We start from the raw sequence: 72,089 nt of genomic DNA on the forward strand, positions 1-72,089 counted from the left end.
CATTAATAATGTTATGCCTGGTTGGCGTACATGTTCTACTGCAGTATTATATTACATGTAGCCATACAGCATATTTCATGTGTGAATGTACTGTGAAATAAAAAGAAACATCATAAAATCTAGACAAAACAAACAAACCAAAAAATTTAAAGGGGGGCTACTAGTTTCTCTCTGCTTGGTTATCAAATCATTCTTGAGCTTCTCTGACTTTAAACATTATATAAACATGCCGTCTCACTGCAGTAGAGGAATATTTTCTTATGTGAACAATATTTATAAAAAAACAAACAAACAAAAAAAAAAACATTAACTACCCCCAGCAGTCCACAACCCCTAAAGCCTAACCTTTATTAACCACCATTACATCACTGTATTATCTCTACAAGAAAGAAAAATCAGTATAATTCAATACATTTTAACAGAAACAAATCCAATAAGTTAATGAAAACATACAAATGTGTTTTCATCCTGTACAAATCAGTCTGCCTCATTACAGACACAGTCTTCAAGTTGCTACAAGCTCTTCACTATGTGCACATACTGGACAAACCAGTACATTATCATGCTTGATAACTTGTGATGAAATTCTATAAAGTGTGGCAGGATGTATTTGGAATAGTAGTATTTTATATAGTTCTTTATATTCATTAGTCCAAATAACTTTGCACTAAACCACCAACTGTTTGTGTGTATGATTTTTTTTAAACAGCAGCCGGTTAATTGGCGGCCCAAGCCTCCAGGTCTTTCATGTCATCATCCTCCTCCTCTTCTCTTTTCTTTCCTGCTATAAGAACACATTTAAAACACGTTATTTGCTTTGTAGAAACTACACTGCAATTAGGTGAGTAGAACTGGGTTGTGAAACTGTTAGTATGATAGTATGTTTTCTGCACTATTATGACACCATTATGACTCTGGACTTGCACAGCACAGTGTCACTTTATATCACACCGTACTGCACATGGACACTTTAGACAATCACAATCACTTTCATTTGTATTGTCAATATCTGCCATACCGCTTCATTCATTCATATATATATATATATATATATATATATATATATATATATATATATATATATACATACATACATACATACATACATACACACACACTTCTATATTTTATACTTATTTATCTACTTCATTTAATTTTTTTCTATTTTATATATATATATATATATATATATATATATATATATATATATATATATACACAAATATAAAAAAGTTATATCCTTCAGTTCTATTCCTTTGAATGCTGGATAGTCATATAAAGCATTTCACTGCATGTCGTACTATGTATGTATGTGTATGTAATGAATAAAATTTTAATTTTGATTTAGATTTTTTTAAATACACTGTATGGACAAATGATTTGGGACACCTGACTTTTATTTGTACTTTTCCCCTAAACTTTTAGCACAAAATATATATTTGGATGTGGTAGCATTACATTGTCTATTCACTTCAACTAGGAAACCCATGTGTTTGTGCATTGGCTGCCTTGTTTGGTAAAAAGCGCTGTGGTTAACCATACTGAACACCTTTGGGGTCAACTGGATTGCTGACTGAACCCCAGGCTTTACCCTACATCAGCAGCTGAATTTACTAAAGCCCTTATGACTAATTAATCAGAAATTTCCACCAATGGAACATATTCCCAAAACAGGAGAGATGAAACAAAAACTCTGTTCTGAAGTTTTGAAGGTATGTAAGCACCCAAATAGTATTTTATCTTTTTCTTCAGGCTAGGGTGCAGAAATTTAAAAGCCAATAATGCCACACTTGCGGTCAGTTATTATATCTGAAAAGGTTGGCCACTTTGATGAGTAAACACGTTAGATAAAATTTTGTTAAATGAAATGATTCTATAATTTAAATTTTATTTATTTTTTTTAATTATTGTTCCATATTGTAATTTCAGAATACATAGACATTAAACTGTGTACTTAAAATAAAATAAAAAAACCCTGCAAAAGTTGTTTTAAAATGTTTGACTGGTAGTGATATCTTTCCAAGTTATTGGCTCTTAGTTGTAAAGTCGTCAATCGTTAGAGAATTATAATAATTAGCAGTTCTTCTTTCAGCTGCTCCCATTAGGGGTCGCCACAGCGAAACCATCCTTCTCAATAACTCTCTGTCCTCTACATCTGCCTCTTTCAAACCAACTACCTGCATGTCTTCCCTTGCCACAGCCATAAACCTCTTCCTTAGCCTTCCACTTTTCCTCCTTCCTGGTGGCGCCATACTCGGCAGTCTCCTACCAATATACACCATTTCCCTCCTCTGCACGTTTCCAATCCATCTCAAATCGAGCTTCTCTCACTTTGTCCCCAAAACGTCCTACATGCACAGTCCCTCTAATAAATTCGTTTCTAATCCTGTCCATCCTCGTCACTACCAATGAAAACCTCAACATCTTCAGCTCTGCTACCTCCAGCTCCACCTCCTGTCTTTTAGTCAATGCCACTGTCTCTAAACCATACAACATCTCAACGTCTCACCACTGTCCTATAAACTTTCCCTTTCAATCTTGCAGATACCCCTCTATCACAAATCACTACTGCTATCACTCTTCACCCACTCCACCCTGCCTGCACTCTTTTCTTCACTTCTCTAACACATTTTCCATTACTTGGCACTGTTGATCCCAGGTGCTTATTCCTGCAACCGCACCACTCCACTCTCTCTTATTCACACACATGTACAACTGACATTCATTCCCTTTCTTTCCAGCACCTATCTCCACTTCTCCAGGCTCTTCTCCACCTGTTCCCTATTCTCTGAACAAATAACTATCATCCGCAAACATCATAGTCCATAGAGACTCTTGTCTGACCTCGTCCATCAACCCATCAATCACCACTGCAAAAAGGAAAGGGCTCAGAGCTAATCCTTGATGCAGTCCAACCTCCACATTGAACCAGTCTGTTGTTCCTACTGCACACTTTACTGCTGTCACACTGTCCTCATACATGTTCTGCACCACCCTCACATATTTCTCTGCCACATCTGACTTACTAATACAATACCACAACTCCTATCTTGGCACCCTGTCGTACGCTTTCTCTAAATCCACAAACACAATGCAACTCCTTCTGACCTTCTCTATACTTCTCCATAAACATTCTCTAAGAAAATAATGCGTCTGTGGTGCTCTTCCTTGGCATGAACCAATACTGTTGCTCACAGATGGTCACCTCTTCTCTCAGCCTGGATTCCACTACTCTTTTCCATAACTTCATGTTGTGACTGATCAATTTTATTCCCTGTAGTTACTGCAGGTCTGCACATCTCCCTTATTCTTAGAAATCAGGACCAACACACACCTTCTCCATTCTAGAGGTATCCTCTCACCTTCCAAAATTTTGTTGAACAATCTGGTTAAAAACTCCACTGCCATCTCTCCTAAACATCTCTATGCTTCTACCAGTATGTCATCTGGCCAACCGACTTTCCACTATTCATCCTCTTAATCGCTGCTCCCACTTGCTCCTTACTAATCCATTCCTCTTCCTGCTACGCTATCTCCACTTCATCCAACCTTCTCTCTTATTTTTCTTATTCATCAGCTGCTCCCTCAATCTTCTCAACACACTCTCCTCATTAGTCAACACATTTCCATCTCCATCCTTTATTGCTCTAACTAGCGGCACATACTTCCGAGCTCGGGTTCCTCTGCCTGGCCGTATAAATCCTTTACTCCTTTCTTAGTGTCCAACTTTCTATACAGCTCCTAATATGCCTTTTCTTTAGCTTTTGCCACATCCCTCTTTACCTTCGGCAGCATCTCCTTGTACTCCTGCCTACTTTTCTCATCACTCTGTCAATCCCAATTCTGTTTCATCAACCTCTTTCTCCTTATGCTTTCCTGCACTTCCTAATTCCACCACCATGTCTCTTTGTCTTTCTTTCTATTTCCAGATGTCACACCAAGTACCCTTCTAGCAGTCTCCCTTATCACTTCTGCAGTAGTTGCCCAATCATCCAGCACATCTTCACCACCTCCAAGCCCCTGTCTGACCTCTTCCCTGAAAATTACACTAGTCTTCCTCCTTCAGTTTCCACCATCTTATTCTTCTTTTAGTCATCTCTCTCCTCCTCTACACCTCCAACACCATCCTACAGCCCACCATCTGATGTTGTCTGGCTTCACTGTCCCCTGCCAACATCTTTTAGTCTCCAATCTCTTTTAGGTTGCATCTCCTGCATAGATCATAGTCCACCTGTGTGCACCTTCTTCCACTCTTATATGTCGGTACAATGGCTCAGGACCACAGGCTGCATGAACAGTTTTAAACACCTGTTACTATACAGCTCAATGGAACAATGGAACGGCAATGAACGGACAATCAGTGCCACCTAGATCATGCCATCTCAGTGAGTTTTTTCTTACCACTGTCGCCACTGACTTGCTCATCAGTGATAAACAATTATAAGGAACAAACCTATAGGCAATAAACTTACACATTTTTATACAACCTTATAACCGATTTATCTGTGTAAAACTGCTTTGTGACAATGCCCAATTGACTTGAATACTGCTGCTTAATAAGGAATGGTTAGAATGATGATATACTAATATTTTCAACCAGCTTTAAAATTAAACAAAAGATTTTAAACATCAATATAAAATTTGAGTAAAAACTACCTGGTCTAGAAGGTAGGGATGTGGAAGGTACATTTGGCAGCAGTACATTCTCTGTGTCCCTAATCTCCAGCAGGTTCTTATCTAGCTCTTCCTGCTCCAGCTCCTCCAATTCAGCCAGCAGTTCATCCTAGACCGATAACAAAGTTAGAACTAACAACAACAAATACCTTAAAGCTCATCTCAATTAAACATGACAGCAAAAAGTATGCAAAATTTGTCTTGTTCTTACCTCATCAAAATCCTCACTAAACCCAACAGGCTTTGAAATTGCATCAGAGATTTCTTGTGCCAACTCCTGCTGCTCTGTGATATCCTGCATGAGATCGTCAACTTTGTCTATGTCCCTAAGGGACAAAAAAACACACCACAGTTTTTAATAACAGGCATAATTTTATTTTAATATTAGTATTTCTGTCAGAAGCCGAAGGCTTTCCTTGTCCATTCAAGTTGATTACACAAGTGTGAATTAGCTCCAAGTCTGTTACAATAATGAAAAACCTACACAATCTGACCAACTGCATATTATATTTTAATTTATAAATAAACAATATATACATATATACACACACACATACATACTCAGCTCTGGAAATAAAATAAGAGACCACTGCAATTCATCCTAAATCTCTCTGAGTATGACAAGAATTCCATGCCAGTCTTTAATTTCTACTTAAGCACATTCTGCTTATATATATATATATATATATATATATATATATATATATAAAACACTGCTGTAATCAACACTCTGCAATGTGACCAATTGGATGGTAAAAAAGTACTAGAAGTCTTTGAAAGGTAATTTTAAATTAAAAAATATCCACTGAACATGCCAAAAAAAAAGAAAGGTTTTGTGTGAAGAAAAAAAGGTTTAATCCTAGCTTTACTGGCACAAGGATTCAGTGAGCATCAAGTTGCTTCCATCCTTCATTTTTTAAAGATGGCAGTTCACAAAAACAAGATCAAGCAACAGACACTACGAAAAACAAAGCTACAGCCTGGAAGAGGCTGAAAACGGGTCAGTAACAAGTAAAATGACCTCAAACTTATTCGAATGTCAATCAAGAACCGTAGGCTGACCTCAAGTCACCTTCAACAACAGTGGCAGACTGGGGTGAAGTGCACGGCAAGAACAGTTCAAAACTGGCTTCTACAAGCAAGGCTGAAATCTTGTAACTGAAAAAAGCCCTCCATCAGTAAAAAGCAAAGAGCCAGGCTAAAGTTTGCAAAAGATCACAGGAATTAGACCTTAGCGGACTGGAGTAAGGTAAATTTTTTCGTATGAGTCCAATTTTCAGCTTTGCCTGACACCCGTTGTGTTCTGGTTAGACCTGTAGAGGCTTAAAACCCAGTGTCTTACACCAACTGTAAAAATATGGAGGCAGGTCAGTGGTGATCTGGGGGTGCTTCAGCAAAGCTGGAATTGAACAGATTTGTCTTCGTCTTTGTTATGGGCACATGAATCAAGCCAAGTTCAGGGTTGTTCTATTAGAACTTTGCTTCCTTCTGCTAAGACAATGTTCCCCAACTCAGAGGATTGGATTTTCCAACAGGACAATGCACCATGCCATACAGCCAGAGCATTTGGAATCTGGATAGAGGATCACCAGATCAAGACCCTGTCATGGCCAGCCCAATCTCCAGATTTGAACCCTATTGAAAAACTCTGGAATGTCATCAAGAGTAAGATGGATGGTCACAAACCATCAAGAAAAGCTGAGCTGTTTGCTTTTTAGCAAAATGAGTGGCATAACGTTACCAACAGCAATGTGAAAAACTGGTGGAGAGCATGCAAAAACACATGAAAGCTGTAACTGCAAATCAGGGTTATTCCACCAAATACTGATTTCTTAATGTTATTTAGACAAAGCATTAACACAATTTAGCATTTTGTTGAAGTTGAGTTAATTAAAGCTCTGCAAATACTGCATAACCTTGGGTTAATTTGATGTGTGGTCATTTTCTTTAAATGTACACTCTAAATAACAATAGTTACAGTGAGGAAAATAAGTATTTGAACACCCTGCTATTTTGCAAGTTCTCCCACTTAGAAATCATGGAGGGGTCTGAAATTGTTATCGTAGGTGCATGTCCACTGTGAGAGACATAATCTAAAAAAAAAATCCAGAAATCACAATATATGATTTTGTAACTATTTATTTGTATGATACAGCTGCAAATAAGTATTTGAACACCTGAAAAAGGCAATGTTAATATTTAGTACAGTAGCCTTTGTTTGCAATTACAGAGGTCAAACGCTTCCTGTAGGTTTTCACCAGGTTTTCACACACTGCAGGAGGGATTTTTGCCCACTCCTCCACACAGATCTTCTCTAGATCAGTCAGGTTTCTGTCCTGTCACTGTGAAACACTGACTTTGAGCTCCCTCCAAAGATTTTCTATTGGGTTTAGGTCTGGAGACTGGCTAGGCCATGCCAGAACCTTGATATGCTTTTTACAGAGCCACTCCTTGGTTATCCTGGCTGTGTGCTTCGGGTCATTGTCATGTTGGAAGACCCAGCCTCGACCCATCTTCAATGCTCTAACTGAGGGAAGGAGGTTCTTCCCCAAAATCTCGCAATACATGGCCCCGGTCATCCTCTCCTTAACAGTGCAGTGCACTGTCCCATTTGCAGAAAAACACCCCCAAAGCATGATGCTACCACCCCCCATGCTTCACAGTAGGGATGGTGTTCTTGGGATGGTACTCCTCATTCTTCTTCCTCCAAACACGTTTAGTGGAATTATGACCCAAAAGTTCTATTTTGGTCTCATCTGACCACATGACTTTCTCCCATGACTCCTCTGGATCATCCAAATGGTCATTGGCAAACTTAAGACATGCCTGGACATGTGCTGGTTTAAGCAGGGGAACCTTCCGTGCCATGCATGATTTCAAACCATGACGTCTTAGTGTATTACCAACAGTAACCTTGAAAACGGTGGTCCCAGCTCTTTTCAGGTCATTGACCAGCTCCTCCCGTGTAGTTCTGGGCTGATTTCTCACCTTTCATAGGATCATTGAGACCCCACGACGTGGGATCTTGCATGGAGCCCCAGTCTGAGGGAGATTGACAGTCATGTTTAGCTTCTTCCATTTTCTAATGATTGCTCCAACAGTGGACCTTTTTTCACCAAGCTGCTTGGCAATTTCCCCGTAGCCCTTTCCAGCCTTGTGGAGGTGTACAATTTTGTCTCTAGTGTCTTTGGACAGCTCTTTGGTCTTGGCCATGTTAGTAGTTGGATTCTTACTGATTGTGTGGGGTGGACAGGTGTCTTTATGCAGCTAACGACCTCAAACAGGTGCATCTAATTTAGGATAATAAATGTAGTGGAGGTGGACATTTTAAAGGCAGACTAACAGGTCTTTGAGGGTCAGAATTCTAGCTGATAGACAGGTGTTCAAATACTTATTTGCACCTGTATCATACAAATAAATAGTTTAAAAATGATATATTGTGATTTCTGGATTTTTTTTTTTAGATTATGACTCTCACAGTGGACATGCACAATTTCAGACCCCTCCATGATTTCTAAGTGGGAGAACTTGCAAAATAGCAGGGTGTTCAAATACTTATTTTCCTCACTGTATATTTTGAATTTAGGAGAAACATTGTCAGCAGTTCACAAAATTAAAATTAAACAAAACTGTTCATCTCACCAATGCATGTACCTGTAAGAAAAAAACATAAGAAACTGATTATTTTGCAGTGGTCTCTTTCTTTTCCCCCCAGAGCTGTATATATTATATATATGGGGCGTAACGATAAATAAAATTCACAGTTCGGATAAATTTCTCTATAGTTAGGGGGAAGAAAACATAAAATTGCTTGTCGTGTTTTATTCATGCAGTTTATTTTTATATATATTTATATATAACAAGGATGTGTGAGGCTTGTTTTTTCCTTTCAGGGACTGCTCGTCATCTGTTTTATAATCTGTCGATGTATATATTTATTTTGGTCTTTATAATCTTAGAAGTTCTCATTTAAATTTTTATATATATATATATATATATATATATATATATATATATATATATATATATATATATATATATATATATATATATATATATATCCATCCAGTTACAAGAGCATCTTAGAGGACAGGTGGGAAGACCAGTAGGAAATCCAATTATTGTCAAAGCTGTTTATTTAGAGGTCAGTGCTCTGTGCAGACCACTTATGTTCTTTTAACCGTGGCAAATAAAGTCTTTATAGGACCTTGCTGTGTGCATAAAGGGCACCGCTAGAATAGGCCCTTTAGTTTCAGGAAGGCTACAGCATACAAAGACATCCTATTCAAATGTGTGGATCAATTTAAAGAAGAACCACATCTTTGTGTGATGATGATAAGGTGGTCAAAAACACAATACAATGTACATTAACATAACATAGATTATATGACAATATTTGAAAGTGCTCATTAGTGCTGGTTATCTTTTTCAGTCACAATGTTCATCCAATATAAGATATAAATATATATAAGAACAGGGTTCTAATTTATTATAACAATATCATATAAAGTAGATTTGGTCCTGTATTTGTTTCACTATGTATATCAGAAAATGCACCTCAACAAAGATGGAAACCTAACAGGTACGAGAATGCTGTAATACAATTTACAAAGTAAAATTTAAAACAGAACAGTAGAAGGTCAATCACGCACATGTTATCATGAGCAGCTTTCATGGCCTTAGCAGCAAAGCCCATATTCTTGATGACCTCAGTGTTAGTGTTGGCATTCTCCAGCGCCTCCCTCTGGAACTCAATGGTGGACAACGTTCCATCAATTTGAGCCAACTGCTTCTCATATCTCTTCTTCCGCTTCAATGCTTGTAGTGCAGCTGTTTTAAACAAAAGAGCGCAACTGTTAGCATTACAGTTAAGGTACCTCTCTGTGTGGCACCTGAATGAGGCAGTTTCATTCTAGTATATTTTTTACGCTAAATCAAAACACGTCATAATGCTACTTTGAATAGACCATTATCCATTCAGTTAGATGTGCAGAAATGGAATGTAATGCTTAATGGTGCTACTCACATCAGGTTTAATGCTTGGGTATTTTGACAAAACAACAATAAAAACAGGACAGTCTAATAGGCTTGAGTGACCATGTAAACTGTCAAAGTTGCCACCACTGTCACTACACTGAAGAACAACAGCCAAATATACACAATGCATGTGTGTATATATTAGGCAATTACAGCCTCATTCAAAATGGTTACAAGCAAGCTAACGTCAGCATTGTGTTTTTGATTAATATTAATTACCGGTTAGCAAAAAATAAATAAGATCTAGAATTAGCACAACATATGGTAAGAGTAATGTAAATACTGGCCACAAGGCTGGCAGCCAACTACTAAAAGTAAACTGAATCAATAAAATCTAGTGCAAAATCTATAGGTAAAGTATTTTAATTTTTTTTAAAAGTTGCATTCAATAGAATATTATATAGAATATAATACTGTTTATAAAAAAAAAAAAAAAACAGAGAAAAACAGGGTAGACCTACATTTGAAAAGTGTATAGCACTAAGACAAGCTGGTGGTTATGGGGTGTGTTTCTAGGCCACTGAACAAATCAATTAAAAAATTTGAACACGTTTTTGGTGTATGGAATCAGTCACAGGAATGAATCACCACCAATTACCCATCTTTTACTCAGCAACAGCTTCACTGAAAGAAACTAAAAGCATACATTTTACAGATTTCTCACTGCCTTTTTACACAAACCTTTTGTTTAAATCTAAAAAACACAGATTTATATATTAAGTGGCAATACCTTATTTTAATGAATACATATTGGAGGGTAATTAAAGTCTTTTTCATAGATCAATAAAATTACAATTAGGTACTTCAATAAACAGTATAAATGATTTACAATTTATGTATGGCTTATAATTCAGTATCTTCTGTGTGAAACTGACTAATAAATATATAAATTCTAAAAAATTATTAACTGCAATATGCAAAAAACTAAACATGAAACGTTTTCAGTGACCACCAGGACCTAGTGAAAGAAACTGACAGAACTGGTGGAGCTTGCAACATACACCGACACACAGAAAATGATCGCAACCTTGAAAAAAGTTGTCAGTTAGCGATGGACCCTTTTTAGTAAAAGTACCCCCTAAATGATATGCCTGTAAACAACCAAATAAAGGTTAAACAATAAATTGCTAAAGAAGGGGGAAAAAAATCAAGAAGCCATAATGGGCTAGACCTCCACCATATTTCAATGCTGTAGCAGGATCTTAAGAAAGTTGTGCATAAATAAATGGCCTTAAATATTAATAAACTTAATATTATAAAAAAAGTGGTGCAAACCCTATATATATATAAAATATTATATATGTACTTTTTCTTTGCACAATAGATTTCCAATTATATATTAACAAGTCTTCGTGAATAAAGTTACATTGATAGTGCATAATCTGTTTAACAGCCTTATTTTGGTTTTATTAAACAAATAAGAATTTTAATGTGTTCTAATGTCTTCCTTAAAACAAACTTTACCTATTAAGCTATTCACATAGAATTTAAACAGTTGAGCAAATCAATGATGCTTAAACACACACAACTACACAAATACAAACAAACAGAGAGAGGGAGTGTAAGAGATAGTAAAAAGTTTTCTCCAGTCAGCTTACTCAGCTTCCATTCTTGTCACAAGCAGCTGCTTATAGTTACATATACCAAGTATCACTAAAGACCAACTATGTCCAAGGATTCACACTATTCACAATGACTTACAAATGTTGCCAACTTCCTCTACTTTGTGTACTGCCATTGTTTTCGATGGTCATTTAAAAAAAAAAATAAGGATGGGACAACAAAAGGATGAAATTGTTTATATGATTATTTATAGATTTATTTGCAAATAAATAATTTGCAGGTCACTGCATTGTTTTTATTTACACATTATACAGCATCCCACCTTTTTTTTGTAATTGGGGTTGTATGAAGAAGGGGCCCCAGGAGACCCCATGAGAGGCAAAGATTTCAAAGACTTTTTACATATGCGCTAACAGAACTGTCACAATATCTCACTATGTGAGGAAGACTCCAAAACATTGGACCAACCAATGACGAAGCAGACCTGACTGCAGCTATTAATTGTATGAGTGGTGAGAAAGCGCAGAGCCCCTTTGGTCTGCCTATAGACATATATAAAATCTTCTACAACAAACTGATAACTCCAATGATTGATATGTTAAATGAAATGAAATGCAGAAGATAATTGCTAGTCTTAGCTAGTAGACATGATAAATATTTGCCATCATTGATTAGACCTGATAAAAACGGCTTTGTAAAAGGTAGACAAGCTTTCAAAATATACACCATATGTTAAAGGTCATACACTTATTTGAAAAAATAAAAAATAATAATAATAAAATAAAAAAAAGAGGCCCCTGATACTTCTTTACTCTCCCTAGATGCCGAAAAGATTAAAAAATGTTATATTCAAACCTGACGGCAGACATTGACTAATAAGATAATCTTTAAATCATTTAACTTTCTCGAGGCACACGCCAGGGATGCCCCCATCACTGCTCCTTTGTACATTGGCTATTAAACATTTAGTTAGTGCAGTACAAACAAATAAATATATATCAGAGATTACAATAAATGGTTTTGAAAATAAATGAGCTTTATATGCTGATTACATTATATTATTCCTATCTAATTTATGTACATCCATACCATGTTTATTGAGTCTAAATAAAACATTTGGATCTTTTTCAGGGTATAAAATAAATAAATCCAAATCTATGATTTTATTTCTTAAAGAATCTGAATGTCTTACACCCAGATAACAGAAGATGAGTGGCATATTATCTGACTAAAGGCCCAAACCCAGACAATTAATACGAGGTTTAAACTTCTGCAATATAAGTGGATTATGAGAGTATACATTACTCTGGAATTACTACACAAATTTAACCCCAACATTCCTAACCAATGTATAAATTGCAATCTAGAGATAGGAATTACAGGTGCATCTCAATAAATTAGAAATTTGTGGAAAAGTTTATTTCAGTAATTCAATTCAAATTGTGAAAATCATTAAATAATTTCAATGCCTTCAAGTCTTTGGTTCTTTAAATTGTGATGAGTTTGGCTCACATTTAACAAAAACCTACCAATTCACAATTCATCTTAACAAATTATAGTACACTTCAGAAATGTTCATGTTCATGTACAGTATATGTACATAAGACTTGGTAGGGGCTCCTTTTACTTGAATTACTGCCTCAATTTGGCTTGGAATAGAGGTGATCAGTCTGTGGCACTGCTGACGTGGTATGGAAGCCCAGGTTTCTTTGACAGTGGCATTCAGCTCATCTGCATTTTTTGATCTCTTGTTTCTAAATTCCCTCTTGACAATACCCAATAGATTCTCTATGGTGTTCAGGTCTTGTGAATTTGATGGCCAGTCAAGCACAACACCACCATGGTCGTTTAACCAACTTTTGGTGATTGTGTCAGTGTGGGCAGGTGCCAAATCCTGCTGGAAAATTAAATCAGCATCTTCAAAAAGCTTGAAGGAGAAGGAATCATGAAGTGCTTTAAAATTTCTTAATAAAAGTATGCAGTGACTTTTCAAAAAACACAGTGGACCAACACCAGCAGATAACATTGCACCCAAATCATAACAGCCTGTGGAAACTTAACACTGGACTTCAAGTAACTTGGGCTATGAGCTTCTCCACCCTATCTCCAGACGCTAGGACCTTGGTTTCCAAATGAAATACAATTTCTCTCATCTGAAAAGAGGACTTTGGACCACTGGGCAACAGTCCAGTTCTTCTTCTCTTTAGCCAAGGTACGACGCCTCTGACATTGTCTGTGGTTCAGTAGTGGCTTAACAAGAGGTATATGACAACTGTAGCCAAATTCCTTGACACATCTGTGTGTGGTGGCTCTTGGTGCCTTGACCCCAGCCTCAGTCCATTTCTTTTGAAGTTCACCCAGATTCTTGAAACGATTTTGCTTGACAAGCCTCTCAAAGCTGCGGTTCTCTCAGTTAGTTGTGCACCTATTTCTTTCACGTCACTCAACTTTCTGTTAACATGCTGGGATACAGCACTCTATGAACAGTGAGCTTCTTTGGCAATGAATGTTTGTGTATTACCCTCCTTGTGAAGGGTGTCAATGATGGTCTTCTGGAAAACTGTCAGATCAGCAGTCTTACCAATCATTGTGTAGCCTAGTAAACCAAACTGAGAGACAATTTTAAAGGCTCAGGAAACCTTCGCTGGTGTTTTGAGTTAATTAGCTGATAGGCATGTCACCATATTCAAATTTTTTGAGGAAGTAGATCGGTAGGTTTTTGTTAAATGTGAGCCAAAAATCATCACAATTGAAAGAACCAAAGACTTAAACTTCTTCAATCTGTGTGCATTGAAATAATTTAATACGAGTTTCACAATTTATGTTGAATTACTAAAATAAATTAACTTTTCTATGACATTCTAATTTATTGAGATGCACCTGTAATATATCTCTTTATAGGGTTTTTGAAGGTAGCCAATCCAAATCTAATTTCTGCATTAATTGACCTAACATATAACACCTTAGGACAGTGGTCCCCAACTGCGTGGGTCAATTGGTACTGGGCTGCACAAAAAGAATACATAACTTACATTATTTCCGTTTTATTTATTATCTGATTCTAAACGATGTTTTATTTAGAAAAATTACCGGATTCTCTCCACCACATCTGTCTATGACTCTTGATGCAGGTCATAATGCCTCGGTCATTTCATGTCTTAATTTCATTAAACTGGTCCGTTGCGCAAAAAAGGTTGGGGACCGCTGCCTTAGGATATTAATGTGCCATTGTTTTGTATCTATGTGCTTCGTATGTATATTTGAATTTATTTTAAGTTGTAATCTTGTGTACCAGTGTAGAATTTTTCATTGCTCAAAGCACATTTGTACGTCGCTCTGGATAAGGGCGTCTGCCAAATGCCGCAAATGTAAATGTATGTATATGTACATATATTTATATTACATTTTTATTGTGACCATTTCCTTTTTTCTTTTCTTATTATAATTCTCTTTTTATGTAAAAGTTCCAAAATTAATAAAAGACTGTGTTGGTGGGGGAAAAAAACCTCTAAGAACAGTGGTTGTGTCCATTCTAGATTCAGTAGGGGTTAAACAGAACGTAAAAAGAGATGGTATCAAAAAGGTTTCGATACAAGCACTGTTTACAAAAAAGTTCTTAATTTATCTATATTTACACACGATCACCTTCATAATAGTCCCTTTGCACAGCAATGCAGTGCTCCCAGCGTGTCCTGGAAGTCTTCTTTTCAAAGAGTCTCAAGCATCTTCTGAATTCTTGCTGGATCTCCAAAGTGGAGTTGAAAATGGCAACCTTTGTGCTGGATCTTCATCTTCAAGAATAGAGCCAAGTCCGCAGAAGCCAAATCCGGCGAGCAGGGTGGGTGCGAAAGTGAGATCATGTGGACTGTTCTCCGACGATCATCATGCACAAGTTGATGTTCTTCCACTCTTGGAACATGCATGACATTTAAAACATCTCAAGTGAGTCGAATTGAATTGAATTGAATTGAATAACACTTTTAGTCTGGAAACATTTTGATACCACCTTGTGGGACCCACTCATAACAACTGCCACACTCTGGATCTTATACAAACTTTCAGAATAAATGTAGAAAATCTAGTCACACTTGCTCAGTCTAAAGCTATGTCAAATCATTACATCATAACATTTAAAATGTGCTTAGTCCACTTTATATACAGTGAGGAACTTACTGGAAATCATGGAGGGGTCTGAAATTGTCATCGTAGGTGCATGTTCACTGTGAGAGACAATCTAAAAAAGAAAATCCAGAAATCACAATATATGATTTTTAAACTATTTATTTGTATGATACAGCTCCAAATAAGTATTTGAACACCTGTCCATCAGCTAGAATTCTGACCCTCAAAGACCTGTTAGTCTGCCTTTAAAATGTCCACCTCCACTACATTTATTATCCTAAATTAGATGCACCTGTTTGAGGTTGTTAGCTGCATAAAGTTGTTAGCTGCATAAAGACACCTGTCCAGCCCATACAATCAGTAAGAATTCAACTACTAACATGGCCAAGACCAAAGAGCTGTCCAAAGACACTAGAGACAAAATTGTACACCTCCACAAGGTTGGAAAGGGCTACGGGGAAATTGCCAAGCAGCTTGGTGAAAAAAGGTCCACTGTTGGAGCAAACATTAGAAAATGGAAGAAGCTAAACATGACTGTCAATCTCCCTCGGACTGGGGCTCCATGCAAGATCTCACCTCGTGGGGTCTCAATGATCCTAAGAAAGGTGAGAAATCAGCCCAGAACTACATGGGAGGAGATGGTCAATGACCTGAAAAGAGCTGGGACCACCGTTTCCAAGGTTACTGTTGGTAATACACTAAGACCTCATGGTTTGAAATCATGCATGGCACGGAAGGTTCCCCTGCTTAAACAACACATGGATGATCCAGAGGAGTCATGGGAGAAAGTCATGTGGTCAGATGAGACCAAAATAGAACTTTTGGGTCATAATTCCACCATAATTCCTCCATAATTTGGAGGAAGAAGAATGCTGAGTACCATCCCAAGAACACCATCCGTACTGTGAAGCATAGGGGTGGTAGCATCATGCTTTGGGGGTGTTTTTCTGCACATGGGACAGGGCGACTGCACTGTATTAAGGAGAGGATGACCGGGGCCATGTATTGCAAGATTTTGGGGAACAACCTCCTTCCCTCAGTTAAAGCATTGAAGATGGGTCGAGGCTGGGTCTTCCAACATGACAATGACCCGAAGCACACAGCCAGGATAACCGAGGAGTTGCTCTGTAAAAAGCATATCAAGGTTCTGGCGTGGCCTAGCCAGTCTCCAGACCTAAACCCAATAGAGAATCTTTAGAGAGAGCTCAAACTCCGTGTTTCTCAGCGACAGGCCAGAAACCTGACTGATCTAGAGAAGATCTGTGTGGAGGAGTGGGCCAAAATCCCTCCTGCAGTGTGCGCAAACCTGGTGAAAAACTACAGGAAACGTTTGACCTCTGTAATTGCAAACAAAGGCTACTGTACCAAATATTAACATTGACTTTCTCAGGTGTTCAAATACTTATTTGCAGCTGTATCATACAAATAAATAGTTAAAAAATCATACACTGATTTCTGGATTTTTTTTTTTTTTAGATTATGTCTCTCACCGTGGACATGCACCTACGATGACAATTTCAGACCCCTCCATGATTTCTAAATGGGAAAACTTGCAAAATAGCAGGGTGTTCAAATACTAATTTTCCTCACTGTATATCTCCTTTCTAAGTTCCAAAAAAAAGGTTGTAGCACAACAGGTATGCTCATGCCTGCATAGAATAACAGTAAAGTTGATCAGTTCTCAACTGAGCACAGAGACAGCACTGGTTAAAGTGGTAGATGGTCTACAATTCGGCTTGATAGACTTGATAGAATATGTTGGAATTAATATGTAACCATTAAGCTTGCTTGATCCCAGAAGTATCTAGAAGTAAGTATATCTTATTAGAGTTACATAAGAACATAAGCTTTCACTATCTAAGCTGGCATCTCACACCTGGCTTTGCTAAAAAAATTACAACTTAGTGTAATGAACATAACAGTGTAAGCTAATTTATACGTTTATAAAAACTGTTAACCAGAAGCACCATATACAACTATGAGATGGCCCTAAAACAGAACTTTCATTCAGACTACAATCATTCAAATAAGGCATGAGCCTGGAGTGGGCAGTTCCCGCAACTCCCGTAACATCATGACCTAGTTGATTAATGAGCAGAGTATAATCTCTGGTAATTCAAAGCTGCATTAAGGTAATGCAACAGATTCAAGAATACACAATACTAGTCAGATTGTAGTAGAAATTTATTTACCTCTTTGATCAGTGCTGCCTTGTGCTGTGATGAGACCTAAATCATTATTGATACATTTCATGAAAATTACCCCTATGTAGGTTTGAGCATAAACATAACCACAAACTTTCTTGGATCTTGAAGTTAAGAGAAGTTTATTATTGGGCTACAGATGGACAGCTAAAATTGGTAAAGGTCGGGTTCTTTTTATTAGAGGTTTGATAACTAATAACTGTTTCAAAGATGTATGAAAAATGGACAAACCTTTTGACTGCTTTTGGTTTTATTGGTATGCAGGTAAGGGATATAATACACATGATGGGTTTTTTTAAAGGGGAAAAAAAGATAGCTGTAGATGATGTTCTTATAGCCTAAAGACTAGGATAGGACATTCTTGGGAACTGCAATTGGCAAAGAAAGTTTTGCATTCCATGCTCCATTAATGTACAGTTGACAACTTCACAATAGACTTTAAGTTAAAACTTTAATGTATTCAGAAATGAACTCTGATTCACAAACTTATGTTCCTGTTTACAGACCTGCAATTTTTGAATATTCAATATACCTGTAGAGAAGATTACTTTAAGGTTTCTTGACATTGTCTTATAACTTATATCCAGAATTCAATATAGAATATATTTATGAAAATTTGTATTGTACCAATATACTGTTTTAATAATAATAATAATTATAGATATAATAGTATAATAATCTGTAGAATACCTCTGACATCACAGTGCACCGTTCTCCATCAAAAGTATAAAAGGCCAGAACACTGAGCATCAGTTGTCATTCGACATCACGCAATCCACCGAACAGCAGCTAGCAATTGGCAGCAAGAATCACACACGATCAATTCTAAACCCAGTAAAGTTTGGGTGTTCTGAATCCTGTACCTAAAGTGTGCTTACCACAGAAGAAGAATGTCAGAGCAACCTTCCTAAATGCGTCCACATGGACAAGAATAGGAGACACAGCAAAACACAATACGAGATGAATCTAGTGTGTTACCCCCCAATTATAGTGAATCTCTTCCTTTAGGGTTACATGCTGATGACATTGACGCAATTGCTGGAGCTACTAGCGCTCCGCATTTGGATGTTAACATACAACCAGATAGACCATACTCACCTTATAACACCTATTGAGCCTGTACGCCTAGGGCACCCTGGAGGTCCAGCAGCTATCAGAACTAGACTTGGCTGGACATTACAAGGCCATGACACGCTTTCTGCAGCTACAGCCTCAGCAATGTTTACATATCTCTATCACTCCTCAAATGTTAAAGCTGTCCCAGAACAGAGAGAGACTTTGGCAAGGTGATACTATTTTACATAGGAATGAGAAATTAGTCAAAGCAGGATCGAGTGGCAGTGGATTTACTACAAACCAGAACAACCAGGGTGATGGTAGATGGAATGAATCGCAACCCCCCTGTTAAAGAACACTAACATACCACAACTCTGTTCCTCTATGGACTCCGTTATGCCTAACTTAAGAAGCATAAAGCAGCGGTTAGCGAAGGATTCCGTGCAGGCAGTTACATATAACAAAGAGATTAGGAAACTAGAGCTTGTTACACAAACAGATGGAGTCAAGGCCCACCATTCTTACTTCAAGCTTAGAGTGGACAATTCTGCCATCCCTTTAAAACCCTGAAAATAATGTGGAAAGAAGAGCCAGTGTGTTCTGCGGTGTCACACAAACATCAAATTCTCTAGATACCAGTGAGTACAGTTCCTGGGAAGACCTTGTTGAAGCCACAGTTGAACACCATCAAAGTGATTTAAATCAATCTAGTTCATCTACAGCTAAGGACTACGTGACCGCAGATCTCTTCCATAACATCAAACAAGACAACGTTCCAGAGGAATACGAACAACTAAAGTCTGGTAAGCCTGTATCCACTACTACCAGATTACTCACTTTAGCCCCAAAGTTTGACAAAGCCAGTCCGCTTATGTGGGTTGGAGGGCGTCTACACTGTGCCGAAGGCTTGGAACTCCAGACAGTTCACCCCATTATCCTAGATCCCCATCATCGAGCAATCAAACTACTCATTCAGGACTATGACGGTAAACTGTGTCACCCAGGACCGGAACAAGTATTTGCTAAAATGAGGAGGAGTGCCTGGATAAAAGGTCAAGAAGCAATTTGAAAATCACAACATGACGGCATGGAATGTCTTAAGTGGGAGGCTAAACCTAAGACCCCTAAAATGGCTGATCTTCCTCCAGCATGCTTGAGACTCCACAAACCACCCTTTTACAGTACTGGTATGGATTGTTTTGGTCCTTCCCTATTCAAAATAGGCAGATGCCTGGAGAAAGGATAGGGAATAATCTTTAAGTGTCTCACAACTCGATGTGTACACAATTAATTTCTTACAGCTATAGACACTGATTCCTTCCTCATGGCTCTAAGGAGATTTATAGCACGAAAAGGCACCCTCTCAGAACTGTTATCAGACCAGGGCATTAATTTCCAGGGTGGAGAGAGAGAGTTAAAAGATGCCTTAAAGAATTGCAACCAGGAACTTCAACAAAATCTCGCCAAACAAAAGATTGAATTTCGGTTTACCCCGCCTAATGCCCCTCACTTTGGTAGCAGCTGGGAAAGGGAGATCCGAGCTCTTAAAAATGCCCTCCGTACAGTAGTAGGTGCACAAACAGTAACAGAAGTAGTTCTTCAAACAGTACTTATCGAGATAGAGGGAATTCTCAATAGCAAACCTCTAGGTTATGTCTCCTCCAATGTAGCAAACTTAGACCCAATTATCCCAAATTTACCTCAAGTGATAAACTCTGCTGATGAATCCATAGGATTCCATGTAGATGGAGACAAAGTCAAGTTCTCACTGATCATTTTTGGGCAAGCTTCGTGAGACACTACTTACCCAATCTCCAGCTACGTCACAAATGGCAAAGAATTTTAAGAATAATAAAATTTTTATTGCTGAAATTGCCTACAAGAATATCTGTAAAAACTAAATCCATTTACTGCATTGAATTGCCATATTTCATCAAAATGTAAATACAAATATATAAATGTTTTAAAAAATCTGAAAAATTAATTTCCGATTACTCAAAAAGATAAAATAAAATAAGCAAACGCACTGTGCTTTCTTTATGTTTTAGTTTGAAATTATTCCAAACTTTCGAAACTTTGTCTCTTTCTTTAGCCTGAATCCTATGCAAGCCCGTTTTCACCACATCAAAAAAGGTTTGCCTAATTCTGACATTTTTGCTCGCAATTTTGACTTTTTTCTAAATTCTGACATTTTTGTTATCTGTAAGACTTCATCTGTCTTATTTTGTCTCTTTCAAAGCTGATGGTTAGACAGAGTTCTCTCCAGGGATCTGAGGCCTAGTTTGATACCAACCGATTCTTTTGATTGTATCCCATTTCATTTTCAATGTGTAAAGCCTTTCTGGCACTACAGAGGGGGTGATACTGCCCAATTTGCAAAAAAAAAAAAAAAAAGAATTATGCGCAATAATTGGAACAATCAGAAACAATCGGAATTGAGAGGGGGGGGGGGATCTGAATTACGCAAACTTTTTATTTAATGTGGAAGAAACGGGCTTCTATGTGAATCCTCTCCCCACTCCTCGCTGTTTTCCCCCCGTTCCTCATTTTTCTTTCTGCAGCATCTTCTGTGTTCCCTGTCCAGAGCAACCCAGAGTTTAGCAGGTGGTGCGTGAGTAAAAATAATCCTTAAGGTTTTTTAGCCAATTGGTCAGCAAACCCCCTTTGTAGTGCCAGAAAGCTTTACACATTGAAAATAAAATGGGCTACAATCAATAGAATTGCATAGTATCAAACTAAGCCTCTGATCCCTTTAGAGAACTCTCTATATATAAGATTTTATATTTATAGGTTAGACATTTGTTGTAAGACATCCCATATTATTTATATATATATATATATATATATATATATATATATATATATATATATATATATATATATATATATATATATATACAGTGAGGAAAATAAGTATTTGAACACCCTGCTATTTTGCAAGTTATCCCACTTAGAAATCATGGAGGGTTCTGAAATTGTCATCGTAGGTGCATGTCCACTGTGAGAGACAATAAAAAAAAAAAATAAATAAATCCAGGAATTACAATGTATGATTTTTTAACTATTTATTTGTATGATACAGCTGCAAATAAGTATTTGAACACCTGAGAAAGTCAATGTTAATATTTGGTACAGAAGCCTTTGTTTGCAATTACAGAGGTCAAACGTTTCCTGTAGTTTTTCACCAGGGTTGCACACACTGCAGGAGGGATTTTGGCCCAATCCTCCACACAGATCTTCTCGAGATCAGTCAGGTTTCTGGCCTGTCGCTGAGAAACACGGAGTTTGAGCTCCCTCCAAAGATTCTCTATTGGGTTTAGGTCTGGAGACTGGCTAGGCCACGCCAGAACCTTGATATGCGTCTTACAGAGCCACTCCTTGGTTATCCTGGCTGTGTGCTTCGGGTCATTGTCATGTTTCAAGACCCAGCCTCGACCCATCTTCAATGCTCTAACTGAGGGAAGGAGGTTGTTCCCCAAAATCTCACAATACATGGCCCCGGTCATCCTCTCCTTATTACAGTGCAGTGGCCCTGTCCCATGTGCAGAAAAACACCCCCAAAGCATTATGCTACCACCCCCATGCTTCACAATAGGGATGGTGTTCTTGGGATGGTACTCATCATTCTTCTTCCTCCAAACACGTTTAATGGAATTATGACCCAAAAGTTCTATTTTGGTCTCATCTTACCACATGACTTTCTCCCATGACTCCTCTGGATCATTCAAATGGTCATTGGCAAACTTAAGACGTGCCTGGACATGTGCTGGTTTAAGCAGGGAACCCTTCCGTGCCATGCATGATTTCAAACCATGACGTCTTAGTGTATTACCAACAGTAACCTTGGAAACGGTGGTCCCAGCTCTTTTCAGGTCATTGACCAGCTCCTCCCGTGTAGGTCTGGGCTGATTTCTCACCTTCCTTAGGATCACTGAGACCCTACGAGGTGAGATCTTGCATGGAGCCCCAGTCTGAGAAAGATTGACAGTCATGTTTAGCTTCTTTCATTTTCTAATGATTGCTCCAACAGTGGACCTTTTTTCACCAAGCTGCTTGGCAATTTCCCCGTAGCCCTTTCCAGCCTTGTGGAGGTGTACAATTTTGTCACTAGTGTCTTTGGACAGCTCTTTGGTCTTGGCCATGTTAGTAGTTGGATTCTTACTGATTGTGTGGGGTGGACAGGTGTCTTTATGCAGCTAACGACCTCAAACAGGTGCATCTAATTTAGGATAATAAATGTAGTGGAGGTGGACATTTTAAAGGCAGACTAACAGGTCTTTGAGGGTCAGAATTCTAGCTGATAGACAGGTGTTCAAATACTTATTTGCAGCTGTATCATACAAATAAATAGTTTAAAAATCATATATTGTGATCTCTAGATCTTTTTTTTTAGATTATGTCTCTTACAGTGGACATGCACCTACGATGACAATTTCAGACCCCTCCATGATTTCTAAGTGGGAGAACTTGCAAAATAGCAGGGTGTTCAAATACTTATTTTCCTCACTGTAATATATATATATATATATATATATATATATATATATATATATATATATATATATATATATATATATATATATATATACCGTAATTTCCGGACTATAAAGCGCACCCTTATATATACACTGAATTTTACAAATATTTTTATGAAAAAATAAGTGGTGTAACGGTACAGAAAATTTAAAAAAAAGTTCAGTACAATACATGACGTTTACTGTTACACAATATCTCACAAGTACACCCCTCACATTTCATCAACCATTTTAGCATATGTTCTCAAGGGACAATATTATAGAAATGAAAATTGGATATATTTTAGAGTAGTTAATGTTCAGCTTGTATAGCAGTACAGATTCACTGTCTTCTGAAAGGCTATCTTCAAGCGACAAATGAAGGCCTCTCTTCCTGAAACACTTAAACTAACAGTTTTCAAATTTGCTTTGTTAAAAAAAAAAATAAATAAATAAATTCTCAACTGAATTGTATGCTGATTTATCTAAAGTTGTAATCTCTCTTACTAGTGTAGATTAATTCATTAATAGAGACTTAAAGCGCTTTTGGACGTCGCTCTGGACAAGGGCATCTGCTAAATGCCACATATGTAAGTGTAAACACTAAGTGATAACAGCTGTATGTCGTTTAACCATGCAAAGCCACATGTCCTATTCATTATTTTCATGGTTTTGTCTGCTTGGCAAAACCAATCTTGGAATCTTAGAGATTAGAGCAGTTAAAATTTGGAGCTTTGAGAACAATTCTCTCATTCTGACCACAGGATGTTCAACATGGCACCTCATGGCAAACAAAACTGAGGATTTAAAATTTAGAATTGTTACTCTTAACAAAGCCGGCCTATATATAAGAAGAACTGTAACACCCCAATGGCCAAACAGAGTACATTGAAAGATGTAAAGTGTTTGGAGCAAACAGGAGTTTTTGTCCCTGCTCTGAGTCAATGCGTAAAAGGAACAATCTTTTGCGTATGTGCTGATAATCTAGGTGCCCATAGCTTGGCAGGCTTTCAAGAAAGCTTTAATTCAGGCAATTTTTGTAGATTTTGCATGATTAGAAAACATGAAGTCAAGTCTGGTCAGACTGAGATAAGTGATTTCAAGTTAAGAACTGTAGAAGAACATGATTCCTTTGTGCAGAAAGTGCAGACAGATATAAGTGTGCAACATGTAAGTGGTGTGAAAGGGGAATGTGCACTAAGCAAGCACTTGTCTTTTTTTCATCCTGTCACAGGTTTCCCACCTGATGCATTACATGACTTTTTGGAAGGTGTTGTACCTATTGAGTTGTCTTTGTGCCTGAAAGATTTTATTTCAAAAGAAAACATTTCATTTGATGAGCTCAATAACCACATTAACTCATTCCCGTACAAAGATTCAGACAGGGTTAACAAGCCAAAGGTATTAACTAAGTTATTTTTCTCCAAGGGTACTGTAGGTGGAAACGCATACGAAAACTGGACACTTTTACGTTTGTTACCTCTAATAATTGGTCAGAAAATCCCTAAAATCTTGGGACATTCTAATGGACCTGAAAATCATAACTGAGATGGTTTTATCTTCAAAACTTTCAGAGGAGTCTTTGTGCTCCATGTAGAGCAAAATAATAGATCACCAAAACTTGCTCAATTAAACTTTTCCAAACTTTTCTTTACGTCCAAAACATAATTTCATTAACCATTACCCACATTTGATTCATTGTTTTGGACCATTGGTGTCACGATGGACAATGCGCTTCAAGTCGAAGCACAGTTACTTTAAAAAAGTAGTCCATGACACTCAAAACTTCAAGAATGTTCTACTGACACTTTCTACAAAGCATTAACAAATGATGGCTTACTTTATGGATGTGAGGACCTTTTTAAACAAATGTTCTTGATCCTGACATGCTGACATTACTTCTTTTTTTTTATTTTGGGTTGTGTGTTCTGAACAGAGTAGGTTGTTTCCCCTAGCAACATCAGGAGGGTTGAGCTTCCTCAGAGGCCTCAGTTAGTGGACCAATTAAAGTCTTTCCTCAGACGTTACAAATATAAAATGAAAAGTTCTCACTACAATTTGAAGACCCAGACTTTAACAATGAACCTTGTAACTTGAATAATATCAAAGAGCTACCAGCAGAGAAGGCAACCTTACGTCTTCTGTGGGAAGAGGTATCTCCTACACAGCACACTGAAGATTTTAATTTAGTGTCTTTTCTGTCAAAGTCAAAGTAGTGATCGAAGCCCTGAATCGTCTGTGTTAAGAAACCAAAGAACAGTGCTGAACAGTGGCTATCCACTTTTAACATACCCACTTTTCCTCTCGATGTCGAACTCAGGCTGCGAAAAGCCAAGGAGGTTTACCAGGAGACAAAGAAACCACTGAATGTCCCAAGAGATATGAAGTCTCATATTCTGGACAAGATTGCGCAGGCCATTTTTGAAATCAAAGCCTACCCTGATGCCTATGAGATCCAGTCGGTTGCCCCTGCTCTAGTAGAAAAACACCCTTGCCTTACAGAACCTAGCAAACACACAGGTTGGGATGGATGGATGATGAGTATAAAGTTTAAGCTTGGTAATTATTGGGCCAAACTAAGGGAAGCTGGTTGTTCTGAAGTTAGTGTTAACCGTAAAAGAAAATCTTGTGAGGGTATGACAGAACGGGCCTACATGAAAAAGCCTAAAAGTAAAGGTACATTTTTTGCCTAACCAGCCTGAAGGCCAGACAGAAGATTCACTTGAAAAGGAGAGACTTGCTATGATTGATGAAATTAAGAAAAAAAAGAAGACTTGACAATCATTCACAGACAGATGAAAGAAACCTTTTCTCTTCGCCGCAAAAAAGTTGTTGAAGTTCAGCCACTAGTAGAAGAGATTAGAGAGAGATGGCCTGGACTTTTTGTAAAGGAAGAGGTTAGTAACTGAATGGCAATTATGTTCTGGTTATCATAAGTAATGAGTGATGATAGCAATAAACATTACCTTTTTAGTTGTTGATATAATTTTTATTATTGGAAATTCTGAACTTTTTATATATTGGAAAATGTTCTGTTTATAGCTTCTTTTTTTTTTTTTCCCTAAATACTGTAGATCTGCATGGAGTTTTTCAGGATCTGTAACATAGACCTCCTAATAAAGTTCAGTGAGTCACTTGATAAATATACAGCACCTCTCCTGAAACTCTACAGAAAAAGAAGAGATTCAATGGGTCCAGAAATGAAGACACTTTTGGACAAGCTGGATGAGCAGGTACTCTTTAAGATTCTTGAATGTACATATAAAATACACATTTAAAATACCAAAGTACTAACAGATTCCTGAATAGGGTCATTAAAGCTAGTGTGCTATCTTTCGTAGTCTATGTTTTATGGGAATCCAATTAAACTGGTTAATTTTAGGAATAATTGTATAATTATAAACTATATAATTGCATTTGTTCCCCACTGTAAAGGCATTGTGCAATTGATCAAAAATTACCCTTTTTACTCTCAATTTGAGATTCCTGTGTTTAATCCATAAGATTTACGAGGTCGTAAAGCATCTGCACCCTTTGGCAACTTTCTTCTTTTGCTCTTTTGAGGTCAGCGATATTGTCATTTAATGAAAAAGAGCAGCTCTTAAGGGACTGCCACTTGTTCTGCGTAAAAATCCGGCTTTCTTGCTTAATATGTGTCTGGCAAGTTGCCCTTTTCAAACTTTATTTCTAATTTGGTAGCACGCTTAGCATTACATTTGTTCATTCTGTTTGCACATTAGAAAAATAATAAAGCTGCAAGCACCACCATTGCACGGGCACTAATAACAATTAGTAATTACGTTTACATGTCAGTTAATGCCCCCTCCTATCACTTAATCTCCTAGGACACTGACCCTGAAGAACACAGCACCAGAGGGGTAAAGATCGGAGTCCTCACTGTGGTTGAAGATGATGTTGGCATTCCTGTTAAACCGTGCAATAATCCTGGAAAAGGCCATTGTTCTACTGGATATTCCAGATTTGCCAGAAACCTTTGCTTACTTGTTCGGTCTCTTGTATGCACTCAATATGGAATACCCAAAAGAACTGAAATATTCTTTTGAATTCATGAATCTTCATGGATCTTGGTACCTGCTCTGAGAGTCCATTTACTAAAATTAAAACTTTTGTAGTTGACGATTTTGCAGATGTCACTGAAGCTATGGTAAATGGGACAATGATTGTAGAAATTATACTATTTTAAGTATTAATTATAGTAATTAAGTATTTAAAAAACATTCTTCTTTATAACAATGTATCATTCGATTCAAACTTTGCAGCCTTGATACTGAATACTGAAGTTTTGAGTTGAGTTACATATCATACTCTACTTTACCAAGTGTTTAGGTTTATTCAGATGCAGTGTTAATGTATTCTCAATGTTAATTTGCCAAAATAATACAAAATGCTATATACAACGCTTAAACCTCGAACCTTTGAGGTTTACTCCAAAGCTTTTATTAATGTCTGTTTTGGATTTTTATATACAGTACAGACCAAAGGTTTGGACACACCTTCTCATTCAAAGAGTTTTATTTATTTTAATGACTATGAAAATTGTAGAGTCACACTGAAGGCATATCAAGGGCTATTTGACCAAGAAGGAGAGTGATGGGGTGCTGCGCCAGATGACCTGGCCTCCACAGTCACCGGACCTGAACCCAATCGAGATGGTTTAGGGGTGAGCTGGACCGCAGGGTGAAGGCAAAAGGGCCAACAAGTGCCAAGCATCTCTCGGGGAACTCCTTCAAGACTGCTGAAAGACCATTTCAGGTGACTACCTCTTGAAGCTCATCAAGAGAATGCCAAGAGTGTGCAAAGCAGTAATCAAAGCAAAAGGTGGCTACTTTGAAGAACCTAGAACTATTTTTCAGTTGTTTCACACTTTTTTGTTATGTATATAATTTCATATATAATTCCACGTGTTAATTTATAGTTTTAATGCCTTCAGTGTAAGGTCCCCTGGTGGTCTAGTGGTTAAGATGCAGCGCTCCCACCGCTGCGACCCGGGTTCGATTCCCGGTCAGGGAACCATCCCCAGCCACTCTTAGTGCCGGTCCCAAGCCCGGATAAATTGGGGAGGGTTGCGTTAGGAAGGGCATCCAGCGTAAAACATGTGCCAAATCAAACGTGCGGAGGATCCGCTGTGGCGACCCCTAACGGGAGAAGCCGAAAAGAAACTTTAATGCCTTCAGTGTAAATCTACAATTTTCATAGTCATGAAAATAAAGAAAACTCTTTGAATGAGAAGGTGTGTCCAAACTTTTGGTCTGTACTGTACTTTGGTAATCAGTTGAATAAAAATACTCTATACACTGTTTGACTGGAGTGTGGTTAGAGGTTTTGCTCAGATGCTTTTACTTTTGTCTGTTTTGGGTTTTTAGACAAAATATTACTTGGTTTTTGGAAGCTCAACCTTCATTTTATGTTGAAACAAACAATGTTGTAGTTTTCATACAGTTTATAAAGTTTTCCATGTTGTAGTTTTGTACAAACATGCCTAATGCAGAAGATAAGTATGTCATATGGCAGACTTTGTAATGTTGTGTTTTGGACAAACTATTAAAAAATGGAGAGGGAGAGAAATTTGTTGTGGTTTATTAAATTTTAAATATGAAAATAATTATGAATACATGATGGATCAATCTGTCCTAATTGCATTCAGCAAACAAAACATTTTTTGTTGTGTTATTTGTTAGGTAAACTTGACAATATGTTGTGAGAACTAAGGATCTTAACAAAACACTTTGAGTTGCATGTTTGTTCAGTTAAAGCCATAAAAGTGCTTGCGATAGGTTGCCTTATTATTTTAAGTTAACTAGACTGCTAGAAAGGTGCTTGGTGTGACATCTGGAAATAGAAAGGAAGACAAAGTCATGGTGGAATGAGGAAGTGAAGGAAAGCATAAGGAGAAAGAGGTTGGCAAAACAGGAATTGGGATCAACAGAGGGATGAGAAAAGTAGGCAGGAGCACAATAAAATAAAGCAGAAGGTAAAGAGGGATGTGGTGAAAGCCAAGGAAAAGGCATATGAAGAGCTGTATGGGAAGTTGAACACTAAGGAAGGAGAAAAGGATTTGTACCGATTGGCCAGGCAGAGGGACCGAGCTGGGAAAGATGTGCTGCAAGTTAGAGCAATAAAGGATGGAGATGGAAATGTGTTGACTAGCGAGGAGAGGGTGTTAAGAAGATGGAGGGAGTATTTTGAGCAGCTGATGAATATCAGTAGTGATATTCATCTATCTCAGTGTGGAGATGGTAGCAGGAAGCAGGAAGTGGATAGGATTAGTAAGGAGGAAGTAAGAGCAGCTATTAAGAGGATGAAGAGTGGAAAGTCATTTGGACCAGATGGTATACCAGTAGAAGCAGGGAGATGTTTAGGAGAGATAGCAGTGGAGTTTTTAACCAGGTTGTTCTAGATTTTGGAAGGTGAGAGGATGCCTGAGGAATGGAGATGGAATGTGCTGGTACCAGTTTTAGGATAAGGGAGATGTGCAGACCTGCAGTAACTACAGGGAAATAAAGTAGATCAGTCACACCTTGAAGTTATGGGAAAGAGTAGTGGAAGCCAGGCTGAAAGAAGAGGTGACCATCTGTGAGCAACAGTATGGTTTCATGCTGAGGAAGAGCACCACAGATGCATTATTTGCTTAGAGAATGTTGATGGAGAAGTATAGAGAAGGTCAGAAAAAGTTGCATTGTGTATTTGTGAATTTAGAGAAAGCGTATGACAAGGTGCCGAAAGAGGAGTTGTGGTATTGTATGAGGAACTCAGGTGTGTCAGAGAAGTATGTGAGGGTGGTGCAGGACATGTATGAGGACAGTGTGACAGCAGTGAAGTGTGCAGTAGGAATGACAGACTGGTTCAAGGTGGAGGTTGGACTGCATCAAGGATCGGCTCTGAGCCCTTTCCTGTTTGCAGTGTTGATGGACAGGTTAACGGACGAGGTCGGACAGGTTGACGGACGAGGTCAGACAGGAGTCTCCGTGGACTGACTTTTGCAGATGATATTGTGATTTGTGGTGAGAGTAGGGAGCAGGTTGAGAAGAGCCTGGAAAGGTGGAGGTATATGCGCTGGAAAGAAGGGGAATGAAAGTCAGTAGGAGTAAGACAGAGTACATGTGTGTAAATGAGAGCGAGGGCAGTGGAGTGATGCAATTGCAGGGAGAGGGGTGGAGAAGGTGGAGGAGTTCAGGTACCTGGGGTCAACAGTGCAATGTAATGGAGAGTGTGTTAGAAATGTAAAGAAAAGAGTGCAGGTCAGGGTGGAGTGGGTGGAGAAGAGTGGCAGGAGCGATTTGTGATAGAAGGGTATTTGCAAGAGTGAAAGGGAAAGTTTATAGGACTGTGGTGGGACCTGCGATGTTGTATGGTTTAGAGACGGTGGCATTGACTAAAAGACAGGAGGTGGAGCTGGAGGTAGCAGAGCTGCAGATGCTGAGATTTTTGTTGGGAGTGATGAAGATGGAAATTAGTTTATTAGAGGGACAGCGCATGTAGTACATTTTGGAGACACGGTGAAGGAGGCGAGATTGGGATGGTTTAGACATGTGCAGAGTAACAACATGGGGTATATCGGTAGGAGATTGCTGAGGATGGAGCCACCATGAAGGAGGAAAAAAGAAAGCCATGGGGGAGGTTTACAGATGTGGTGAGGGAAGTTTTGAAAGAGGCACATGTAGTGGACAGGGGGGTATGGAGACGGATGATCCACTGTGGCGACCCCTAATGGGAGAAGCTGAAAGAAGCAGTGGAAGATCTTCAACGAATGTTGCTATCGATTAGTTGGGCTGCTCAAATGTTGTTGTTGTCGTCATGGATAACGACAAAACATCAGCACGGCAAGCAAAAACTATTTATCCTCATTATGTGAAAATGCCATAGGTTAATTAAGTGCCATTGTGTAAACTGTTTGCCAACTTCGGCACAGTCACACTGGACCTGTTATGTCTTGACTCGTGAGCATTATTGTCACCTCATTCACAACAAAGTGATTGAGAAAATAAAAACTGTGCAAACAAACATTAAATCTAAAAGTAGCAAATAACAGCTGCAGTAAAAGATAATATTTTAGTCACTGTTGTGATAGCGAATGCTTATGCATTTGTACACCAATGCATATTTTTTTAAATTTCTTTTTAAGACAGTTTGCTGCGTTTCTCCATTCTCCTATTCTCTTTTTATAGCATTTGGCTACTACAACAGTTAACGTATCTGTTTTCAAACGTGATTTACTACATTCAAATGCCTGTTTTAAATGTTTGTAGAATTACATGTCATTATTATACAAAATTTTATTAATTACATTTTAGATGCTTATATTTCAAGCAAAATGTGTGTATGTTTTATAAAGCATGGTTGTAAACTTGCCATCTGCAATTATCATTTAAAAAATTACAATTGTTGATTTACACAATTTACACTTTGCATACTCAAATACTTTTTGTTCCAGAAAGAAACAACCCAGCATGAGAAATCCCCCATGCACTCCTCAACAAGCAATCACTTTAAGCTTAAAAATTAAAGATGGTTAAACTAAATATTTGGCGTTCGCATTTTAAAGTACACTTTTATACATAAATGCCCTAAATTAGCGTAGATATATTTATATTACGAAAAACATTTAATTTTTAAAAAACGATTAATCTTTGACAAATAATCCTCTGATTAATCGATTATCAAAATAAACATTAGTAGCAGCCCTAGACACAACCAACAAAAAAGTGGGAAAATTGTAGAACTTTTTTGGAAAGAAAAAAAATGAAAAAAGAAAAAAAAAAAAACAACTAAGGCAGGAAATTCGGGGGGGAAGCAGTTCAGCAGGAAAATCAGTATATTTTCATGTAGAATGCAAACAAGAAATGCTCAACTAACTGTTATTTGGATTAAGACTTAATGTTTGAGACTAAATGTTAAGACTAAAATTGATTGGACTAAATGTTAAGACTAAAGATTTTTGGACTAAATGTTAAGACTAAAAATTATTGGTCTGCCAGAAGTTTGAAAACTGACCAAAAATTTGGACTGGAATCATTGGGTTTTAATGTGTTTTCCATACAGGGGATTTTGGTTCATAAATGGGGAAGAATTAAATAAAATAAAATGGTCTCGCCTGACAAAAGAATTTAAGGGAAGACTGATAACACATTTGAATTGACCATGAGTAACTGACCTAGCTAATTTCGTATCTGGTCATTCCATCATAAATAAACTTACTAATAAATAATATACTAAAACGATAGCTTTTACAGGTGAATGACTTAATGTTAAGTTAATGTATCGTTCACATTCACATATCTAGCCATCCAATATTAGTAGGCTAGCTTGTGTAGCGCTTACTGTAGTAGTCCTTTAAACAGACAGGGTTAACAACAAAACCTCACCTCTTTTGTTCTTTGTGCCATTTCGCTTTGCCGTAAGTAGTTCTTGTTCGATCTTTTTTTCCAAAAATTCTTGTTTCTTCGTCAACATCTCCTCTGTATCTCGAAGTCGCTGTATAGCTTCTTGAGGACTAGGAGCTTTCCCTCCTTTGCCACTGCTACCAAACAATTTCCCAAACAAAGACATTCTGGCTTTTAACGACAGACAGAAAAACAACGTGTAAAATATTCGTGTGATTAAAAAAATCCCCTGGCCAGTATATGAAAGAAACGCAATCAAGTTAAACAAGCACCCCAGGCCCTGTGAAAACAAGCACCCACAGGCCCTGTGAAAACACAAGGTCACGTGGAATGACGTAACTGAATGGGGCCGAGCTTTTCGGCAGGGTCGCTGTAACTAAGCGATCTTAGTTTGAAGCATAAATCACATCTTATATATATATATATATATATATATATATATATATATATATATATATATATATATATATATATATATATATATATATATATATATAAATGTGATTTATGCTATAATTTATATACATATATATACATATTTATATATATATATATATACAGTGAGGAAAATAAGTATTTGAACACCCTTCTATTTTGCAAGTTCTCCCACTTAGAAATCATGGAGTGGTCTGAAATTGTCATCGTAGGTGCATGTCCACTGTGAGAGACATAATCTAAAAAAGAAAATCCAGAAATCACAATGTATGATTTTTTAACTATTTATTTGTATGATACAGCTGCAAATAAGTATTTGAACACCTGAGAAAGTCAATGTTAATATTTGGTACAGTAGCCTTTGTTTGCAATTACAGAGGTCAAACGTTTCCTGTAGTTTTTTCACCGGGTTTGCACACACTGCAGGAGGGATTTTGGCCCACTCCTCCACACAGATCTTCTCTAGATCAGTCAGGTTTCTGGCCTGTCGCTGAGAAACACGGAGTTTGAGCTCCCTCCAAAGACTCTCTATTGGGTTTAGGTCTGGAGACTGGCTAGGCCACACCAGAACCTTGATATGCTTCTTACAGAGCCACTCCTTGGTTATCCTGGCTGTGTGCTTCGGGTCATTGTCATGTTGGAAGACCCAGCCTCGACCCATCTTCAATGCTCTAACTGAGGGAAGGAGGTTGTTCCCCAAAATCTTGCAATACATGGCCCCGGTCATCCTCTCCTTAATACAGTGCAGTCGCCCTGTCCCATGTGCAGAAAAACACCCCCAAAGCATGATGCTACCACCCCCATGCTTCACAGTAGGGATGGTGTTCTTGGGATGGTACTCATCATTCTTCTTCCTCCAAACACGTTTAGTGGAATTATGACCCAAAAGTTCTTTTTTGGTCTCCTCTGACCACATGACTTTCTCCCATGACTCCTCTGGATCATCCAAATGGTCAATGGCAAACTTAAGACGTGCCTGGACATGTGCTGGTTTAAGCAGGGGAACCTTCCGTGCCATGCATGATTTCAAACCATGACGTCTTAGTGTATTACCAACAGTAACCTTGAAAACGGTGGTCCCAGCTCTTTTCAGGTCATTGACCAGCTCCTCCTGTGTAGTTCTGGGTTGATTTCTCACCTTCCTTAGAATCATTGAGACCCCACGAGGTGAGATCTTGCATGGAGCCCCAGTCCGAGGGAGATTGACAGTCATGTTTAGCTTCTTCCATTTTCTAATGATTGCTCCAACAGTGGACCTTTTTTCACCAAGCTGCTTGGTAATTTCCCCGTAGCCCTTTCCAGCCCTGTGGAGGTGTACAATTTTGTCTCTAGTGTCTTTGGACAGCTCTTTGGTCTTGGCCATGTTAGTAGTTGGATTCTTACTGATTGTATGGGGTGGACAGGTGTCTTTATGCAGCTAACGACCTTAAACAGGTGCATCTAATTTAGGATAATAAATGTAGTGGAGGTGGACATTTTAAAGGCAGACTAACAGGTCTTTGAGGGTCAGAATTCTAGCTGATAGACAGGTGTTCAAATACTTATTTGCAGCTGTATCATACAAATAAATAGTTAAAAATATATACATTGTGATTTCTGGATTTTTTTTTTAGATTATGTCTCACACAGTGGACATGCACCTACGATGACAATTTCAGACCCCTCCATGATTTCTAAGTGGGAGAACTTGCAAAATAGCAGGGTGTTCAAATACTTATTTTCCTCACTGTATATATATATATATATATATATATATATATATATATAAATATATATATATATAAAATGTGATTTATGCTATAATTTATATATATATATATATATATATATATATATATATATATAGATAGATAGATAGATAGATAGATAGATAGATAGATAGATAGATAGAGATAGATATAAATACAGTGTTGTGCTCGTTACTAAAAAATAGTAACTAGTTACAGTTACTCGTTACTTCATTCAAAAAGTAATGCGTTACTGTTAAAAGTTACTTTTCAGTTACTTTTTTAAAGAAACTTCTTTAATGTTCCTATTAATGCCCTTTTATGCGTTATGATCTATACAAACACAAAACTGACTTAAACACAGTCATTTTTAAACACTATTTTATTAAAGTCAGACCAGCACAAACTGACTATATCAAGGATTTCTGAAATAAATAACAAAACAAGCTACTAGCTCCTCAGGCATGGAGGTCCTGGAGGTGTTTCAACAGATTGGAGTTGCTGTTTATCGCAGTAGATACGAGCTTCGAACCAGAAAGACACATCTTACATTTGACTTCAAAGTTTTTGTCTTTATACTCAACTAAAGTGAAATAATGAGCATATTTCCACTTTGAGAAACTCGTCTTGCTCTCGCCTCGACTCGCCATTACTGCCGCACAGACCTTGAATAAACGGAGACACGCCCACAGTGCGTCTTCTTCCTGTTTACAGTGGTTTATCCAAAAAATCCTATGATGTGAAGCTGCTGTAAGCAAGTTAGGCTGTAGTCTACACTTCAGCCGAAATTAATTCATTTAAAAAAGTAACGGGTAACGCACCATAAGGTAACGGTAACGGAGTTACTTTATTTAAAAGTAACGCGTTACAGTATTAGTTACTGTAAAAAGTAACGCGTTACTATATATATATATATATATATATATATATATATATATATCTCATTATCATTATCATTATCATTATCATCTTACATACAGGCAAAAACTTAAAGCCTGGAGCTGCACTTTGGACTGTAAAAAGATAGACCAATTAAGCAGCTGTTTTGACTGCAGTGTTTCTGAAGCTGCTGCCTCTGATCTGATGTGTGTTAGATCTTCAGAAAAAAAAAAAAAAGGAAAGAACCAGAACCAGACAGAGTTTCACCAGCCTGTCTAAGAACATATTTGGCAATAAAGCACTTCTGATGCAACTTGGAGATTATATATATATATATATATATATATATATATATATATATATATACAGTGGGTACGGAAAGTATTCAGACCCCCTTAAATTTTTCACTCTTTTTTATTTTGCAGCCATTTGCTAAAATCATTTAAGTTCATTTCTTTTTCTCATTAATGTACACATAGCACCCTATATTGACAGAAAAACACAGAATTGTTGACACTGTTGCAGATTTATTAAAAAAGAAAAACTAAAATATCACATGGTCCTAATTATTCAGACCCTTTGCTCAGTATTTAGTAGAAGCCCCCTTTTGATCTAATACAGCCATGAGTCTTTTTGGGAAAGATGCAACAAGTTTTTCACACCTGGATTCAGGGATCCTCTGCCATTCCTCCTTGCAGATCCTCTCCAGTTCTGTCAGGTTGGACGGTAAACGTTGGTGGACAGCTATTTTTAGGTCTCTCCAGAGATGCTCAATTGGGTTTAAGTCAGGGCTCTGGCTGGGCCATTCAAGAACAGTCACGGAGTTGTTGTGAAGCCACTCCATCGTTATTTTAGCTGTGTGCTTAGGGTCATTGTCTTGTTGGAAGGTAAACCTTCGGCCCAGTCTGAGGTCCAGAGCACTCTGGAGAAGGTTTTTGTCCAGGATATCCCTGTGCTTGGCCGCATTCATCTTTCCCTTGATTGCAACCAGTCGTCCTGTCCCTGCAGCTGAAAAACACCCCCACAGCATGATGCTGCCACCACCATGCTTCATTGTTGAGACTGTACTGGACAGGTGATGAGCAGTGCCTGGTTTTCTCCACACATACCGCTTAGAATTAAGGCCAAAAAGTTCTATCTTGGTCTCATCAGACCAGAGAATCTTATTTCTCACCATCTTGGAGAACTCCATGCGGGTTTTCATGTGTCCTGCACTGAGGAAAGGCTTCCGTCGGGCCACTCTGCTATAAAGCCCCACTGGTGAAGGGCTGCAGTGATGGTTAACTTTCTACAACTTTCTCCCATCTCCCGACTGCATCTCTGGAGCTCAGCCACAGTGATCTTTGGGTTCTTCTTTACCTCTCTTACCAAGGCTGTTCTCCCCCAATAGCTCAGTTTGGCCGGACGGCCAGCTCTAGGAAGGGTTCTGGTCGTCCCAAACGTCTTCCATTTGAGGATTATGGAGGCCACTGTGCTCTTAGGAACCTTAAGTGCAGCAGAAATTTTTTTGTAACCTTGGCCAGATCTGTGCCTTGCCACAATTCTGTCTCTGAGCTCTTCAGGCAGTTCCTTTGACCTTAATGATTCTCATTTGCTCTGACATGCATTGTGATCTGTAAGGTCTTATATAGACAGGTGTGTGGCTTTCCTAATCAAGTCCAATCAGTATAATCAAAAATTTCTGGACTCAAATGAAGGTGTAGAACCATCTTAAGGATGATCAGAAGAAATGGAGAGCACCTGAGTTAAATATATGAGTGTCACAGCAAAGGGTCTGAATACTTAGGACCATGTGATATTTCAGTTTTTCTTTTTTAATAAATCTGCAAAAAGGTCAACAATTCTGTGTTTTTCTGTCAGTATGGGGTGCTATGTGTACATTCATGAGGAAAAGAAATGAACTTAAATGATTTTAGCAAATGGCTGCAATATAACAAAAAGTGAAAAATTTAAGGGGGTCTGAATACTTTCCGTACCCACTGTATATATATATATATATATATATATATATATATATATATATATATATATATATATATATATATATACAGTACAGACCAAAAGTTTGGACACACCTTCTCATTCAAAGAGTTTTCTTTATTTTCATGACGATGAAAATTGTAGATTCACACTGAAGGCATCAGATTTAAGGGGGTCTGAATACTTTCCGTACCCACTGTATATATATATATATATATATATATATATATATATATATATATATATATATATATATATATATATATATATATATATACAGTACAGACCAAAAGTTTGGACACACCTTCTCATTCAAAGAGTTTTCTTTATTTTCATGACGATGAAAATTGTAGATTCACACTGAAGGCATCAAAACTATGAATTAACATGTGGAATTATATATGGAATTATATACATAACAAAAAAGTGTGAAACAACTGAAAAATGTCATATTCTAGGTTCTTCAAAGTAGCCACCTTTTGCTTTGATTACTGCTTTGCACACTCCTTCCACACTGATTTTTTAACTATTTATTTGTATGATACAGCTGCAAATAAGTATTTGAACACCTGAGAAAGTCAATGTTAATATTTGGTACAGTAGCCTTTGTTTGCAATTACAGAGGTCAAACGTTTCCTGTAGTTTTTCACCTGGTTTGCACACACTGCAAGAGGGATTTTGGCCCATTCCTCCACACAGATCTTCTCGAGTCAAGTCAAGTCAAGTCAAGTTTATTTGTATAGCGCTTTTCACAACAGACATTGTCTCAAAGCAGCTTTACAGAAAACAACAGTGAAGGTGAATGGTGTGCGTTTGTCCCTGATGAGCATGCCGTGGCGACAGTGGCAAGGAAAAACTCCCTTAGATGATATGAGGAAGAAACCTTGAGAGGAACCAGACTCAAAGGGGAACCCATCCTCATATGGGTGACATCAAAAGTTTGGTCATAAATCTTTCAACAATACAGAACAATTTGTGATCATCATAGATCCAGCATCAGCTTCTCCATGCCAGGGCCTTTAAACACTCGGCATCTACTTTTCCATGATCATCCATAGGTCCATAATCTTCACGAGGTGGGACGTGACTGGAGCTGGCCAAACCTCAGGATGCCTCGGGATGGGGAGAGAAAGAGAAGCAGTGGAGAGGAATTAGCGTAGCTGCTGTTCATGATATTAACAGCACAAGTTGATAATGTGCATGTGATCAGATGTTCTGGAGCACAAGGTTATGATGTGATGTGTGTGATGTGTGTTATGTGTAGGCTTTGCTAAAAAGATATGTTTTTAATCTGCACTTAAACTGGGAGAGTGTATCTGAACCCCGAACACTGTCAGGAAGACTATTCCAGAGTTTAGGAGCTAAATGTGAAAATGCTCTACCGCCTTTAGTGGACTTTGCTATTCTAGGAACTACTAGAAGCCCAGAGTTTTGAGATCTCAGGGAGCGTGACGGATTGTAGCGTGTTAAGAGACTGGATAGATACATGGGAGCCAAACCATTTAGTGCTTTATAAGTGAGTAGCAGTAGTTTGTAGTCTATTCGAAACTTAATAGGAAGCCAATGTAGGGACGATAAGATTGGGGTTATATGATCGTATTTTCTTGACCTAGTAAGAACTCTTGCTGCGGCATTCTGAACTAACTGAAGCTTGTTTATTAATGATGCAGGACATCCACCTAGTAATGCATTACAGTAGTCTATTCTAGAGGTCATAAACGCATGGACGAGCTTCTCTGCATCAGATATAGATAACATATTTCTTAGCTTAGAAATATTTCAGTCAGGTTTCTGGCCTGTCTCTGAGAAACACAGAGTTTGAGCTCCCTCCAAAGAGTCTCTATTGGGTTTAGGTCTGGAGACTGGCTAGGCCACGCCAGAACCTTGAAATGCTTCTTACAGAGCCACTCCTTGGTTATCCTGGCTGTGTGCTTCGGGTCATTGTCATGTTTCAAGACCCAGCCTCGACCCATCTTTAATGCTCTAACTGAGGGAAGGAGGATGTTCCCCAAAATCTCGCAATACATGGCCCCGGTCATCCTCTCCTTAATACAGTGCAGTCGCCCTGTCCCATGTGCAGAAAAACACCCCCAAAGCATGATGCTACAACCCCCATGCTTCACAGTAGGGATGGTGTTCTTGGGATGGTACTCATCATTCTTCTTCCTCCAAACACGTATAGTGGAATTATGACCCAAAAGTTCTATTTTGGTCACATCTGACCACATGACTTTCTCCCATGACTCCTCTGGATCATCCAAATGGTCATTGGCAAACTTAAGACGTGCCTGGACATGTGCTGGTTTAAGCAGGGGAACCTTCCGTGCCATGCATGCTTTCAAACCATGACGTCTTAGTGTATTACCAACAATAACCTTGGAAACGGTGGTCCCAGCTCTTTTCAGGTCATTGACCAGCTCCTCCTGTGTAGTTCTGGGCTGATTTCTCACCTTTCTTAGGATCATTGAGACCCCACGAGGTGAGATCTTGCATGGAGCCCCAGTCCGAGGGAGATTGACAGTCATGTTTAGCTTCTTCCATTTTCTAATGATTGCTCCAACAGCGGACCTTTTTTCACCAAGCTGCTTGGCAATTTTCCCGTAGCCCTTTCCAGCCTTGTGGAGGTGTACAATTTTGTCTCTAGTGTCTTTGGACAGCTCTTTGGTCTTGGCCATGTTAGTAGTTGGATTCTTACTGATTGTATGGGGTGAACAGGTGTCTTTATGCAGCTAATGACCTCAAACAGGTGCATCTAATTTAGGATAATAAATGTAGTGGAGGTGGACATTTTAAAGGCAGACTAACAGGTCTTTGAGGGTCAGAATTCTAGCTGATAGACAGGTGTTCAAATACTTATTTGCAGCTGTATCATACAAATAAATAGTTTAAAAATCATATATTGTGATTTCTGGATTTTATATCTGGATATATATACACAGTGAGGAAAATAAGTATTTAAACACCCTGCTTTTTTGCAAGTTCTCCCACTTAGAAATCATGAGGGGTCTAAAATTGTCATCGTAGGTGCATGTTCACTGTGAGAGACATAATCTAAAAAAAAAAAAAAATGAAAAGATGAAAGATTCCAGTTGCACATTTTTTAAGTAAAATAATAAAAAAAAAAAGCTAAATCAATAAAAAAAAAAAAAAATTGCACATTTGTGTACATTTCCTGTAGAGTGGGCACCTTAATTTGATTGGAGACTGTAAGGTGTTGGCAGGGGACAGTGTAAATTGCACATTTGTGTACATTTCCTGTAGAATGGGCAGGGGTGCACCAATAATACTTTCATATATATATATATATATATATATATATATATATATATATATATATATATATATATATATAAAAATAAAAAAATATTTTTTTATTATATTATATATATATATATATATATATATATATATATATATATATATATATATATATATATATATATATATATATATATATATAAAAATTGCACATTTCTGTACATTTCCTGTAGAGTGGGCAGGGGCGCACCAATAATACTTTCATATATATATATATATATATATATATATATATATATATATATATATATATATATATATATATAAATAAAAAATTGCACATTTGTGTACATTTCCTGTAGAGTGGGCAGGGGCGCACCAATAATACTTTAAAAGTGCCCACTTAAATGTGCAATTTTATTTATATATATATATATATATATATATATATATATATATATATATATATATATATATATATATATATACAGGCTTCACTGTCCCCTGCCAACACCATACAGTCTCCAATCAAATTAAGGTTGCACCCTATGCTCCTCTTTCTTCTTAAAATCTTAAATCTTAAATCTGCTCCATTCACCAATCTTTCATTCCTGAGTACCCTTTCTACCACTTTATAACTCTAACTCAACTTCTAACTCATTCCAGAATTTTTCCTTCTCCTCCATCTCACAACCCACTTGTGGAAGATAAGCACTGATGACATTTATCATCACCCCTTCAACTTCCTGCTTCATGTTCATCACTCTATCAGAAACTCACTTCACCTCCACTACACTCTTACTGTACTCTTCCTTCAGAATCACCTACACCATTTCTCTTTCAATCCATACCGTGAAAGAACAGTTTAAACCCACCTCCAATGTTCCTGGCCTTACAGCCTTTCCACTTGGTCTCCTGAACACACAACACATCTACCTTTCTCCTCTCCATCATATCAGCTATCTGTCCCCCTACATGCCAATTAAAGTCTGCCACAGTCACCAATCGCTTATTCCTAAATACACCATCTACCACTTCATCTAACTTACTCCAGAAATTACAGTGAACCCTGTATAATTTAAAAAAATAAAGTGATATACATTTTTGGCCATACGGCCCAGCACTAATATATATATACAGTATATATGGATGGTTTTTCACTGATATATTGTCCATTCCTTGTGATATTTCCTTCATTGTCCCAAATAAGTATCTTTTGTTTGTTCTACCAAAGTATTGGTTTCCTTGCTGCAATTCAAACCACAAAGGCTTGACTCATGCTCTCTCCTCTGAGCAGTGGATGTTGAAATATGTCCTCCATTTGAACTCCAAGAAGCATTTTTGTAAGTCAGTGGTTTTTTGAGGGTGGTAATTCTAATAAGCTTATCCTCTGCAGCAAAGGTAGCTCTTTGTCTTCTTTTACCTCTTTTACTTTAGTTCTTCAGATTTTCTGAATTGATTTTACCTTTATTTAATAAATTATGCTGGACTGTCTTCTCTTTACTTTTATACTACCTTGCGAATGGCATTAGAGAATGGCATGAGTTTTCCAAGATGTCTACATAAACCTTAGTGTTCTTTCATAGCTTGGATGTCTTCAGTATCAATGTACAATGTTAAAAATAATAATAAAAAATAAAGGAAAAACCACTAAAGGAGAAAGTGTTTCCAAACTTTTAAATGTTTTATATATATATATATATATATATATATATATATATATATATATATATATATATATATATATATATATATATATATATATAATTTCAAGCACCTAGCAATTAATCTGCATTTGCAAAAAAATAATAATAAAAATAAAAAGATAAAAGGAAAAAAAAGTGTTGTTCTGAATTGCACAATTAATTCATAAGCATGGTACTGTGACAGAAGCGTGAATTCAGGTCGATTGGACGGTTGCATAGTTATTGCAGTTTTTAAGTTTTGTCCTTCTTATAGCGCCGCCAAGTGGTTTACTTTAACCAGAATCTTTAACTCACACATGTGGACCGAGTTTGTTGAAGATATCTCATTCCGTTCATGAGTTATAGCCATTTTAGTAAAAAGTAGCCCCGCCTATTTCGAACGTAAAATCATAAGCATTGCTCCTCTCTTTGGTTTCCGGTGAAAGGGGCGTGGAAATTTTTTTTTTTTTTTTTTTTTTTTTTTTTTTTTTTTTGAGGTTGCAGCTGAGATTGGCCGCATGAGTTCATGAATATTGTAACAAGGCGGTTCTAGCTACTTATATACTAGTTCCCGGTTTAGTGTTTTCTCTCTTCGATCATCTTCACGTCCACGTTGGAGCTTAGAATCGTATAACGAACAACTTCAGTACAAACGACAATGTGTGACAAGCTACCCTTTAAAATCGGTCAGTATTATTATTTTTATATAATATCTGCACAGAAATGCTCACTTTCCGTTTTACTTCCGGAGCTTGCTTAATAGTGTATTTCACTGTTAGCCAGTGCAATAATTTCAGCTGCAAAAAGGCACCATATGCATTTCCAGTTGTATATTTAGTTTACTCTAGATGGAAGTACAGGTTTGGTTATTGTTCCGACAGTTTTCGATATGGAACTGACAACGCTGAGAAAACTGACCTACGACTGGGCTTGCAGTTTTCTTTGAGCTGCATCAAGTTAACGATAATTTTTTTGCTGGTATGCCTTTTTGAAAACGGACAAGAACCGGACAGAGACATATCCGTATTACCCGGACACTTTTCTGTTCCTGACGCGCTTACCGAATGGCGACAGCCATGTTGTAAGTTGTAGTCTTTGTATGCCGCGCATGCAGCTGCTCGGCACCCGTAAGACTCATAACCGTAACGCACTGCTGTCGGTCGCTGAAGATACCGGATAGTTAAAGCGAGCACAAGCACGGGGTTGTGTCCAATCGGAACCAGACTTTGCGATTGTAACTCAATGACTCGGTGACTGAAATTCTCAAAGCATAGAAAAGCCTAGCTGTATTGCTTGTACATTTTATTATTTTTTTTGTAAATCTTTTCGACTTGTACACGCGCTACATTCAGTAAGGCTTATCAACATTACTGTAGGCTTGAATATGTGGACTTTGTTCTGCTGATATCAGAGTCCAGAGATCAGTTTCCAGACGCAAAGTGAGCAAAAAGTTATCAATTATTAGAAGGAATAATGCAATCTGCTAAGAACTGTTTGTAGTTAATTTAAACTGTAGGTTTTAGGTAGATTTTAGGTATGATTTAGAAAAAGGAGTTCAATTTCCCAGCTCCTTCCTAAATGTGCCTAAAGAAACCGATATCTAACAGCTTTTGACTGATATTAGCTGCATGACACACGCAAACATCAAGTATCCGCATATAAGCCTTTTCAAAACTTAATGGCACAGCAGTGCACGTTGCGTAAGCAGTAAGCTTGAAGCAGTGTGAACAAAATAATTTTTAAAAAAAAGGTAGTATGAAACATGCAACATGTGTGTGAGTAACACAGAGTGGTGTCTGGATTTAACCATACTCTGCAACAACTAATCATTTTGTGCGGTTTTCGAAGTAAGATAATGTAGGAGTAATAAAATGTTCCATAATGATCTAGCATTTTATTGCTTTACCTGTTCCTGGCAGTGGGGTTTATCCCGTTCACATTCATGACATGTCTGTACATTTTGGTAAACATTTCTAAAGATTGGAGCTTTGTGCTCCAAACTGTTTGCAAAGTTTCACATAGGTAGTCAAACAAATGTAAACCACACTTAATTGACCTTTAAAACTAAATTTGTAAGGATGTCAAGCAATTAATGTGCAAATTACACAAGCAAGTTTAAAACATATTAGTTTTTATTAAACACACTACAGGACCGAGAGTTTTCAAAATTTCATCTGAACAAGACATTTTGGGAACAATTTCCTTTGGACTGGTGAGACAGACATTTATTCATTGTGTACAGAACCATGTTCGGGGAACACCAAACACGACAAGTCATGCCATTGGTCAAACATGTTGATGAAGGGGTCATTTGGGCTTTATTTGCAGCTACAGATCTAGGGGAAACTTGCAGTCATTGGGAATCCTGGCTTCTACTGTTTACCAGAATACTGTTGAAAATAAAAAAAAAAAATAAAAATGGGTTTGAACAGCCAAGAGAAAATCCAAAGTCCAGACCTCAAATCCACTGAGATTATTATTTTTTTAACTGATTTCTAAATGTTGGTATTTTGTATTCTTTTCTTACTTGAGGTTATTTATTATTATTATAATTATTATTATTATTATTAATAATAATAATAATTTTAGGCCCTGATAAATAAAACATAATTGAAGGAGGGTGTACTTTCTTGGAGTGGGCCTGCAACTGTTTAGTGTGTGCATGTTGGAAAAAACTAATCCAAACACTTTGCTGAAGATATGTGTTCTACGCACAATACATGCTCTAACTTGCAAGGAAAATCCTGTATGCACACCCTTTGTTAATTACCAGTAAACCTTCTATCTGTGTACTAGCCAGCATTTGCATCTTAATATTTTTGTAGTAGGTCTTTGCATTACTTTTTATGTAATAGTTCAAGTTAAACATTGTAGCAAGTTTTTTAAAGATCAAAAGAACATGAAATGTACATCATATATTTATTTTTCCTTAATATTGTGCAACCCTGGTTGATTTAAGGCTTTTTGAAGGCTTAATATAGTTAACATTTGCTCATGTGTTTTTGTTCCCAGCTGATATCAGCCTGGCTGAGTGGGGGCGTAAGGCAATTGACATTGCTGAGAATGAGATGCCTGGGCTGATGAAGTTAAGAGAGATCTATGGGCCAACCCAACCTCTGAAAAATGCCCGAATTGCCGGTTGCTTGCATATGACTGTCCAGACAGCCGTGCTCATTGAGACCCTCAAGGCCCTTGGAGCTGAGGTAAGGGAAATTTATTATTTTTCAACATGGTTTTTTTTTTTCTTCTGTAAGAAGCAAAGTTTATTGATGTAAAAATAAAATTGAAAACATGAATCTTCCAGATGCTTTTCCACCTTTGCTATGATGCAGTTAACAAAAGCTGTTTCAGCTGTATTTGTAGGACGTCTTTTACATAATCTTGGTTTTTATCTGACTGCTAAAATCATGTTTTGCAAAGAACTTTTAAATCAGTAAAAAAAAAATAGTAAAATAAACATTCAAAACATTAAAGGTATCATGGAATACTGTGAAGCCATCAATTTTGAATTGAATTCATTCAGTTCATTTTTATTTGTATAGTGCTTTTAACAATGGACATTGTCTCAAAGCAGCTTTACACAGAAAATACAGAAATCTTCTTCTTTCGGCTGCTCCCATTAGGGGTCACCACAGCGGATCTTCTTTCCCCCACCCCCCCGCTAATAAATAAGTTTCTAATACTGTCCATCCTCGTCACTCCCAACAAAAACCTCAACATCTTCAGCTCTGCTACCTCCAGCTCCGCCTCCTGTCTTTTACTCAATGCCACTGTCTCTAAACCATACAACATCGCAGGTCTCACCACAGTCCTATAAACTTTCCCTTTTACTCTCGCAGATACTCTTCTATTACAAATCACTCCTGCCACTCTTCTCCACCCACTCCACCCTGCCTGCACTCTTTTCTTCACTTTTCTAACACACTCTCTATTACTCTGTGCTGTTGACCCCAGGTACCTGAACTCTACCTCTTTTCCCTGCAATTGCACTACTCCACTGTCCTCCCTCTCATTCACACACATGTACTCTGTCTTACTCCTACTGACTTTCATTCCCTTTCTTTCCAGCGCATATACCTCCACATTTCCAGGCTCTTCTTAACCTGCTCACTACCACAAATCACAAATCTCATCCGCAAACAATCATAGTCCACGGAGACTCCTGTCTGACCTTGTCTGTCAATCTGTTCCTCACCACTGCAAATAGGAAAGGGCTTAGAGCCTTGGTGCAATCCAACCTCCACCATAAACCAGTCTGTCGTTTCTACTTCACACTTTACTGCTGTCACACTGTCCTCATACATGTCCTGTACCACCCTCACATACTTCTGACACACCTGACTTCCTCATACAATACCACAACTCCTCTCTTGGCACCCTGTTGTACGCTTTCTCTAAATCCAACACCACACAATGCAACTACTCCTGACCTTCTCTTTACTTCTCCATCAACATTCTTCAAGCAAATAATGTCTGTGGTGCTCTTCCTCGGCATGAAACCGTACTGTTGCTTACAGATGGTCACCTCTTCGCTCAGCCTGGCTTCCACTATTTTTTTTTCCATAACTTGATGGTGTGACCGATCAACTTTATTCCCCTGTAGTTTCTGCAGGTCTGCACATCTCCCTTGTTCTTAAAGATCGGTATCAGCACACTCCTCCATTCCTCAAGCATCCTCTCACCTTCCAAAATCCTGTTAAACAATCTGGTTAAAAACTCCCCTGCCATCTCTCCTAAACATCTCCATGCTTCTACTGGTATGTCATCTGGTCCAACCGACTTTCCAATCTTCATCCTCTTAATCGCTGCTCTCACGTCCTCCTTACTAATCCTATCCACTTCCTGCTTTACCAACTCCACATCATCCAGCCTTCTCGCTTTTTCTGCCTGGCCAATCTGTATAAAACCTTTTCTCCTTTCTTAGTGTCCAACTTCTCATACAGCTGCTCATATGCCTTTTCCTTGGCTTTCGCTCATTCCACTTCACCTACTGCCGCATCTTGAACTTTTGCCTACTTTTCTCATCACTCTGTCGATCCCAATTCTGTTTTGCCTACCTCTTTCTCCTTATGCTCTCCTGCACTTTCTCATTCCACCACCATGTCTCCTTGGACTCTTGTATTTACAAAAAACCTTTCTAGCAGTCTCCCTTTTCACTTCTGCAGTAATTGCCCAATCATCCGGCACCTCTTCACCACCTCCGAGCCCCTGTCTGACCTCTTCCCTGAACCTTACATTACAGTCATCCCTGTTAATTTCTCACCATCGTATTTTGCTTTCAGTCTTCCCTCTCCTTCTTCACCTCCAAAGCCATCCTACAGACCACCATCTGAATCTGTCTAGCTACACTGCCATCTGGCAAAACCTTAGTCTCAATCTCCTTCAGGTTGCATCTACTACATAGAACAAGTCCACCTGTGTGCACCTTCTTCCACTCTTGTGCACCCATGCTCCTCCTTCTTAAAATAAGTATTTACCACTGACTTTTCCATCCGTTTAGCAAAATATACCAACATCTGCGATTCCACATTCCTCTCTTTTAGGCCATACCTACCCATCACCTCTGTTCCCTTCACCTACATGACCATTAAAGTCTGTCCCGATCACCAAGCGTTCATTTCTAGGTACACCTTCTATCACTTCATTTTAACTCATTCCAGAATTTTTCGTTCTCCTTCATCTCACAACCCAGTTGTGGAGCATAAGCACGATGACATTTAACATCACTCCCTTCAACTTTTAACTGAATGTTCATCACTCTATCAGAACAGAACTGATGACAATGAAAAAATAAAGACAAACAAAAACATACAGATTTCATTCTTTCTCAACATGCATATAATCCTTCATCATTCACCACTCCAATTGAGGCCTTTATGGCCTGTCTTACCATCGTCATCAAACATGGCAACATACAAAGTACAATTCCAACAATCAATAAAAGAATCATTCCTAAAACAAGTGTTCAACACTTGTAAACAAACTCTTAATCTTCTCAAAAAACTTTGTTCAGCAGTTGTTTCACGTTCTCCAAGACATCATGAGACATTTATTTCTCAGTGCTTGTCCAAAATGTCTATTAGCAGTATTATAAGGAACAGTCTACTCTCTGAATAATGTGTTCAAGAGAATAAGAAAAATTCAGAGGCTAGTTACAACTATGCACACATAGTTATAGAATTTAGACCTAGAGCAGGTATCAGGGTAAGCTAAACTAAACAGTCAAGATCTTCACCCCAGAGGTGGTTTGTTGAAGATGGGGTCATTCTCATTTCTGTAAGTACTACCGGGAGAACAACAGTCTAATTTCTGCCTGTTTCAATGCAGGCTTTAGTAATACGTTCCTTAATGGTTCTGTATGTTCTCTCTACCACTCCAGCTGACTGTGGGTGATGGGGAATATTAAAATACTAAGCTTTTAGCCAAAAGTTGTTACCTTCGAAGCAAAAGGTGTGCAGTTATCACTTTCAATCACACTAGAAATACCAAACCTAGAGATGATCTCTTTTGTTAGTATTTTGACAACCGTTTCAGCATTCTCTTTCGCACATGCAAATGCTTCTGGCCACTTACTGAATCTGTATAACTATACAGATCTGTTCAACTATAACCAACAGGTATCTCAAATTTCCTACAGGTTGCATATGTGTAACTATGGCCACTCTGGCAGGGAGTTGAACAGCTTTTAAAAAGTCGCATATAAGATTAAAATGTGCTATGGGCTTTCCATCAGCTGTTTTAAAGTCTCTTTGCTTCCATGTTTTGGCAAAATCATGCACAACACCATAAGCATACTTAGAATCAGTGTATATAGTCACTACTTTACCTTCAGACAACTGACATGCTCTTGTAAGTGCGACCAACTCTGCAGCTTGTGCTGATGTGTATGGTAATGATTTAGCTTTAACTATTACATCAGGTAATCTTACAACCGCATATCCACATAAATACACATCATCAGAAGGTTTTGAACATGAACATCTACATATTGACAATCCCCCTCTTCCAGGGCCATATCTAAAAGATCGGGCCTACAAGAGGTCTCTTGTTCAATGTGTTCAAGGCAATCATGGGCGTCGTCAAAACCATCTAAGTCAATATCGTCTAGCAGATCACGCAAAGCTACTACAGCTGAATGCGGCTGAGAAGAGGCTTAATGGTTAAGTTTTCCGTTGCCAGGAGTGTGGTTTCATAACCAGATCTACGTTGTGCTGTCATATGTTGTGTAAAATAGCTGTTACCTGATGTGAGGTGTACAGTATCAAAGGATGTGACAGCACCGTTTTCTCAGCATCCCGGACCATCAGAGTCGCAGCAGCCACTGCACGCAAGCACGAAGGCAACCCTTGTGCTATGTTGTCTAAAGATTTGGAAAGATACGCAACAGGGCGATATCTGTCACCGTGTTCCTGGGCTAGGATCCCTGCAGCCGTACCACCACGTTTGTGCACATAGAGGTGAAAAGGTTTAGTATCATTTGGCTGACAAGTCAACGAAACCCTGAGGAAGACGGGTCCAGGTGAATTGACGTCCCCTATAGGTAAATGTGAAAACTGTCTGCGTCTCTGAGGCCAAAGGGACACTGAAAAAAGCAGGACAAAGATCAATTACAGTAAAAAAATCTGTGAGTCGCTGGTATAGAGTTAACAATGGTAGCTACATCGGGCACCAAAGGAGCTAACGGAATAACTAATTTATTAATCTCACGTAAATCTTGTGTTAATCTCCAGCATTTTTTTATCTGCCTTCAAGACGGGATTAATCGGTGTGTTATACGGTGAATGTGTCTCAAACAAAACACCTTGTGACAATAAATTGTCAATAACTGGAGCGATGCCAACATTTTTCTCTTTCGACAATGGATATTGTTTAACAAAAATCGGATGGTGTGTTTTCATGAGTGCATGATACGGTTTTACCTGGATTAAACCTGCCTCATCTTTGAGAGAGGCCCATAATTTAGGGTTAACTTCACCTAAATTTGGTTCATCAGGCAGGACCTCTGTACTACCCTGAAAGAAATCTTCCGGATGTGAGCATGAGGATAGAAGGAAAAGACTGCTCCCCGGAAGGTTCCCCTGCCCCTGCTTAAACCAGCACATGTCCAGGCACGCCTTAAGTTTGCCAATGACCATTTGGATGATCCAGAGGAGTCATGGGAGAAAGTCATGTGGTCAGATGTGACCAAAATAGAACTTTTGGGTCATAATTCCACTAAACGTGTTTGGAGGAAGAAGAATGATGGGTACCATCCCTACTGTGAAGCATGGGGGTGGTAGCATCATGCTTTGGGGGTGTTTTTCTGCACATGGGACAGGGCGACTGCACTGTATTAAGGAGAGGATGACCGGGGCCATGCATTGCGAGATTTTGGGGAACATCCTCCTTCCCTCAGTTAGAGCATTGAAGATGGGTCGAGGCTGGGTCAACGCGTTACTGCCAGACACTGTATGTATGTATGTATGTAATATACATATATACACAGTGAGGAAAATAAGAATTTGAACACCCTGCTATTTTGCTAAGTTCTCCCAATTAAAAATCATGGAGGGGTCTGAAATTGTCTTGTAAAAATAAAGTAACTCCGTTACCGTATGGTGCGTTACCCGTTACTTTTTTTAAATGAATTAATTTCGGCTGAAGTGTAGACTACAGCCTAACTTGCTTACAGCAGCGTCGCATTATAGGATTTTTTGGATAAACCACTGTAAACAGGAAGAAGACGCACTGTAGGATTGGTGGATGAACCACTGTAAACACGAAGAAGACGCGCTGTGGGCGTGTCTCTGTTTATTCAAGGTCTGTGCGGCAGTAATGGCGAGGCGAGGCGAGAGCAAGACGAGTTTCTCAAAGTGGAAATATGCTCATTATTTCACTTTAGTCGAGTAAAAAGACAAAAACTTTCAAGTCAAATGTAAGATGTGTCTTTCTGGTTCGAAGCTCGTATCTACTGCGATAAACAGCAACTCCAATCTGTTGACGCACCTTCAGGAACTCCATGCCTGAGGAGCTAGTAGCTAGAAGCTAACCTGGTGTTCTACATTGCTCAACACAACAGCAGAAGCCACTTTAGTTTTTGATTGTGAATATATTATTCAGCTTGTTTTGTTATTTATTTCAGAAATCCTTGATATAGTCAGTTTGTGCTGGTCTGACTTTAATAAAATAGTGTTTAAAAATGACTGTGTTTAAGTCAGTTTTGTGTTTGTATAGATCATAACGCATAAAAGGGCATTAATGGGAACATTTAAAGAAGGTTCTTTAAAAAAGTAACTAAAAAGTTACTTTTAACAGTAACACTACTTTTTGGTGTAAGTAATCAACAAAGTAAAGGAGTTACTTTTTGAATGAAGTAACGAGTAACTAACTAGTTACTATTTTTTTAGTAGCGAGCACAACAGTGTGTGTGTGTGTGTGTGTGTGTGTGTGTATGTATATATATATATATATAAGCAAGTTCCAATACCACTGACTCACTCATTCATCACGAAATCTCTAAAACCACTGAACGGATTGCAATGAAATTTGGAACATACCTTCCTCTTGGGTCTTAGGTGCTCACTAAGAAAGGGTTTTAAAAAATTCTGCCTGGATCGGGGCTAACTCGTGAAAAACGCGATTTCTCACGCATTTTAAACTCTTCGAAATAACATTACAGATCCTAATAAAACTTAGTGCATTGTTTCTTATTACATGTTAGATGCACGATAAAAATTAATTTTAAAGTAGTTTGCCCTGTATCGGTACTACAAAGGGGTAGTACGTTATTTGTTGACGTTACGTTCTGATATATATATAAAATACATTTTTTTTTTTTAAGATTTCACTTGTCTAGCACAGTAATGAAAAGCACAAATCTGTGTCAGCAGATGATTAAAACTTGGAACGGCAAAAGCTCAAATCTATGAAACTGCGTTCTTCCTAGTCCAAGATGCTACAAAAAACAACCCAGAATTACAAAAGGCAACAAAGCTAACTAAGGCTATCAGACCTGCACACAAGACTACATGAAATGCATATGTTCAAACAATTAAATACAGTACATTAAATGTCAAATAATTAGCGCAATCGAACAATTAATAGTAATGGGACAACTGACTGATTAAGCAGTTTATTGACAAGGTCTGCTCAGTTTCTAATTCATGACAAATTATAGTTAATTTTAATAAATAAATTGGCATTTCATAGCCGTTCATGGGAATGTTCAATGTGCAAGTAAAAACGTGATTATTTCACTTGTAGATCTAGCTCTCTGAGTAACCCTTGGTCCCTTGTTTTCAAGGTGCTTGTTGTTTTACATGTGCATACACATTTCAAGATTTGAATTCTAATTGTGTTGGCAAATAATTTTTGTTTTCTTTAAAGTAAATGTTGATTTAGAATATAATAATCTAACAATAGAGGTTTGAATAGCAATTTTAAACTTGGAAGTACTATATCTGCCTAGAACTTATCTTTATATTTTGTCCCCCAACTAGGTTCAGTGGTCTAGCTGTAACATTTTTTCCACTCAGGACCATGCTGCTGCTGCCATTGCCAAAACTGGTGTTCCAGGTATGTCTGTGATCCTGTACATAAGCCTTGCCACAGTTTAATTTATTTACTTTCCAGATTAAATTTATTTATTTTTTTCCCTCCATTGCTTATTTCATCAAGACAATGTTAAACTGCATCCTGCGTCTATAGCATGGCTTTATGGAAGGAGAGTACAAGAGTCCATCTATCAAGTTCAATATTACCTTTTTTCCCACTTAAATGGGACATTTCCTTAGATTAAACATTTATGTTCTATATTCTATTGTGACTTAAACGTGTTTTTGAGATTGGCAAGTCATTGCATTCTGATTTTATTTACATTTTACATAGCATCCCAACTTCTTTGGCTTTGGGATTCCAATAAAGTTTCAAAGTAAAAAACGACAATTGAATTAGCAATCAAAGCTATCAAATCGATCACTAATGCTAGTAACAGGTTTCTGCTAATGTTTGTACACTAAATGTACTATGCACTATTTCTCACAACTTTTGTTTCATTCATTGTACATACACTGATGCTTTTTTCTTTGTGTTTTTTTTTTTAAATAGTGTATGCATGGAAAGGGGAGACAGATGAGGAGTATGTGTGGTGCATTGAGCAGACTATCTACTTCAAAGATGGCCAGCCTCTCAACATGATTCTGGATGATGGCGGTGATCTAACCAACCTTGTGCACCAGAAATATCCAAAGCTGTTAGAAGGTATAGTTGAGTATAATTGAAGAAACTGCAGTTTATTGTAAACATAACAATACATGATTGTTCTACTTATTTTTCGAATGTCAACCACCACATATTTGCATCTGACAACCTTGTTTTAACTCAAATTTTAGTTGCAAATTGGCTCACAAACTTGTCCAGGCCAGCTGTTTAGTTCAGAGTCTGAAATTGCAGACTGTTAGGCCTGTACTAAAAATTATTTATTAAAAGCAAATAATACCTACCTGCAATTATACATCTGTTATGATGATTTCATTAGGCTGGTTTGCGTTCATACATTTTTTTATTTTTTTATTTTTTCTTCAGGTATTAAGGGTCTTTCTGAGGAGACCACCACTGGAGTTCACAACCTCTACAAAATGCTGAAAAAGGGTGAACTCAAAGTTCCTGCTATTAATGTGAATGACTCTGTTACCAAGGTATTTGCAAGTTTTATTATATAAAGTCAATAGTGCTAATTTGTTTGCAGAAAATGTCTAAATTAACCAATCCATATCACAAATAAAAATTGACGTTCATGGCAAAAAATACAGATGAACGTTCCCTATACATGGAAATAATGGTACATACAGTGAGGAAAATAAGTATTTGAACACCCTGCTATTTTGCAAGTTCTCCCACTTAGAAATCATGGAGGGGTCTGAAATTGTCATCGTAGGTGCATGTCCACTGTGAGAGACATAATTAAAAAAAAAAATAAGAAGAAGAAGAAATCACAGAAATCACAATGTATGATTTTTAAACTATTAATTTGTATAATACAGCTGCAAATAAGTATTTGAACACCTGAGAAAGTCAATGTTAATATTTGGTACAGTAGCCTTTTAGTAGTTTTTCATCAGGTTTACACACACTGCAGGAGGGATTTTGGCTTCTCCACACAGATCTTCTCTAGATCAGTCAGGTTTCTGGCCTGTCGCTGAGAAACACGGAGTTTGAGCTCCCTCCAAAGGGGAGCTCAAACTCCGTGTTTCTCAGCGACATTCTCTATTGGGTTTAGGTCTGGAGACTGGCTAGGCCATGCCAGAACCTTGATATGCTTCTTACAGAGCCACTCCTTGGTTATCCTGACTGTGTGCTTCGGGTCATTGTCGTGTTGGAAGACCCAGCCTCGACCCATCTTCAATGCTCTAACTGAGGGAAGGAGGTTGTTCCCCAAAATCTCGCAATACATGGCCCCGGTCATCCTCTCCTTAATACAGTGCAGTCGCCCTGTCCCATGTGCAGAAAAACACCCCCAAAGCATGATGCTACCACCCCCATGCTTCACAGTAGGGATGGTACTCCTCATTCTTCTTCCTCCAAACACGTTTAGTGGAATTATGACCCAAAAGTTCTATTTTGGTCTCATCTGACCACATGACTTTCTCCCATGACTCCTCTGGATCATCCAAATGGTCATTGGCAAACTTAAGACGTGCCTGGACATGTGCTGGTTTAAGCAGGGGAACCTTCCGTGCCATGCATGATTTCAAACCATGATGTCTTAGTGTATTACCAACAGTAACCTTGGAAACGGTGGTCCCAGCTCTTTTCAGGTCATTGACCAGCTCCTCCCGTGTAGTTCTGGGCTGATTTCTCACCTTCCTTAGGATCATTGAGACCCCACGAGGTGAGATCTTGCATGGAGCCCCAGTCCGAGGGAGATTGACAGTCATGTTTAGCTTCTTCCATTTTCTAATGATTGCTCCAACAGCGGACCTTTTTTCACCAAGCTGCTTGGCAATTTTCCCGTAGCCCTTTCCAGCCTTGTGGAGGTGTACAATTTTGTCTCTAGTGTCTTTGGACAGCTCTTTGGTCTTGGCCATGTTAGTAGTTGGATTCTTACTGATTGTATGGGGTGGACAGGTGTCTTTATGCAGCTAACGACCTCAAACAGGTGCATCTAATTTAGGATAATAAATGTAGTGGAGGTGGACATTTTAAAGGCAGTCTAACAGGTCTTTGAGGGTCAGAATTCTAGCTGATAGACAGGTGTTCAAATACTTATTTTCAGCTGTATCATACAAATAAATAGTTTAAAAATCATATATTGTGATTTCTGGATTTTTTTTTTTTTTTTTTAGAGATTATGTCTCTCTCACAGTGGACATGCACCTACGATGACAATTTCAGACCCCTCCATGATTTCTAAGTGGGAGAACTTGCAAAATAGCAGGGTGTTCAAATACTTATTTTCCTCACTGTATATAAAAGTACATTATATTATGCATTTCCAAAACTAATCATTCACCATGAGGATAAGTGTATATATAATGAGTAACTGTGATGAGGTCTTAATTAGTTAAAGATGCATTGCAAAACTGTACCCTAGTCATTTTGCCACTTTTTACTTTCTTTTCTGTATTTCTTTAGCGGTAATACAGTTATCATTCTTAGACTAGATGTATGAGACTTACATTTATTACCAATGAAATAAGTTAGAACTTTAGGAGGACCAGCAGGTCTATTTTGTATCTTGATGGTTATGCAAGTGCATCCTTTCAAAAATCTGTTATCTGCTGTTAATCAAAAGAAATTGAATGTTTGATTTCCAGCTGTGACCCTTAATGAATTTTTATCTTATTTAAAAATTTTGTGAAGTCAACGTACATGACTTGTAGAATGTTCAAATTCAAATTTTGTCACATACACTTTCATACAGAGTACGACATGTAGTGGAATTATCTTTTACGACTGTCCAACATGTAAACATGAAAAATAGAATATAAGTAAATTATAAACAAAAAGTATAATTTTATTCCATGTGTGTATTCTCAAATTTTCCCAATGTAGATAAATTACTAAAAGAATTTAGTTTTGGTATCACTGTATACACTGTGTGTATGGATGACTGCTTACGGTAACTTACTTCACATTAATGTGACCTTTTATATAAATAAACACAATTTTTATATTAAGGTTCAAGTTTGTTCCATTGAAAAAAGTCTTAAGAAATTTGTGTGAGTATCAGGTGATTTTTTTTTATTTTTTTTATTATAATTTTTTTAAGCTTTAATTTTGATTTTCTTCTCACAGAGTAAATTTGATAATCTTTATGGCTGCCGTGAATCCTTGATTGATGGAATCAAGCGGGCGACTGACGTAATGATTGCTGGTAAGGTGGCTGTGGTAGCTGGATATGGTGATGTTGGCAAGGGATGTGTTCAGGCTCTTCGAGGCTTTGGTGCCAGAGTCATAGTCACAGAGATTGACCCTATCAATGCCCTACAGGCTGCAATGGAAGGTATGTGTTTAGCTTCTTTGTCATATAAAAAAATATCGCTACTTCAAAGTATATAAAATGTTCATTTCTATAGTCACTGTGCAGCTTATATAGCAGTAAAGATTTAAAAAAAGTTAATGGCTGCATGTTATGCAAGTTAGTTTTAGAGGACAGTAAATCTGTGCCGCTATATAAGCTGCACATTGGCTACTCTGAAGGTGTGTGTGCAACTGGCAAGTGACATAAACAGATGCTGCTTTTGGTTAAATATATTTGAATGCTTTTACAGGCTATGAGGTGACTACAATGGATGAGGCTTGCAAGGAGGGAAACATTTTTGTGACCACTACTGGCTGTAAGGATATCATTCTGGGCAGGTATGTGATTAGGCACAACTATGAGCATGTACTTTCATATTTACATTGTTTGTTGTGTATGCAGCATTATGAAAAGTGTTCAGAATTTCCTGGAAAGGCTGGTAATGTTTTGTGCACCTGTAAAACATTTTTATACCAACGTTTGTTCATAAAGTTATTTATAGTTGAAATCTTCACCAAACTAATTACCACTGCTATAAATCCAGTGCATGTACAGTGAATGATGGTGAATGATAGTAAGCAAATACTACTAGCCAGTGTTAACAACGGAGGTGGGCTTTGTCAAAATATACAGTATGTGAATTAAAATAAATAAATAAAAATTAACACACATTTGTCATACACTTATTGTGATAATTTTCTGGCCAATCATAAAATACAATATAAATGCATTTATCAATAAACATTGTTTTAGTTTAGATTAGCCCTTGGCATGGCATGGGAGGAATAAAAAATTAACCCTTATCCAGCCTTCCAGAATCCACCGTTGGGCTGAAAAAAAGTCAATTTACACAAGTTTAAGTGCTGTAAAAATATATCAGATCAATATTTTTCACTCAAATCTGTTAATCAACCTCAGTTCTGATCAAAACTACAAAAAAAATGTTTTAATCCAGGATTAAAAATGTTTCATTGCCAATTAAATTAGTGACGTCACAAAAATAGGAAAAAAAACAAATATTTTATAAAAAAAGTAATTGTAAACTGGAATTCTTTTAACCATTTATCACAGGCTTGGATGTGTCAAAGATTAGGAAAAAATTGACTTTTAATGCATGGTTAGTTTTTTTTGCAGCATCAGTTTAAATTATTTTGATGATTTTTCCCCATTGACTCCCATTATAACGACATTTTTTTAATTGCTCCAAAATTACATTATATATGCATGCATTTTTAAAAATCATTTTTGCCACTCTTTTTAAACAAGTTATATTTGCGTTTTTTATTGTTGACAGGCAGGTGGCGCCAAGAGACCATGAAATAGAGCTGTGGAAAGAAATTTTAGTTTCCGCATTGACGATTCGCGTCCTATGGCGATTTCCATTCATTTTCCTATTTTCTGTTTTCGTTTGCAATTTTCTAGTGTTTGTGTGTTGGGTGTGTTTTTATGAGTTTGCACGTGTGTTCCGCGTGCGCGTATGTGCGTGTGTGTGTGTGTGTGCGCGCGTGTGCGCGTGCTTTTCGTGTGTGCGGAAATTGCGGAAACTAAGATTTCTTTCCACAGCTCTATTTCATGGTCTCTTGGCGCCACCTGCCTGCCAACAGTAAAAAAACGCAAATATAACCTGTGGCAAAGGGTGGCAAAACTGATTTTTAAAAATGCATGCATATAAAATTTCATGGTGGAGCAATTAAAAAAAAATTTCGTTATAATGGGAGTCAATGGGGGAAAAATCATCAAACTGATGCTGCAAAAAAACTAACCATGCATAAAAGTCAGTTTTTTCCCTATCTTTGACACATCCAAGCCTGTGATAAATGGTTAAAAGAATTCCAGTTTACAATTACTTTTTATATAAAAATTGTTTTTTTTTTCCATTCCTGTGACGTCACTAATTTAATTGCCAATAAAAAAAAATCCTGGATTAAAACATTTTTTTTGTACTTTTGATCAGAACGGAGGTTGATTAACAGACTTAAGTGAAAAAAGTGGAAAGAAATATTGATCTGATATATTGTTACAGCACTTAAACTTAGTGGCTTTTTTCAGCCCGATCATCATGAAGTGGTATATTCTTTCTACATTGAAAACTGCGGATGCATAATTTTTCAAAAATCTTTTTTTCAAAAACTTTTTTGCAGAAGTCATTTTCTTACAAAAAATCATTCCATTAGCTGAAACACATGTAAAGTTATCAGCGAATAAAAACATCAAGTGGCTGAAAAAAGCCACAGGGTCGGGTGAGGGTTAATAAATAAAAATTTAAAGTATTTGCTGTACATTATTTTATAATTAAACATTTCAATGTTGTAATTAAATTATAAACTATAGAAGTAACTTGTCATTCATTGGAATGTAAAAAAAAAAAAAAAAAAATTTGTTAGTACATAACTTGTAATAAACAGCATGACTTTTATTTGTTAATGCTGTTTCTCTTTCCAAACCACAGACACTTTGAGGAGATGAAGGATGATGCAATTGTTTGCAATATTGGTCATTTTGATTGTGAGATTGACATGAAGTGGCTCAATGAAAATGCTGCAAAGAAAATCAATGTTAAACCTCAGGTAGAGTGTTTTTAGAGTGATCATGAGTACAAACCAAGTAAAACTCCAATTTGCACATTAATTATATACATGTTTGTTTTGCAATTTTTAAATCCAATAATATATACCTATCAGGCATAACATTGTGACCACTTGCCTAATATTGTGTTGGTTCCCCTTTTGCTGCCAAACAGCCCTGTCCTGTCAAGGCATGGAACGCACGAGACCCCTGAAAGTGTGCTGTGGTACCTGGCACCAAGGTGTTGGCCCATCCCACAGATTCTCATGTGGATTGAGATCTGGGGAATTTGGGTGCCAAGTCAACACTGCAAACTGGTTATTGTTCTTGTTAAACCATTCCTAGACAATTTCTGCTTTGTGGAAGGGTGCCTTATCCTGCTGAAAGAGGCCACAGTCATCAGGGAATACCATTTGCATAAAAGGGTGTACATGGCCTGATACAATGGTTATGTAAGTGGTATGTGTCAAAATATCATCCACATGGTTGGCCGGTTTCCCAGCAGGACAAAGAATCACACTGCCTCCGTTGGTTTGCCTTCTTCCTGTAGTACATTCTGGTGCCATGTGTTCCTCGGGCAAGCAACGCATACGCACCTGGCCATCCACATGATGTAAAAGAAAACATGATTTATCAGACCAGACCAATGCGCCTTCGTCCGGTTCTGATACTCGCATGCCTATTGTTTACACTTTCGGTTGTAAACGGGTCAGCTTGGGCACCCTGTCTGTGGGTTCAAAGCCCCATATGCAACAAAATGCGATGCTCAAAGTGCATCGAGGTGCCTTGGCGGCCCATGACCCTGTCTCCGGTTCACAATTGTTCCCTCCTTAGACCACTTTTGATGACTATTGCAGATGGGAAAACCCAACCTGCAGTTTTGGAGAGGCTCTGATCCATTACAATTTGTCAAACTCGTTAAAATCCATATGCTTACCCTTGTTTCTTCTAAGACGTCAAGTTAGAGAGTGGGATATATTAGACATATGAATATTTTGTCCTTAAACAGGTGCTATGATGAAGAAATAATCAATGTTATTCACTTCACCTGTCAGGGGTCATAATGTTATGCCGTGTGTGTGTGTGATTTTTATTTATATGAAATTGTGTTGCATATAGAGGAGTCTAACCATATAAAAAAGATAAAAGGATCATACCTTTTAGCCAGTTATAGCATGGGAATCTTGACAGTTGGACATGTAGAAAGTCCTTACAGTATGCACAAAGGAAGTTACTGAGAATCACAATAACAGTAGAATGTTAATCAAAGATTGTGGCCTCAGCTCTATTGTGATCTTATCCATAATAACATATATTTATAATATCTAAACTCCTCATGGCATTTAACCCATTATCCTTGATTGTGCATTATAATTGGTCTATTCTGGATTATTTTGGAGTTTATTAATTACTTTTAAATATTTCTAAAACTGCTTAAAGAAGAACATAAAGTCTTTAGTTTTAGCTCATTATACATACTAATGTTTTTCTTGCACATTTGCTAGAGAGACAAGACCATATGTTTAAAGAATCTTTACCAATAATTTCACACATTTGAGTATTTTCATTGTGGAAAATTATTCTTTATTGAAAAAAGTTCTGGACTAAAGTGTCCTTGATTGTGGTTAAATGCTTGTTCCAGGATGACTTTGGATCTAATTATTCTCTTTTCTGACACCAGGTTGACCGTTACCTTTTGAAGAATGGACGCCATGTTATTGTTTTGGCTGAAGGGCGACTTGTAAATCTGGGATGTGCAATGGGTCATCCGAGCTTTGTAATGAGCAACTCCTTTTCCAATCAAGTCCTTGCCCAGATTGAGCTTTGGACCAATACTAGCAAATACACAGTTGGTGTATACTTCCTGCCCAAGAAGGTAATTTATTTTTAGTGTGTGTGTGTGTGAGAGAGATATAGATAGAGAGATAGGCTCGCTCGCGCGCTCTCTCTCTCTCTCTCTCTCTCTCTCTCTCTCTCATATATATAATATAAAATGATAGTAATATACAAAATACTGTACAAAAAAAGTGACTTAAAGCTGGGTACCCGCTCAACAGCAGCTCTGTTGATGTGAACTTAACACTGCTGTTTTAAAATTTATAAATGCAACAATTTTAGAGTGGCGTTTTATTGTGGCCAGCCTAAGCCAAACCTGTGCAATAATCATGCCGTCTAATCAGCATCTTGATATGCCAAACCTGTGAGTTGGATGGATTATCTCGGCAAAGTCGTCGTCTCACTAACACATTTAGACAGATTTGTGAACAATATTTACGAGAAATAGGCCTTTTGTGTACATAGAAAAAGTTTTAGATCTTCGAATTCAGCTCATGAAAAATGAGGGCAAAAACAAGTGTTGCGTTTAATTTTATTCAATGTATATAATCTATGTATGTATGTTTGTGTAAATACTGCTTTTCTGTATAATATTGATGGTTTCTATCCCTATTGTCTCAAGAGGTGGATTGATTCGGGTATGTCACCACTGAATGCGTGAAGGTTTAATGCACGGCCCTCCACTGATATACTGTATAGTGTATTCAGACCCCTTCACTTTATTCAATTTTATGTTGCAGCGTTATACTACAGTCTTCTTTATTATTAGAAATTTTATTTTCTGCATATATATATATATATATATATATATATATATATATATATATATATATATATATATATATATACTTCATGCCTCATAATGAGTGAAAACAGATTTCTAGAAACGTGTTATTTATTTATTAAATTTTTTTTAATTGAAAAACTGAAACATCACATGCACCTAAAGTATTCACACACTTTACTCTTAATTGTAACACCTGGCAAAGTTATAGCCTCAAGCCTTTTTTAGAGAGGCTTCTGTCTAGCCACTCTGCCATAAAGCTCCGATTGGTGGAGGGCTGCAGTGATGGTTGTCCTTCTTGAACTTTGTCCCATCTCAACACAGGATCTCTGGAGCTCCTTTAGAGTGAACATCGGTTTCTTGACCACCGCTTTTACTAAGACCCTTCTACCCCAACCGCTCTCTTTTTGGCCAGGCGATTAGCTCTTGAGAGAGTCCACATTTCTTCCATTTGAGAATTATGGAGGCTACTGTGCTCTTAGGAATCTTTAGTGCAGCAGACTTTTTTTTTTTTTCCCGTAACCTTCCCCTGATATATGCCTCGCAGAAATCCTGTCTGAGCTCTGCAGACATTATTAATTTAATAAATCTACATAGATACAGATATCATCATATCATTAAATGTTAAATATTCTAACTCTTTATGAATAATACTTAGGGTAAAGCATTTTCTTCGTATGGGTTTTTTTTTTTTTTTTTTTTAAATCTTGGGTGGAGACAAAAAGCTTTCCCATCATAAGACGTTTGTATTCTTGCATTCAGTGTGGGTAGGTAAGCCTTTTTCTAACATGTCAACATGCACTTAGCTATCTGAAATTAATGTGTATATTGCATATGTATTCCTTCATGACTTTACTTAACATTTAATCTGTGTACACCTGTTTACACCTTCTCAGCCCCACAGTCATCATTTCCCTTGTTTTTAACGGTTACTTTTTTATATATATATTTATATATTAGCAGTGGCACTAAAACAACAAACAGTTAAATTGAACAATTTTGATTATTGCCTTACAATGCCACCTGTCAAGAGGTAGGATAAATTAGGCAGCAAGTGAATGCTCATTTCTCAAATGAAATGTTGGAAACAGAAAAATGTGCAAGTGTAAGGATCTAAATAACTTTGAGCCAGTTTAAATTGAGATTGCTAGACTGCCATAAACAGCAGAACTTCTGGAGTTTTCCAGGTATGATGTGGCTAGTATCTATCAAAAGTGGTTCAAAGAACAACTGATTAGTAGAGAGTGTCCCAAGCCTGATTGAGATGTGGAAAGTGAAGTTTAGCAGGTCTGGGGAACAGATGGCACCAAGATTCACTATAGGAAGAGTTAATGTGATACTCTGAAGGGGGAACTTTGGGTTGGGGAATTCACATAGATGTTACTTGTACCCATACAACCCACCAAAACAGTGTTGCAGACTTAAAACACCACTTTTATGGCATTGGTATTCATGAGAACATGACATGAGTTCAAAGTGTTGACTTGGCCTAGATCTGAATCTAATCAAGCAGCTACTGAATGTGTTGCCCAACAATCCCATAAATGCTAGCCTCATCTCACAACTTACAGGACTTGAAGGACCTTCTGCTATTATCTTTATGCCAGATTCTACAGCACATTTTCAGTGGTTTTGGTGTCTGTACCTCAGCAGGACTGATTTTGTCAATGTCGTTATAATATAGCTGATTGCTGTATACACAACCAATCAGATACAAGAATGGTTTTGACATTCAATACATTAAAATGTTTCTATATATGTAAAGGCATGAAAATGCAATTTTATGCACAAAACTGTCCGTGCAAATAGATGTTAAATAGGACAACATTGTGAATTCAGTTGGAAATCTTTTTGCCATTTTGGGTAGCACCTAATTACATGGATTTGATGTTAACAAGAAACACCTTCTATTGAGTAATGTTGTGAAACTTATGACAGACTATCAAATTTCTTTAGTTAAATATACAAAATAGATAGATAGACTTCAGATCAATGCATTTTCAGATGTGAAAGCTGTCCATTGCAAAAGCACTCATGCATGCCCATACAATCAGAGAAGCAAGCTTTTAAACTGAATGCTGATGACAAGCTAAATGATTCCCCTTCCTCTTTAGTGTATGTGTATGTGGTGCCCATGGAGTCCAAAAAGAATTAAAAATTTTGATTCATCAGACCACAGAACGGTTTCACACTTTGTTACAGACTAGTTCAAATAAGATTTGGCCCAGCGAATATGTCCACTTTTCTGGCTCATGTTCATATACGGCTTCTTCTTTTTATAATAAAGCTTCAACCTGCATTAGTAGGTTAAATATAACAATACGATTCACAATAGCATTATCCCACTCTCTCATAAGTTTGCTTAAATAGAGACATGGCATTGCAACCTCGCATCTCCAGGGTGCATGGTTCAATCTGCAGCTCTGATTTTCGATGAAAACATGTTTATTATATGTTAATATTTAAGTGTTTAAAGCCATACTTTCTGCCAAGTTCCAATTATATGCTAAAAAACTGATAGGTACAATGCTTTTAAATGACTGAGGAAGTAAGAAATTATAAAGTCATGGCAAAGCATTTAAATGAAGGATACTCAGCATTTTGTGATATCACTGGGTAGTAATTATTTGCATCAAATTATTTAAAAATTAGTCTTGTTTATAGTAGTTTGTAGTATAGTAGTATTGTGTGCCAGGTATGATAGAGTTTACTGTAGAACTTTGTACAATATATAGCAGCCATAGTGTGTGTTACATATACAGATAATGTGATGACTGACAGTTCTGTGCAGTACTTGGATAGATATGAGCAGGGAATGTAATTATGGCGAGTTGTCAATGAGGCTGATTGCTTGGGGAAAGAAACTGTTCCTGTGTATGGCAGTTTTAGTCTGTGTCTGTAACGCCTGCCAGAAGGGAGGCGCCGAAAGATGTTGTGTCCAGGGTGTGAAGGGTCATTAATTTTATTTTATTTTTTTCCCCTTCCTGCCCGGTTTCTGGTTCTTGTATGGTACAAGTTCTGGAGAGTGGGCAGGGGAGCAGCAATGCTTTTTTTTTTTTCTGCTGTTTTAACTTTTTTCTGCAGTCTGTTTCTGTCCTGTTTTGTTGCTGCTCCAAACCAGATGGTGATTTGATAAAGAGCACAGGACAGATTCAATGACTGCAGTGTAGAACTGTATCAACAGCTCCTGTGGCAGACTGTACTTTCTTAAGTGGCATAGAAAGTACATCCTCTGCTGGGCCTTTTTCAGAATCGAGTTTATGTTGCATGGTAGTGCCCAGTTCTCCACAGATGACACAGGGATGTTGGATATTGTGAGGGGGAGTAGTGTTGGAGGGTGTTTCCTAAAGTCCACTATTATCTCCACAGTTTTAGTACTATATTAAATATATAAGAAAATATTGTTTCATAGTCAATGCCCATTCATGGGGATGTCTACTAGCTTTTGCCTATTTTCTAATTTCTAACCTATCTTTTTTTTTTCTCCTGATAAATGCAGCTGGACGAGGAGGTAGCTGCTGCCCATTTAGACAAACTTGGTGTCAAACTGACGAAGCTAACAGATAGTCAAGCCAAATACCTGGGCATACCTTGTGAGGGTCCTTTCAAACCAGACCATTATCGTTACTGAGGAGCTTCTGCCAGCTGGTCAACATTCATGGACAGTCAAAGTAGTAGTGGATAAGAAATGACATTTTCAATAAAATAATTTAGGCTCATACCTGCAAAGTCAAAACAATGTCTCTCTCAGATGCCCGGAAGTGAAGTGGTGACTTTCAAGCTCTGTGTTACTATACCATTTGGTTTACTATAATTTTGTTCCAGTAGAAATGTTTTTTCCAGCCATCATTTTGTGAATTCTGTTTGAGTATACTCAAGGTTTTAACATTAAATATTGCCCGTCATGTTTCAGTATAAGTTTAAGTGATGAAATAAAGAACATGCCTCAGTTTAATTGTTAGGGTTTTTTTTTTTTTTTTTTTTCGTTTTAATATGAGGGCTTTACTCTGTTTACTATTTAAACATTATCCAACATATACTGCTTTACAAAAGTTCTAGGCAGGTGTGAAGAAATGCTATAAAATGAGATTTTTAAATGCAAAGTGAGTAACCTGAAGAAAAATCTAAATGAAATCAATGTTTGGTGTGACTACCCTTTTAATTGTTTGGCTTCCTTAAACTTGCACAAGTTAGGGATTTTGTGGGATCAGAGTCAGATGTAAAATTAACCTATAAAACCAAGCAGGTGCTAATAATTAATTTTATATCTAAGTTGAAACAGTCATTAACTGATGGAAACAGTCCTCCTAAAGGTGAGGTTGTTTACAACAGTTCCTTGTCACAGACCCAGCACCATGGCAAGACTGAGTATATTAATAAGACACAAGGTCGCTACACTGCAACAGTAAAGTTTTTCAAGGTAAATATTTTAAAGGGATTTAAGATGGTGTTTAAGATATTTTGATATCTTGAATATATTGAGGACCTTTAGACACAATGGTCAGCCAAGAAAACTTAATGCAGCAGATGAAAGATACAACATGCTTACTTCAATTTGACATTGGAAAATGTCCAGCAAGGTTACAGAATTTGCAGAAACCAGTGGGACCCAGGTATATGCCTCTACTGTATGAAGTCGTCTGGCCAGAAGTGGTCTTTGTAGGAAAATTGCAGCCGAAAAGCCATGTCTCTGACCTGGACCAAGGATCTGTTCACAAAAACATAGGAACTGGGATGTAAATAAGATCTGCTTGTTAATCATTGGCAGGTGTAGAACATTCAAGGATTCTCTTGACTCAATATGTTTTGTTTGTTGTAACTTAATATTGGTAGTTTTAAGACAAAGGAGGGTTTATTGTTCTATGGAAAAAGTTATCTTTTCACCTATACACACACACACACACATTTAGGTGTAATTAGTTCCATCATTGTGTTATGGTCAGAATCCCACTGTGGTTGTTAAGAAAAGAAAAAGAAACATTTAAACACACACCTATTCACACACAGGTACACACAAAAGCATTTTTGCCATACACTTACAACCACACACCAAAACACTTGAAAATCAGTAGCATTCTAAAACTTTTCCTCTGAACACTTTAGAGGATAAAGAACCTCCAAGCTACTCCAAACCTAAAGACTTGGAGAGTGGTCTACACCTTAGGTAAGTAATTTATTTCAATGTTAAACTTCTTTTTTATATATTTATTTATATATATATATATATATATATATATATATATATATATATATATATATATATATATATATGAGCTGCCACTCTTGGGCCCTTGAGCAAGGCCGTTAACCCTCTATGCTCATTGTCAACATGACAATGACCCGAAGCACACAGCCAGGATAACCAAGGAGTGGCTCTGTAAGAAGCAAATCAGGGTTCGGGCGTGGCCTAGCCAGTCTCCAGACCTAAACCCAATAAAGAATCTTTGGAGGGATCTCAAACTCCGTGTTTCTCAGCGACAGGCCAGAAACCTGACTGAACTAGAGAAGATCTGTGTGGAGGAGTGGGCCAAAATCCCTCCTGCAGTGTGTGCAAACCTGGTGAAAAACTACAGGAAATGTTTGACCTCTGTAATTGCAAACAAAGGCTACTGTACCAAATATTAACATTGACTTTCTCAGGTGTTCAAATACTTATTTGCAGCTGTATCATTTAAATAAATAGTTAAAAAATCATACATTGTGATTTCTGGATTTTTTTTTTAGATTATGTCTCTCACAGTGGACATGCACCTACGATGACAATTTCAGACCCCTCCATGATTTCTAAGTGGGAGAACTTGCAAAATAGCAGGGTGTTCAAATACTTATTTTCCTCACTGTATATATATATATATATATATATGTATATGTAATTCAATGTTCAATATTTAGATATATTACCCAATGAATAATATTTATTAATGAAATATTTAGAAGATTGTACTTAATGGGTCATATTTAAAATATAAAGTTATATCTTAAGTTAGATTTTTAACTTTAATTTAAACTTTTTATTACAGAGGAAGTCTAAGTTTATCTACTGTTTCAGATAACGTAACAACTGATCCCTATCCTAGTATGTAATTTAATTTTATTTGTTAGAACAATCTATACAATATCAAACGTATTACTAAGAGGTAATATTTAAAAATTTTAGACAAAAACATCAACAAGAGGGAGAAGAATAGTACATTGGACATTCTGACAAGTACGAGCAGATCTCACCATCGTTCCAAAGAAATCAACTGCCTTTTATTTGGAAAACTTTGAAGGTCTAAGCATCAGTCTAACTCTTGTGTTACATAGAATATGTTATTTAAGAATACTCAATATTAGACATGGCTCAAAAACATTCGAATAACATTTCAGCTTCAGAAGTGAAAAAAAATAAAATGGTAAAATTTCCAAACATTGCAGAATGATTTCAAGACTCCTTCAAATAGTCTATTACAAAGTGAACCGTGCACATCTCTGAACCCGTATTCAACTGAAGCAATCAGCTATTTAAACAAAAGTTTAATAGCGTCTCGATAGTCAGAGCCCTCGCCCGGACGTAACATTTACACAGGCTACTTAACAGCGATGTATTCTAGGAATTAAATCAAAGTCTGATAATATTACAAAATAGTTTGAATGATCAAAATCATGTCAATAAATCAGTTGAACGAAAACTGAATAACTTCAGACCTGATCAATACTCATAATGAAAATTTCAGCCAAAATTCAAGTCAGATTACAAAAAACACACATGTGACGCCACACGGCATAATCTATGAACTAAATCAAAGTCTGTTAGGGTTGCAGGACAGTTTCAATAAACATAACCATTTTACGTTTTAAAATCCTGCATTAGTAGCTGCTGTGAATCAGTTGAACAAAAGTTTGTCCTTAACCACTGCACACAGCTCCCTCAAGTCGAGCACCAGCTCAACAACAACAACTACTACAAAAGCTGTTAACTCCTCAAGACATGTTTTATAATCTTAATAAAAGCCTCATTATGTTAAAATGACAATCTGGTTAACTTAACTCACCCCCATGCAAGTGTTCCTAAAATCTGTCAGTGACAATGAGCACAAACCCCAAATACTTGATGATCAAATGGATATTGTTGAGGAGAACATGCCATCTCCTCATGTTCAAAATAATCAAATAGATATTGTAAAGGAAAACATGTGATCTCCTTATGTTCACAATGTACAAGATAGAATCGGATTAGACCCGAATATTAGAATAATTAAATGTGAGTGATTTAATAACATAAATTAGGAGAAGAGTGTTTTTTTTTCTTTCTATTTCAATAGAAGCCCAAGTACATGTAAACGCTCTCTCCTGATACATAAGGCAAATGTAACACGTTTGTTCAACCGTCGTAAGGTCAAACTTTAGGAAAGCTGGAAAGTCTCATCGCCAAAAAGGACAGACTATTGAGACAGAATGAGAATCAGAATCAATGAAGAACAAAATTTTAACATCTTGTGCAATGATTTCAGGTGAGATACCATAACTTACTAAATGATTTAATAAAAGATACGAATCAAACCCTCTAGCACAGAAGTGTCAAACTCAATTGCACAGGGGGCCAAAACTTTAGGTCGCGGGCCAAACAGGACAAACATTTTTTTAACACACTAAAACAATGTTTTTTTTAACATAAATATGAATAAAAACAGACAGGAATATTATTCCAGAAAAAATCAACTTAAACTTTAAATAACCTAAAATATTTTGCTCTCCATAAAAATATATCCTGTCAAAATTATACAAGTTAGAAATATAATCATGCAGCTTTTCTCCTCTGCTTTCACACCAGCTTCACTTTGTGATTTTGCTCTGGTGAAAAATGTCTGCTGAAATGTTAGATTCTTCTTTAACTCTTCTACTTTCTGGATCTTCTGCTCTGCATTCAGGTTTTTCAGCTTATCCTTATGTTTTGTCTCGTAGTTCCGTCTTAGATTCAATTCCTTAATTACAGCCACATTTGCTCCACAAATTAGACACACGGGTTTACCAGCAATGTCAGTAAACATATACTCAGCCTCCCTTTGGTTTTGAAAGGCTCTGTTTTTAGAATCAACTTTTATTTTTGTCATTGTGAGGGGCTTCACAATAACTTTACAATAGGGTTAAATACATCAACAGAAAGCTTGACTTGATTGACACTGGAATGTTCCCAGGTAGCCTAGCATTCGGTAAGGCAGCTGAAGAGTTGCATAATAATAATTCAGTTGTTATAATTATAAAATTTTCTATGTTATATAAAAATATATATTTCTGAAGGGTTTTTTTTTTATATAAAAATATTGTGTTTAAATCCCCACACCACCAGGTTGCCACTGTTGGGCCCTTGAGCAAGGCCCTTAACCCTCAAGTGCTCAATTGTATAAATAAGATAATTGTAGGTTGCTCTTAACAAAGGTGTTTGTCAATTGCCTTAAATGTAAATGTTAACTAATAAACTATTTGTATTTTAACAGGCATTTCTTTTGGGGAACAAAAACAGCAAACCATTTGTTTATAAAAATTAACATACACCAATCAGTCATAACGTTAAAACCACTAGCAAGTGACTTCAGCTAATAAAACTTGTGTTGGAAGTAGGAAAAATGGGCAAGCATAAATATCTAACAATGGTCCAATTATGATTGATAGACAGCGTAATTGTAAAAAATTACTAACTAAACTCCAATGACTGGAACAAATAAAGATGTTTGAGTGATTAAGTAATATTTAGTGTTGTTTTGTTTTGTTTTTTGTTTCATTATAAATATTAATATCAAATGTGAAAATTAGGTTCTCTTGTAACAAAGGTTATCTAATACTAAGCCAACAATTTAGTAAATTCATCTTTTAATTTCATCTCAATTAAATTTACGACCCCTAATGGGAGCAGCCGAAAGAAGAATAAGAATATATATATATATATATATATATATATATATATATATATATATATATATATATATATATATATATGTATATACACACACACACACTCACCGGCTACTTTATTAGGTACACCTTACTAGTACCGGGTTGGACCACCTTTTGCCTTAATCCTTTATGGCATAGATTCAACAAGGTACTGGAAACATTCCTCAAAGATTTTGGTCCAATTTGACATGATAGCATCACGCAGTTGCTGCAGATTTGTCGGCTGCACATCCATGATGCAAATCTCCCGTTCCACCACATACCAAAAGCGCTTTATTGGTTTGAGATCTGGTGACTGTGGAGGCCATTTAAGTACAGTGAACTCATTGTCATGTTCAAGAAACCAGTCTGAGATGATTCGCGCTTTATGACATGGCGCGTTATCCTGCTGGAAGTAGCCATCAGAAGATGGGTAAACTGTGGTCATAAAGGGATGGACATGGTCAGCAACAATGCTCAGGTAGGCTGTGGTGTTAACACGATGCTTAATTGGTACTAATGGGCCCAAAGTGTGCCAAGAAAATATCCCCCACACCATTACACCACCACCAGCCTGAACCATTGATAAAAGGCAGGATGGATCCATGCTTTCATGTTGTTGACGCCAAATTCTGACCCTACCATCCGAATGTCGCAGCAGAAATCGAGACTCATCAGACCAGGCAACGTTTTTCCAATCTTCTATTGTCCAATTTTGGTGAGCCTGTGCGAATTGTAGCCTCAGTTTCCTGTTCTTAGCTGTCAGGAGTGGCACCCGGTGTGGTTTTCTGCTGCTGTAGCCCATCCGCCTCAAGGTTTGACATGTTGTGCGTTCAGAGATGCTCTTCTGCATACCTCGGTTGTAACGAGTGGTTATTTGAGTTACTGTTGCCTTTCTATCAGCTTGAACCAGTCTGGCCATTCTGAAATACTCAGACCAGCCCGTCTGGCACCCA

The 72,089-nt window shown here is 37.4% G+C and overlaps 2 protein-coding genes across 2 annotated transcripts; one reads left to right on the forward strand and one right to left on the reverse strand.

Moving 5' to 3' along the window:
* Window positions 1–329: 329 nt before the first annotated feature.
* chmp4ba (charged multivesicular body protein 4Ba) lies at window positions 330–32,916 on the reverse strand. The gene is made up of 5 exons (XM_083534576.1): window positions 32,554–32,916; window positions 9,327–9,504; window positions 4,886–5,000; window positions 4,657–4,783; window positions 330–784 (listed from the first exon to the last, which is right to left on the reverse strand). Exons 1-5 carry the CDS (start codon window positions 32,735–32,737, stop codon window positions 717–719), a joined length of 672 nt encoding a protein of 223 aa, XP_083390702.1. The 5' UTR covers window positions 32,738–32,916; the 3' UTR covers window positions 330–716.
* A 10,102-nt stretch (window positions 32,917–43,018) lies between these two features.
* On the forward strand, window positions 43,019–66,175 carry ahcy (adenosylhomocysteinase). Its single transcript, XM_083533700.1, has 10 exons — window positions 43,019–43,221; window positions 45,548–45,738; window positions 53,014–53,089; window positions 53,621–53,773; window positions 54,098–54,210; window positions 56,810–57,017; window positions 57,286–57,373; window positions 59,485–59,602; window positions 61,282–61,476; window positions 65,720–66,175. Exons 1-10 carry the CDS (start codon window positions 43,194–43,196, stop codon window positions 65,849–65,851), a joined length of 1,302 nt encoding a protein of 433 aa, XP_083389826.1. The 5' UTR covers window positions 43,019–43,193; the 3' UTR covers window positions 65,852–66,175.
* Window positions 66,176–72,089: the final 5,914 nt, after the last annotated feature.

Source organism: Silurus aristotelis (assembly GCF_946808225.1).
Source record: "Silurus aristotelis genome assembly, chromosome: 2".
NCBI classification, from domain to species: domain Eukaryota; kingdom Metazoa; phylum Chordata; class Actinopteri; order Siluriformes; family Siluridae; genus Silurus; species Silurus aristotelis.

Excerpts from the sequence above, each read along its gene's own strand:
- chmp4ba (XM_083534576.1), bottom strand. The coding sequence starts at position 32,737 with ATGTCTTTGTTTGGGAAATTGTTTGGTAGCAGTGGCAAAGGAGGGAAA. Across the intron at positions 4,784-4,885 it reads TTAGTGAGGATTTTGATGAG|GATGAACTGCTGGCTGAATT; the intron begins GTAAGAACAAGA and ends TTATCGGTCTAG. Across the intron at positions 785-4,656 it reads ATCCCTACCTTCTAGACCAG|CAGGAAAGAAAAGAGAAGAG; the intron begins GTAGTTTTTACT and ends GTGTTCTTATAG.
- ahcy (XM_083533700.1), top strand. The coding sequence starts at position 43,194 with ATGTGTGACAAGCTACCCTTTAAAATCG. Across the intron at positions 57,018-57,285 it reads CCTACAGGCTGCAATGGAAG|GCTATGAGGTGACTACAATG; the intron begins GTATGTGTTTAG and ends ATGCTTTTACAG. Across the intron at positions 61,477-65,719 it reads TATACTTCCTGCCCAAGAAG|CTGGACGAGGAGGTAGCTGC; the intron begins GTAATTTATTTT and ends TGATAAATGCAG.